The sequence below is a fragment of the Lithobates pipiens genome, unplaced genomic scaffold (genome assembly GCF_037356315.1).
Source record: "Lithobates pipiens isolate NorthernLeopardFrog02 unplaced genomic scaffold, aLitPip1_a1.2 Scaffold_16, whole genome shotgun sequence".
Classification (NCBI taxonomy): domain Eukaryota; kingdom Metazoa; phylum Chordata; class Amphibia; order Anura; family Ranidae; genus Lithobates; species Lithobates pipiens.
In genome coordinates this window covers 598,502,391-598,574,479 of record NW_027507748.1, presented here as the reverse complement: position 1 = coordinate 598,574,479, position 72,089 = coordinate 598,502,391, and the positions used below count along the sequence as shown (strand labels likewise).

Sequence of the window (72,089 nt, the reverse complement as noted above, 5' to 3'; positions counted from 1 at the left end):
CCGTGAAGAAATTGTGCACTATAAGAAAAGGGCACATCGGAGAATCCACCTCCTCCTTGCCTCAGCCTTCCTGATCTGTCTTTGACCTTCGCACCTGCATGGCCAACCTATCTTCACCACAGCTAACCTCCTCAAACCCTAAACCCCCTTTGCTCTTCTTAGAAGGGCTAACCAGTTCCCCAATCTTGAATGCCCCAAAAATGCCAATGCAAAAGCAGATTGAAACAAAATCCTCTCGTAAACCACCCGTAATTGCTCAAACAGTCTTCCCAGGAGCTCAAATGACACCGGCCGTCTGTCGTCCTTGACCTGCCTACCTCTCCTATAGCCATTAACCGCCTGCTTCACCAAAAAATCCTTTGTGAAATCCTGCTCGTCATGCAATTTAAACCAAAAGGCCAGGCCGGCCAATTACTTTCCCAGCCCTGAAACCGATATCCCTGTTTCCAGGTTCCGAGATACAAAATAGATCACCATCATTTACCTTGGAAGAAGGCCCCAAAATCCGAGGAACCAGCCGCGTCTGTGTATAAATCCAAGTTGAAATTACTCATCGGGCCGGACATCCACAGAGCCCTATCATTGAAGCGTTCCAGAAACACGTGCCATATCCGCAGATCCTCTCTATGATCCTTCGACAATCTCCCAAAGTGTCTCGGAGACTCGACCAGCTGCCAGCCTCCTGCTAAACACCCTGCCCATCTGTATTATTCGGCATGCGAAGTTCAACTTTCCTAAAACTGATTGCCGTGTCCTGAGCTGCACCTTGCGTAGCCCCAACATCCCTCAAATTTCTGCCTTCAGAGCCTCCAGTTTGTCCCCTGGTAGGTGGCACTCCATCGCCTCCGAATCTAAAACGAAGCCCAAGAAGCTGATCACCGTCGTTGGCCCTTCCGTCGGTGCCAGTGGAATCCCGATGCTCTCCGCTACTTGTTCCAACATTGTCAGTAGCACTGCACAAACCTCCGACAAGGCTGGGCCTACACACAAAAAGTCATCCAGATAGTGGATGATGGAATTCAAGCACGTGACGTCCCGAACCACCCATTCCACAAATGAACTGAAGTGTTCGAACAGCGCATATGAGATGGAGCATCCCATGGGCAAACACTTATCCACGTAATAAATATCCTGCCAATGGCAGCCCAATAGATGGAAACTATCTGGGTGGATGGGAAGGAGATGGAATGCTGCCTCAATGTCCGTTTTGGCCATATTTGCCCCGTGGCCATATTGCCTTACCCAAAACACAGCCGTATCAAAAGATGTGTATGACACCGCACACATCCGTGGATCAATGGCGTCATTGACCGACCCTCCTTTTGGGTAAGAAAGGTGGTGAATCAACCGATATTTGAGTGGTTCCTTATCTGATACTACCCCCAAAGGCGAAACCACTAAATCTGGCATCAGATTCTCAGCAAACGGGCCTGCCATGCTCCCCAATGCCACCTCCTTCCGCAGTTTCTCTGAAACCAAGTTCTTGGACATAGGAGGGGAAACCCCTAGGACTGCTGGTATCTGGAACCCCTCTGTAAACCCCTGCCCCAGTATTTGCGCTGCCTCCATATCGGGGTATCTATCTAGAATGGTGCATCCTTTCCACCCTCACTGGCGTCGTCCCTTTTGTTCGCAGACTCTCCAGTCCTACCTTTTCCCTGCTTGAAGCACCAAGACACTGGGTGAGCTCTCCCACAACCGTAACACTCGTGCTTGTACTTACCAACGAGATCGGTTTCAGTCAACAGATGTTTTATTGTTATATGTTAAATTTATTGGTTATTAATAAAGGGGCTGCTATGGTCACTAATTACTCCAATAAGGTGTGGTCTCCTTTAATGAAAAAAGGGGAAAAGTATGGAGTGTGTGGCTGGTCAGGAGTAACAGACATCTGTTATACTATAGTCAAGCGTTTTACTGTCCCGCAGCAAAATGACATTTCCAAAGGAAAAAATGTAATTCAAAATTGCTCACGGCTGTAATGTATTGTCGGATCCCGGCAATATAGATATAGATTTTTCACATTCATGTCCCATTGACTTTAACAGTATTCACATGTTCGCACACATTTTTTGTCTGTTCGATGTTTTGGTGCAAACTGAACTGGGGGGGGGGGGGGGGGGGGGCAGCTTTTGGCTCATCCCTAGCTGCAATATAATAAATGTTTGCTTTGGGGTTTAATACTGCTTTAATAGTTTGTTTTTTGGTAAACCTACTTTTTATACTTTTTCAAGGTTTCCCTGAAATACTCAAGTGATGTCCCTAGGGCCTCACAGGTGCACCGCGGGAAGGCCATTTTACCAGTCACTCAGAGAAACCTTACCTAATATCATGGGCATCCACAGATAGAGGCAAGTGCCCCCCTGGAATCGCCAAGGTATCTGCACACAGACACGGGTGTCCATGAGCAGTCCTTGCAGGCACGTCAGGGAGGAGAGGGGGCGCCAGATTGTGAGCTGCACAATGCTCATAACACTCAGGAGAAGCTCTTGAGCAACTTTCCCAGCTGTCACACTACCCCATGCTCTAAACTCTGATACAGCTGCACACTGTACTGAGGCTGTGCTTGCCTCCTTCTCTGTAGCTGCAGCCGTATCATACAGGAGAAGCACGATTCTCCCAGGTTTGGCTGCTGTCCAAGTCAGAGTGATCACAGTCAGAGCAGCAGTGAGGGTGGACGGAGCAGCAGTGAGGGTGGGTGGAGCAGGAAGATAAAGTTCACTCAGCAGCCACTGTCCAGCCCAACAGTAACCAGAGCTCACCCCAGGCCAGCTAAGAAGTTCCTGAAGCCATGGAAGCTTCCATTAAGGTGAAGTAATAAATGATATTTGTAGAACAAGCTGGGTTAGTGTCAGCTTGTTCTGTGTCACGGTCTGTTTGTAATCATCAGTGCTTGCAGATTACTGTTTAATTATCAGTATCCAGCAACTCTGATAAGACCCCAGACCAGGACAATTATACTACTTCCCAGGCTCATTACAAACCTGTAATAGACATTTTTATGGCTACATGTTTTGATTGCAAAGGAGGTGAGCGTCTGCAAGAATTAATTTATGACAAAGCATGTGATCAGTTACATATTCTTTAAGGTCAGTTACAAATGTCTAAAAATCTCTCACTTAGTATAAATCATTTTGGGCATTCTGTATGTAGCTGTTAATATTTTAGAATAAATCTGTATTTTAGGCTAACTAAAGACACCCAACATTAAGTGCAGTTTGGCATCTTCGCCCTGGTCACCAGATAAACTTGTCCCAGCACTGGGAGCGCTGCAAGGTCAGTGTCACTGGGCACAATAGGAGACAGTAGCATTTGTATGGCCTCAATAGGAGTTATACAGTATGGACAGAATAACATCTTTATGCTATTGTGCCCATATAACTGCTATTGTGCCTATATAGATGCTCTTGTACCCATATAGAGGCACACCAGCATCTATATGGACACAAAAACATCTATATGGGCACAACAGCATAAAGATGCTATTGTGTCCATACAAGTTTTAAAATCTCCACTGTCTTAAGCCAATGTGCACCATGCAGGTGTAGTTGTTTTTTTGTAATCAATTGCCTAATTGTATATTTATTTAAACCTTCACTTGCAGCATATTTTACATGGTTTTGCATGTGGCTCAGATCGCCACGGCAAAACCAGGTACACTCTCTCCCCCAAAAAGTGCCAAATGTGGCAGTGGAAGGGGGGAGGGTGCAAACAAGTGGAGCTTCCCCTTTTGGTTGGAGCTCTGCTTTAACAATGCCACAAGCCACCAATAGGGAGGGTAGATTGAAAGTAGAATTCCAGCATGCACTAGCCTTAAAAACTGCCCCCCCCCCCCCCGTCACCTTACCCCTAACACCTATGCGGACTAACCTATTTTCAGACTGTTCCAATCTGGTCATGTTATCTCACCTGTGTGATCCAGCAGCGTATGCAGGGGAGAGGAGGGAGCACCAATAACAACTGTGACATGGAAATCTATGGGTGACATCACCTCATCAGGCTTTATCAGTCACTGCCAAGCGCTTTCTCCCCTCCAGCCGCTGTTGACTGACACAGGTAAGATCACACAACCAGACCTTAAAATGATGCCCCCTCCATGCCTAATATCATACATGTACCATATAAGATCTGGCATATACACTGTTTGTGATCTGGGGGAGCTTGTTATTGTTCTTTGTTAAAAAGCCTCATCAGTGCATGTGCTGTACAAGATCTGTAGGGGCTAGGTACTGTTCAATAACAAGATGACACCATTTGAACCAAATACATTTATCTTAGTCTAATCAGACCACAGAAACCAGCTCCAGTAATCCAAGGCCTTAGTCTGCTTGTCTTCTGCTTGTCTTCAGGCTTTCTTTTGCATCATCTTTAGAAGAGGCTTCCTACTGGGATGACAGCCATGCAGTCCGATTTGATGCAGTGTGAGGCGTATGGTCTGAGAACTGATAGGCTGACCCCCCCCCCCCCCCACCCTTCAACCTCCGCAGCAAAGCTGGCAGCACTCATACATCTATTTCCCAAAGACAACCTCTGGATATGATGCTGAGCACGTGCACTCAACCTCTTTGGTCAACCATGGCGAGGCCTGTTCTGAGTGCAACCTGTCCTGTTAAACCGCTGTATACTCTTGGCCGCAGCTCAGTTTCAGGGTCTTGGCAATCTTCTTATAGCCTAGGTCATATTTATGTAGAGAAATATTTCTTTTTTTTTAGATACTCAGAGTTCTTTGCCATGAAGTGCCATATTGAACTTCCAGTGATATATATATTGTGGCAGGGAAAGCCCGTGCCACTGTTCAATATGCATACCTCCCAACTTTTTGAGATGGGAATGAGGGACAGCTCCGTAGTCGTTCATACTGCGCAAGCGAAGCACATGCACAGTACAGGGGGGTCCTTATCCGTCGGGGGAACTTTCTCGGCAAGACACCGGAGTAACCCCTGGGGAGGAGCAAAATGACATTGAGCAGCCAGGAGGGGAAGGGAGAAGGATCATAACTGCCCATTGATCTTCTGATCCCGCCTCTCTTCCTTGAGCGATCTGATTAGCTGCATTGACTCCGAGCTGCTTCCTGACCGGGGAGGTGCCACCGCACACTCTGCACAGATGTTTATTATGGTCAGTCTGCCCCTGCTCGGGAGATGTCATCTGACGGAGAATAGAGAAGCCAGCGGCCATGACTGCACCCTAGACAGCAGTGCATAGGACACTTCACACTTCACTGCACCCCCCACCCCCAATAAATTGTACCACCCAGGGCATCCATCCCTTCCACTCCCCCCTTGTACCGACTCTGTGGGTTAGTACGCATCACATACTAGCCCATTATGTGGCACTTACCTACAAACAAAGCCCCCGCCGTCCTCGCTGGTGGCCCCATCCATCTTTACCCCTCTTCCTTCCGGGGCCGTTGACTCTGGCTCTGTGACTGGCCGGAGTCGTGTGACGTCACTCCCATGCATGTGCGCGAGAGCTGGCAGTCACAGCACTTGCTAGTGAAGAAACGACACGGAGGGCCGATGACATCATTGGAACGCTACAAGGTGAATAAACGTTCGCCGTTTAGGAGATATTTACAGTACTTATAGGTAAGCCTTATTATAGGCTTACCTATAGGTACAAGTTGCACAGAGGGGTTTACAACCACTTTAAGTTCCTCAAGCTTTTGAAGCATTAAAAATATGGGAGATTAACTATAATTCTGATTTAATACAATCAACCGTTTTTTTAAATTTATTTATAAGGGCTTCCGTTTTTTTTATTTATTTATAAGGGCTTCCGTCAGGTTTTTCTGTAGGGGTCAGTCTAGATTATCTATTAAGAACAAGACCAAAAATGATGATGCTTTGGGCAGTCCCACCAACTATGTCTAAATGTGAAAATCAGAATTCCAATATTTCAATAAGTGGAAGCACCTCTGACTCTGCACTTGAGCGAATGCACAAAGCGAAGGTACACAAGAAAATACTTTGAAAAACACTGCAAAGACACCAGGTGACCTTGTTTAACCCTTTAGCACTTTCTCCTTATAACATGCATTCTCTACCACTCCTTCTGACAGCTCTGTTCTCTATACTAAATATATCTCAACTCCACCCCACTTCTCCCCCCCCACAGCATATATATATCACCCTCACTTCTGTCCTCTCCTTATTACTGCACCCACCAACTCCTGCTAATTCAAAATCCACACACACTAAAAATCTCCAAGACCCTGGGGCATGTCCCTTCATATAAATCTCACTCCCATATTACCTCCCTCACCCTCCTGCTTCTCCTAACCTCTGGAGATATATCCCCAAACCCTGGACCTCCATCATTAAACTGTACCCATCACCCTGCACCCTCTGGCAGCAGCCGCAATCAACACAATTTAGTTCCCATTTCTATTCTTCCCAAGACCAGACTCCCTTTCTCTTGTGCCATTTGGAACTCCTGCTCTGTCTGCAACAAACTCACCTCTCTACATGACATCTTTATCACCAACTCATTTAACCTACTCGCCATCACCGAAACCTGGCTCCACGAATCAGACACTGCGTCTTCTTCAGCCCTATCCCATGGTGGTCTTCTTTGGACTCACTCCCCCAGATCCAATGGACATAAGGGAGGAGGTGCTGGAATCCTTCTAGCCCCACATAGCACCTTTCAGGTACTTCAGCCACCCCCCTCTCTGTCACTCTCCTCTTTCGAAGCACACTGCATTCGTCTCTTCACTCCAATTTCTCTAAGAATAGCAGTGATCTACAGGCCCCCTGGACCAGTATCAACATTTCTTGATGACTTCTCTGCCTGGTTACCCTACTTTCTTTCTTCTGAAATCCCCACAATCATTCTCGGGGACTTCAACATCCCTATTAATACTAACACTTCTGCTCCTTCCAAACTTCTCAGCCTAACCTCCTCCTTTGACCTGAAACAGTGGATACATGATCCTACTCACTCTGAAGGCAATATCCTTGACCTCGTTTTCTCTCACCTTTGCACTCCATGCAACCTCTCTAACTATCCATTCCCTCTCTCTGGTCACCACCTTATTAGTTTCACTCTCTCCCTCTCCTTCACCTCCTCTCCCTCCAACCGCATTAAAGTTACCCGCAGAAACATACGTCATCTCAACCCTTCTCTTCTCTACTCTGCTATTGACAACCTCTACGACAAAATCTCACCCCTATCCTGCACCAACCTAGCCACTTCTGTCTACAACACTTCACTTCTAGCCTCTCTGGACTCACTGGCCCCCCTCACTACACACAGAATCAAGCCCCGACCCCTTCAACCTTGGCAAACAGATGTCACTAGAAGTCTGAAAAAACTTAGTCGTGCTCATGAGCGCCTGTGGCGCAAGACCAAGTCTCAGAGAGATTTCAACCAATATAAATCTGCCCTCCAAAATTACAATTCTAGCCCCCTCTCTGCCAAGCAGAACTATTTTATCACTCTCATCAGCAACCTATCATCCCGTCCCCGTCAACTCTTCTCTACTTTCAACTCTCTACTTCGTCCTCCACCGCCTCCACCCGCCAACTCACTCACTGCCCAGGAGATTGCTAATCACTTCAAACAGAAGATTGATACAATTCGCTCGGAGATCTCTACTGTTCTGATACCCTCCACACTTTACACATCATGCCCACAGGCACAATCATTACTTCCCTCTTTCAACCCCACCACTATAGACGAAGTTGCTAAACTACTTGGTAATGTCCACCTTACCACCTGCCCTCTGGATCCTGTTCCCTCGCAAATGCTGCGTTCACCCTCTGGCTTTATGCTACACTCTCTAACTCACATCTTCAATCTCTCCCTCTCTTCTGGCATCTTCCCCAACTCTCTAAAACATGCACTTGTCAAACCCATACTTAAAAAACCCTCACTGGACCCATCCGATCCTAACAACCTACGCCCCATCTCCTTGCTCCCCTTTTTATCCAAACTACTCGAACGTCTGGTCTACAACTGACTGAGTGTCCACCTCGCTGATAATAGCCTTCTTGATCCCCTTCAGTCTGGATTTCGTCCTCAACACTCCACAGAAACTGCTCTCCTAAAACTAACAAACGATCTACTAACGGCCAAAACCAAATGACATTATTCTGTACTCCTCCTCCTGGACCTCTCTGCTGCCTTTGATACGGTTGACCACCCCCTCCTTCTCAAAAAACTCCACACCTTTGGTCTCCGTGACCTTACTCTACGATGGCTCTCTTCCTACTTATCCAACTGCACCTTTAGCGTTTCTTACAACTCTACTTCCTCCTCTCCTCTTCCTTTCTCTGTTGGGGTCCCCCAAGGTTCTGTTCTTGGACCACTCCTATTTTCAATCTATACCTCCTCCCTGGGTCAACTGATAGCCTCCCACGGCTTCCAATACCACCTCTATGCTGACGACATCCAAATCTATTTCTCTACCCCTCAGCTCACTGCCTCTGTCTCCTCACGTATCACTAATTTACTATCAGATATATCAGTCTGGATGTCACATCACTTCCTCAAAATCAATCTATCCAAAACCGAACTTATAATTTTTCCTCCCCCATATGCCCCTTCCCCTGATCTCACTGTCAAAATTGATGGCACAACCATAAGCCCATCCCCTCACGCCAAGGTTCTAGGTGTAGTCCTGGACTCTGAACTCTCCTTCAAGCAACACATCCAATCACTGTCCAAAACTCAACCTCCGCAACATCTCCAAAATACGCCCCTTCACTAGCTTAGTCTCTAAATACCAACCTACTCTTCATTCCTCTCAAGACCTCCTGCTCTCTAGCTCCCTCATCACCTCCTCCCATACTCGCCTCCAGGACTTTTCTAAAGCCTCTCCAATCCTATGGAATGCCCTACCCCAATCTGTCCGCCTATCTCCTACTTTATTAGCTTTTAAAGGATCCCTGAAAACACTTCTCTTCAGAGAAGCCTACCCCATTCACACCTAACTGTATTTTCATTTTCTCCATCACCTCATCCCCCATACAGTTAATACCTTTTGTTTCAACTTGACCCTCCCTTCTAGATTGTAAACTATAACGAGCAGGGCCCTCTGATCCCTCCTGTATTGATTTGTATTGTAAGTGTACTGCCCTCATATTGTAAAGCGCTGCGCAAACTGTTGGCGCTATATACAGTGGTGTGAAAAAGTGTTTGCCCCCTTCCTCATTTCCTGTTCCTTTGCATGTTTGTCACACTTAAGTGTTTCGGAACATCAAACCAATTTAAACAATAGTCAAGGACAACACAAGTAAACACAAAATGCAATTTGTAAATGAAGGTGTTTATTATTAAAGGTGAAAAAAAATCCAAACCATCATGGCCCTGTGTGAAAAAGTGATTGCCCCCTAAACCTAATAACTGGTTGGGCCACCCTTAGCAGCAACGACTGCAACCAAGCGTTTGCGATAACGTGCAACGAGGCTTTTACAGCGTCCTGGAGGAATTTTGGCCCACTCATCTTTGCAGAATTGTCCTAATTCAGTTACATTAGAGGGTTTTCGAGCATGAACGGCCTTTTTAAGGTCATACCACAACATCTCAATAGGATTCAGGTCAGGACTTTGGCTAGGCCACTCCAAAGTCTTCATTTTGTTTTTCTTCAGCCATTCGGTGGTGGACTTGCTGGTGTGTTTAGGATCATTGTCCTGCTGCAGAACCCAAGTTCGTTTCAGCTTGAGTACACGAACAGATGGTCGGACATTCTCCTTCAGGATCTCTTGGTAGACAGCAGAATTCATAGTTCCTTTTATCACGGCAAGTCTTCCAGGTCCTGAAGCAGCAAAACAGCCCCAGACCATCACACTACCACCACCATATTTTACTGTTGGTATAATGTTCTTTTTATGAAATGCAGTGTTCCTTCTACGCCAGATATACTTGGACACACACCTTCCAAAGAGTTCCACTTTTGTCTCATCGGTCCACAGAATGTTGTCCCAAAAGTCTTGGGGATCATCAAGATGTGTTGTGGAGAAATTGAGACGAGCTTTGATGTTCTTTTTGCTCAGCAGTGGTTTTCTCCTTGGAACTCTGCCATGCAGGCCATTTTTGCCCAGTCTTTTCCTGATGGTGGAGGCATGAACGTTGACCTTAACTGAGGCAAGTGAGGCCTGCAGTTCCTTGGACATTGTTGTGGGGTCTTTTGTGACCTCTTGGATGAGTCGTCGCTGCGCTCTTGGGGTAATTTTGGGCGGCCGGCCACTCCTGGGAAGGTTCACCACTGTTCCATGTCTTCGCCATTTGTGGATAATGGCTCTCACTGTGGTTCGCTGGATTCCCAAAGCTTTGGAAATGGCTTTATAACCCTTTCCAGACTGATAGATCTCAATTACTTTCTTTCTCAATTGTTCCTGAATTTCTTTGGGTCTCGGCATGATGTGTAGCTTTTAAGGATCTTCTGGTGGACCTTACTGTGTCAAGCAGCTCCTATTTAAGTGATGCCTTGATTGTGAACAGGTGTGGCAATAATCAGGCCTGGGTGTGGCTAGAGAAATTGAACTCAGGTGTGGACAACCACAGTTATAGTATGTTTTAACAAGGGGGGCAATCACTTTTTCACACAGGGCCATGATGGTTTGGATTTTTTTTCACCTTTAATAATAAACACCTTCATTTACAAATTGCATTTTGTGTTTACTTGTGTTGTCCTTGACTATTGTTTAAATTGGTTTGATGTTCCGAAACACTTAAGTGTGACAAACATGCAAAGGAACAGGAAACGAGGAAGGGGGCAAACACTTTTTCACACCACTGTAAATCCTGAATAATAATAATAATAATAATTCCACCCCTAAACCTCCGGGAGGGATGAAAGACAGAAGGGTACCAAATTCCTTCACTTTAGCAACCTATAATTGGCTTCTATAGCTAAGACTTTTGTGTCTTTTCTATCTGACTTGAGTTCAGCTTTAACATCATATTCTGAGCATTACCGTGTACTCGTTTTTTTTGTGTTACACTTCCCACTCAGGGTATGCCTCTCCCTAGACAGGCTCTATGGCAGAGGGGAAAACCAAGGCAACCGTCTGGACTTGCACAAAAAAATCTAAGAAACATATTAAAACTGTCAGATGTTTTCCTACATCTATTTCTTCCTCATGGTACACTGTGCTGAGTTGATGGTGTGCAGGATGGGAGTGTTGATTGGTTGATGAAAACTCATCTGTTATCGTGAATAAACATCCAGGTGTCTGATGGAAGAAATAATTAAGCATAGGTGAGAATGTCTCCACGTTCTCCTCAATATCTCCGCGGAGGGAAACTATAAATAACAGTATGTGCTGCTATATCTCTACTCATTCCTGCAAAACAAAATGCCAGATGGGCTTTGGACTGAGCTATGAATGATATATTCAGCAAAAGAAGATAAAATACAAAGTTTTCATCAGGCCACAAATCTTGCTATCATTATAAACTGCGTAATATGTTGCTGTGTATTGCTTTAGCTGCACAGAAGCATGGCTGTATTTCCATAGTTGCCAACTGTCCCAAATTTCCTGGGACATTCCCGGGATTAGGACCTTTGTCCCGATTTAATTTTGTCCTGGGAAATGTCCCGGGAAATTCGGTTTGTCCCCGTTTTTCGCCGCCGGCCACTAGAGGGCCGCCATTTTAAAGGAGACCAGAAGCTGGTCTTCAATAGAGATGCTGCGGCGCCACCCACCCCCGCTGCCAGTGTCTGTGAAGTGCATGGAAGGTGGGCGGCGACGCAGTTCAAAGTCTTTCCGCGCGGCAACGAAGGATGTCAGGGGCCAGTCAGAGTCTGGAGGATGTCGGGGGCCAGTCTGGATGTCGGGGGCCAGTGAGTGCGCCATATGTACATTATTATGTTTGTGTTCATTGTAAGAAGCCTTACAGGCTTTCCTTTTTTTCTTTTTATATTGTTATAAATGTTTTTCTTTTTATATTGTTGATTGTTGGAAAAAAAAAACTGTAGAAAGGCTGAAAAAGTTAATGTAACATTCCTTTAAAATTTTTCTTCCCAGCTGGAGGTATGCGCAGGGCCGATCCCAGGGTCACAGATGCCTGGGTGCAGACATCTTTCTGGTGCCCCACATGGGCGTGGTCTCCTTACTAACTTCTCCCATTTACAAATGTTTCTATAGCAGCAATTCCATCTCTCCATCTATAAGTCCCACACTTTTTGTAATCCGAGTGCCCTCCTCTGCCTCCCTTCACAGTAATGTCCTCCCTTTCCCCTTTACCCCCGTACGTCAGTGTCCCCCTCTGCCCATTTCACCCCTCACAATAGCCACACTGGAACAGAGAAATATATTTTCCTAGTTTAGGCCATAAGAAAGAGTCAGAATCAGAGTCAGAAAGGATAATGTGAATTAGCTGTTACTTTACATTTTAGAGACTATTACACATATAAGCATGAAAACCTGGTATCTCATTAGTGTAGAGCAACTAAAATGTTAATGATTACCAGACAGTAGGGATGGACAGTAGTTTGGCTCGAGCATCAGTTCGGGCAACATTTGTCCATTCGGCTGTTCACCGAACACCTGAATTTGCAAGGTGTTTGCCCGGTGTTCACAATGATGTACACCCTGCAATATATTAAGGAGTAAGGCTGGAATGCCTAAATAACTGATCTGCCATTAGCTGTCAATGGGTTTCCCCACTGGCAGCTGAACATTAAAAAAAAATAAAGAAAAATGCCCCCCCCCCCCCCAGTACATACCAGGCTCTTCAGGTCTAGTATGGATTTAAAGGGGAATCCCACACCAAAATTTAAAACAAAATGGCATGAGGACCCCCCAAAAACCATACAAGACCCTTATCCAGGCATGCAGCCTGGCAGGTCAGAAAAGATGGGGTGGGGGCGAGCGTAAACCCCACCTCCTTTACCATACCAGGCCACATGCCTCTCAACATGGGGGGTGGCTTCTTTGGCGCTGGGTCGGGGCTCTGCTCATTCCCCTCTTTCCTGACCTGCCAGGCTGCACGCTGGGATAGAGGTCTGGTATGGATTTTGGGGGGCCCCCACGCCTTTTTATTTTTTTACATTTTAACGTGGGGTTCCCCTCCAAATCCATACCAGACCTGAAGGGCCTGGTATGGACTGGGGGAGGGGGGGGGGGGAAATGACACAATTTTTTTCCGTTTTTTTTCAATAGCTGGGTGCTGAGTCCTTTTAAATGGGATTTGTCTCGTTTTGCCACTTTACAGGCACATTGAGGTAACCCTCCAGGCACTATATTTAAAGGAATTTTTCATTTGTATTGTTTCAATTTAAGCATAATTGAAATTATTGCTCCTGAAAAATTGATCATTTAAAAAAATATATATATATATTGATACATGTCCCCTAGGACAGTACCCAGACCCCCATGCCTCTTATGGCAAATTACTTGCATATAAGCCTTCAAAATGGGCACTTTTGAGTTTTCGGCTCCCCTAGACTTCAATGGGGTTCAGGTTAGAACATTTCCCCTGTTCAGGAGTTCTGATGCGAATGAAACAGGGGGCTGTTCTGCCCATCCTTACCAGACAAGTTATCTAGAAACTGCAAAGTAAACAGCAGTGTCTGCCTCTGCACCCCCCCACCTTTATATTACTTCCATCACAGCAGTGTCCTGACCTGTGGCGAGGCGCCCCCACTGAGACCAAGTGCCTTGCCTTTCTTTTCAAAAATGGTGCCAGGAGGTGCCATTATGTCACTGCTCATGCGCCTGCCCAACTGAAAATGGGCGCGCGTGTACGAGCTTTTGTGAGCCCAGAAAGGCACAGTTGTGCTGTCAGCCCGCAGCCATATTTTTCTTTCGGGGAGCTGCGGCTTATAACAGGCATTTACAGGCAGCCCGAAAATGGGCTGACGTTTATGGGCTGCCTGTAAATGAATGAATGGTTGACAACACTGCCCCCTCTGCCTCAGCTAAACCCTGGGTGTGCAGCTTTGGGACGGAGGGGGGCTCTGCTCATCTCCCCCTTTCCTGACCTACCGGGCTGCATGCATCAGATAAGAGTCTGGTATGGTTTTTGGGGGGTACCCCAGGCCGTTTTTTTTTACATTTTGGCATGGGATTCCCCTTCAAATTCATACCAGACCTGAAGGGCCTGTCATGGACTGAGGGGTTTCTTTTTTTTTTCAATAGCTGGGTGCTGAATCATTTTAAATGGGATTTGGCTAGGTTTGACACTTTACAGGCACTTTAAGGTGACCCCCCCAGGCACTATATTTAAAGGAATTTTTCTTTTTTATTGTTACACTTTAAGAATAATTAAAATTATTCTGCGAGCCCGGAATGGCACATGCACATATGGGCTGTCGGCCTGGAGCCATGTTTTTTTTAGGGGAGCTGCGGCCCTTAACAGGCAATGGGCTGACATTTATGGGCTGCCTGTAAATTAATGGACGCTTGGCAGCACTACCCACCTCTGCCTCAGCTCGCAGTGCCTGGTTGCGGTGCACCCTGTAGACCCACCCAAGATCAGCCCTGGGTGTGCAGACTTACTCAGCTGTAAGGCAGGGGTTGACAAATGTGCTTGGAATCTAGGAGCCAGCTAAAAAAGTTAGGAGCCAGGTCCGTGGCGGCGATCTGGACCTGTCCCTGGCCTGACATGGAGACGAGTGAGGGGAAGATAGCCCCCAGCCCCCCACATATGAGATCACCTCTCATTGGACACACCGCTCGAGTGCTAAATGGCCGCTGTGATTGGTCATTTAGCATGATCTGTGATTGGCTGTATCCAAGGGACACGGCCAACACAGAACTTCCCCGATGCTCGCCCATGGCGGCGTGCAGAGGGGAAGTAAACAGGAGGATGTCTAGGGACGCCCTCCCGGCAATTGGTGTCCGCGCTGTAGACATCTTTCATCTATAGCGCGGGCACGAAGTGGTTAACAAAAGAATGTGACTATTATTTCCGACATATTCCCACTCATTTACTGCCATTTCCCTGCTAAGGGTTCGATCAGGTCCGCCTGAAAAACTGACAGGTGAACCTGATCAGACAGCCCTTGTGAAAGGGGTCAAGCAGGGAGGATTACAAATAATATTTTTTTTTTCCTTAATTAAAATAATTTTTTTTTTTTACTTTTTACAAAAAAATAAAAAATAAATAAAAAAAAAAAAAAAATTATATATATATATATATATATATATATATATATATATATATATATACATTAATAAATTTAATAATATATATATAATATAATGAGAAGCCGTTTACCAGCCACCACACTCACCCTTGGGCAAAAGGCGCCAGATGACGCCCGCAATCACTTCCTTCTCTTCACTATGGGAAGGAAATGGGCGGGCAGTGAAAAACAGGCAGGGGAGCTTCACTCCATTAGGAATTAGCATTATTGGAATAGGGTGTAATTTCTACATCCACCACAAGATGGCGCCAGACTACCGAAAGATTTTAGAAGGCCGCAAAGCCGCGGCCTCAATTACTGGCCGGCGCGGCCCGATGGAATTGCGCGGCGGAGTTCGGGGTCCAAATGGAGACAGGATACCCCAGCAGCGTTGCCCCAGTCGCCAGGACACGAAATCTAGGCGCAAATGCGACCTGGCGACCGGGGTTTGTCGAGCCCTGCTGTAAGGTGTTAAGCATAGACATTTTAAATAAATGCTTATGAGGGAACAATGGAGTTACAGTCTCATAAGCCCCTTTGGCAGTGATTATTTAGAAACCCTTCAGTCAGGGGCGTACCTAGAGCATTTGGCACCCGGGGCGGATCCTATATCTGGCACCCCCCACCTTAAAATGTAAAAACACCCCACTGTGCCCCCTGCATACCTCTGCATCCTTCAATATCTTTTTGTCACTACTGTGTACCCCCCTCTCCACAACTGCACCTCTGGACCCCTTTAAATTACACATCACCCTGCACCTCTGGACCCCTTTACATTACACAGCACCCTGCACCTCTGGACCCCTTTACATTACACAGCACCCTGCACCTCTGGACCCCTTTACATTACACAGGACCTTGCACCTAAAGACCTCTTTACATTACACAGCATCCTGCACCTCTGGACCCCTTTACATTACACAGCCCTTGTACCTCTGGACCCCTTTACATAACACAGTACCCTGAACCTCCTGACCCCTTTACATTACACAGCCCTTGTACCTCTGGACCCCTTTACATTACATAGCTCCCTGCACCTCTGGACCCCTTTACATTAGACAGCACCCTGAACCTCTGGACCCCTTTACATCACACAGCCGTTGTACCTCTGGACCCCTTTACATTACACAGCACCCTGCACCTCTGCACCCCTTTACATTACACAGCCCCTCACAGCTCTGGACCCCCTGCATGTTACACAGACCCCCTACAGTGCAGACCTCCCTACCGTACAGGCCCCCCATCTACAGTGTAGAAGCCCCTACAGTACAGACCCCCCTACAGTAGAGAATCCTCACCTACAGTGCAGACCCTCCTACAGTTCAGACCCCTCCACCCTACAGTGCAGACCCCCCTACAGCACAGACCCCCTACAGTACAGAATCCTCCCCTACAGTGCAAACCCTCCTATAGTACAGACCCCTCCACCCTACAGCGCAGACCCCCCTACAGTACAGACTTCCCTACAGTATAGACCTCTCCCCCCTACAGTACAGAATCCTCCCCTACAGTAAGAACTCCCCTACAGTACAGACCCCCTTACAGTGCAGGCCCCTCCCCTGCAGTACAGACCCCCCCTACAGTGCAGAATCCTCCCCTACAGTAAAGACCCCTTCCCCCTACAGTGCATACCCCCCTACACTGCAAACCCCCTACAGTGCCAAATCTTCCCCTACTGTACAGACCCCTCCCCCTATAGTGCAGACCCCCTATAGTACAGACCCCCCTACAGTGCAGGACCCCCCCTACATTGCAGACCTCCCTACAGTGCAGGACCCCTCCTACAGTGCAGACCCCCCTACAGTGCAGGACCCCCCCTACAGTGCAGACCTCCCTACAGTGCAGGACCCCTCCTACAGTGCAGACCCCCCTACAGTGCAGGACTCTCCTACAGTGCAGGACCCCCCCCCCCTACAGTGCAGGACCGTCCCCCTCCCCCACAGTGCAGACCCCCCCTACAGTAAAGAACCCCCTACAGTGCCAAATCTTCCCCTACTGTACAGCCCCCTCCCCCTATAGTGCAGACCCCCCTATAGTACAGACCCCCCTACAGTACAGGACCCCTCCTACTGTGCAGGACCCCTCTACAGTGCAGACCCCCCCCCCACAGTGCACAGACCCCCCCTACAGTGCAGACCCCCCCCACAGTGCAGACCCCCCCACAGTGCTCAGACCCCCCTAACAATACAGCCCCCCCCACAGGCCCATAATGTACCTGAACACACATGAAGAGCCCAAGGCAGTGACATTGCAGGGGGGAGGTGCGAACAGCACCCGAGTGGAGTGACACGTGACGGCTCAGTGATCCGGGACCCGGCGCAACAATCCCCTTCTCTCTGTGGTCACGTGACTCGCGTCGTGACGTTCTGATCAGTCTCAGCAGCGGCTATCACTCACAGCCGAGCACAGTGAAGCCGCCTCCCCCTCCTCCTTTACGTCTACACAGTGCTGTGCATGCAGGAGGAGGGGGAGGCGGCTTCACTGTGAGTGACAGCCGCTGCCGAGACTGATCAGAACGGCGCGACTTGACCACAGAGAGAAGGGGATTGTTGCGCCGGGTCCCAGATCACTAAGCCGACAGGTGTCACTCCACTCGGGTGCTTCTCGCACCCCCCCCCTGCAATGCCGCCCACTGCCAGTGCCTCTGGCTCTCTCTGTGTGGGCTGCGAACCCACGGCGCTGTCTCCTCTTCAGTTGCGGAGGGGGAGGGCGCTGGCCTGACACCCCCCCAATGTGTGGCACCCGGGGCGGCCCGCCCCCCACTTAGTCCACCTCTGCCTTCAGTGCTAGCAATTTAAAAACTTCGGGCCATATATATGTAAAAGAAAGTGTAATCACTCTGGCCTAAGCAGGAGTGAACATTTAAATTTAATCTTGCTGGGTAGTAGATGGCTCATGCTGATTTACCCTAGGTTCACACCTTTTTTAGTGCATTTTACAGTTTGCAGGAATGCACTACAGTCCATTTAACATGGTTTCCTATGGTACAAGTTTAAATCTATGTGTTCTGCGGCTGGTGCGTTTTTGGAAAGGGTCGGGGACTTTTTTTCCTGCAATTTGCGGGTAATAGACTGCAATGGAGTAACACTAGAAACGCAAGTGTTGTGTTTGTGATGCGATTTGTGATGAGTTTTTCCAGTCGCCATTTTCTTAACAACGGATGAGTGATCATCTGTCAGCAGAGTTCCCCGCTAACAGCTGAATGTAAAAAAAAAGGCGTTTGGTCCCACCCAGGTCTATACCAGGCCCTTTGGGTCTAGTATGGACTCGGAGGGGACCCCCATGCCAATTATTTTTTTTAACATGGCGTGGGGCCCCCCCAAAATCCATACCAAACCCTTATCTGAGCATGCAGCCACGCAGGTCAGAAAAGGGAGGGAACGGCTCTGCCCCCCAAAGCACCTTACCCCCATATTGATGGGGACAAGGGCCTCTTCTCGACAACCCTCGACGGTTGTTGGCGGGGGCCTTATTGGAATATGGAAGCCCCCCTTTAAGAAGGGGATCCTGGCGCCCCTCTGTGTGAATGGGTATCAGCTTCTTCGTACATCAAAGCATTGAAATGTAAAAAAAAAAAGCAAGAGCCGGTTTTTGACAAGTCCTTTATTTTAAAAAATTGCTGTGAGCTGTCTTCTCCTGCTGCTATCTTCTCCCACTGATGTCTTCTCCTGCCATCATCTTCTTCTGCTGCTGTGTACTCCCACTACCATCTTCTGCTGCCGCTGTCTTCTCCCACTGCTGTCTTCTCCCTGAGCTGTCTTTTTTCTTGTCCCCAGTTACCCGCTGTAAAAAAAGCAACTCTTCTTCTATGGCTATATAAGAGATGCCAGATGTCAGTCCCTCCAAATCAGGCACAGTTGGGAGCTATGGCAGTGTGGTCCTGTTGCTGGAGGCCCTGGGGTCAGGGAACTTCGCATACGTTTGGAAAAAGAGGTGATGCCTAGGTTGGTGTACCAGCAGCAGAGTCACCTCTGATAATCCATCCTGGTACCAGGATGCTGCTGTTAGATATAATACTGCTTCTGTAAAAGTTATAGGTTGCTAGTTTCAGTTTGAAGGCCCTTTTTGCCTTTACTGAGGTCTAGAGCTGCAACTAACGATTAATTTGTCTGTCGACTAATCTATCGATTATTTTTTCGATTAGTCAACGACTATCCGATTATTTTTATTTTTTTATTTTTTAATGAATCTAGTGGGTTTTTTTTTGATTAGCTAATTAATCCTTTGGATAACCTTGCGAGTATTGTATTGCAGAGTATTGTATTGTATTGTATTGCAGAGTATTGTATAGTATTGGCTGGCAGAGTATTGGCTGGCAGAGTATTGGCGGGCAGAGTATTGGCGAGCAGAGTATTGTACTGTATTGGCTGGCAGAGTATTGTTTTGCAGAGTATTGTTTTGCAGAGTATTGTTTTGCAGAGTATTGTATTGCAGAGTATTGTATTGGCTGGCAGAGTATTGTATTGTATTGAAGAGTATTGTATTGCAGAGTATTGTTTTGCATTGGCTGGCAGAGTATTGTATTGTATTGGCTGGCAGAGTATCGGACTGGCAGAGTATTGGCTGGGTATGGAGGGATGGCTGCTTCCATCCGACCTCTCCCCTCCACTGCACAGATCAGTACAGAGAGGGGAGAGAGAAATCGGCGTCATGTCATGACGCCGGTTTGTTTACAAGTGATCGCTCCGTCGGAGCGATCACATTGTAAACGCCTGGGTGTAGAAAGATGGCCACTGCTTTGGAGCTAGGCCGAAGCTGTGGCCTCTCCTAAGGCCGAGACCACGGATCGTGGCATGTGCGCTCGGATCACGGATCGGTGACGATCCATTGCACCCCTAGAGACGCCGGCACGGCGGGGGAGAAGAGAGGGGGACGGCGGCACAGAGGTGGAGAAGAGAGGAGGACGGCGGCATGGAGGGCAGCGGTAGATACTAAGCACTGCCACCACTGTGACGCATCGATGCCCTGCGTGCACATCAAACGTATTTTTGTAGTTGACGTGATCGATTACGTCGACTCGTCGTGGCAGCTCTACTGAGGTCTATAGATAGCGTCTGTGAGTATGCAAAGCAGTAAGGGCGTTCTGAATCCCTTATGCCTCTCTTATGTGTTGCGGAATATAACCCTTGAAAAGACCTTATAGTGACTGTTGTCCACATGTTATACATCCCCCACCTTATAGCCACGGACTCAACTCTGGGAAAATGCTAGACATCCTATCTCTAAGGGGTGCCTCATATGCCTCTGGGGGTTAGGAGGTTCCTACAACAGTAAGGAGCATCTGTGGAACCGCGTGTAAGGGAATACCTCTCCTACATAACAAATAAGGGTTCTCAGATAACCGTGTGGACTGACATGAAAACTGCTTCAATGAAAACTGAAATCTCCATGCAGATAGCTTTTGTTTCCTCCAAGCATATAAAGGATTCATTTTCAGTTTGAATTGGAGCATTCCTTTAACATGGCAACTCAATATAGCACTGTAGTCGTACAAAACTTTAGAAAAGCTATTTAGCTGCTTTTGAAAAGAAAGCTTAAAATTATTTGTTGGTAGCAAGTTGACATTGCACATATATTGCATTTTACAGGCTGGCTATTCCAATGGCAATGATGACTCTTCACTATTAAAGTGAATATTTGACAGGAAACTGCTGAGAAGAGTTTCATTATAAGTACTGCTGCAGAATGTCAGTCATACAAAAAGAACAAAAATACACTTTTTTTGTCAAGCACTGTTCACTGCTTGCAGAATAAAAAGACAATAAGGATCTTCTCCAGCTCACCTTGGCAAAGTGATAATTTTGTCCTTTATTCACATAAAGCGGTGACCTTGAAAAAGAGATCCTGACAGGTCCAGTAATATCAGAAACAGCAGCTTGTGATTACTGCTTGTTTATGTGAATAAAGGATAAGATTGTCATCAGAGGCGGCTCTTTAATTAGGCAAATTACCCTGTTTCCCCAAAAATAAGACACAGCGTGATTGTTGGTGATGGCTGCAATATAAGCCCTACCCCCCAAATAATCCCTAGTTAAAGACCTTGTAGGTCTTATTTTCAGGTTAGGGCTTATTTACCTGGAAACAGGGTAGGGCTTATTTGGGGGTTAGGGCTTATATTGCAGCCATCACCGACAATCACGCTAGGTCTTATTTTTGGGGAAACAGGGCAGGTGGACAATTGCGCCGCGTGCGACGCTGTACCCAAACAAAATGTACGTCCTTTTTTCCCCACAAATAGAGCTTTCTTTTGGTGGTATTTGGTCACCTCTGTGTTTTAAATTTTTTGTGCTATAAACAAAAAAAGAGCGACAGACTGGCCAAGCATGCCTCCAGACCTAAACCCTATTGAGCATCTGTGGGGCATCCTCAAACGGAAGATGGAGGAGCGCAAGGTCTCTAACATTCGCCAGCTCCATGATGTCATCATGGAGGAGAGGAAGAGGACTCCAGTGGCAACCTGTGAAGCTCTGGTGAACTCCATGCCCAAGAGGGTTAAGGCAGTGCTGGAACATAATGGTGGCCACACAAAATATTGACACTTTGGGCCCAATTTGGACATTTTCACTTAGGGTGTACTCAGTTTTGTTGCCAGCGGTATAGACATTAATGGCTGTGTGTTGGGGTTTTTTGAGGGGACAGCAATTTTACACTGTTATACAAGCTGTACACTCAATACTTTACATTGTAGCAAAGTGTAATTTCTTCAGTGTTGTTACATAAAAAGATATAATAAAATATTTACTATTATGTGAGGGGTGTACTCACTTTTGTGAGATACTGTATCTCCTAAACGTGCACCATTTAAGAGATATTTACTGTAAACTGCGGCAATGATGTCATTGGTGCATGCTCTCTGAAGGAACAGCCGCCCGTGCTGTTTCTTCAGGAACATGCCCCATGCCAGGCGAAGTGAAGTCTTGCAGCTCCAGCCAGTACCACAGCCGGAGTCCGCGGTCTCAGAAGGAAGACGGGCGAAGATGGATGCGGCCTTCAGCAGGGTAGACCCGGTCTTCATTTGCAGGTAAGTGTCACATGATGTTCTAGTAGGCAACGCCTACTAGTACATTATGCCTTTAATTTTCAGGGGGAAAAAACAAAAAAACAAAAAAAAGAGTTTACTCCCTCTTTAACCACTTTCAGACCGGACCATTTTGCTGGTCAATGACCAGAGGTCTTTTTACAATTTGGCACTGCGCTGCTTTAACTGGTAATTGCGCGGTCATGCAATGTTGTACCCAAACAAAATTTGCGTCCTTTTTTTCCCACAAATAGAGCTTTCTTTTAAAGGTATTTGACTGACTCTGCGATTTTTATTTTTTGCGATATAAACGTAAAAAGACCGCAAATTTTGAAGAAAAATTATATTTTCTACTTTTTGTTATTAGAAAAATCCAATAAACTCAATTTTAGTCATACATTTAAGCCAAAATGTATTCAGCCACATGTCTTTGGTAAAAAAAAGTCAATACCTGTATATTTATTGGTTTGCGCAAAAGTTGTCACATCTACAAACTAAGGTACGTTTTCTGGAATTTACGCAGCTTTTAGTTTATGACTGCCTATCTCATTTCTTGAGGTGCTAAAATGGCAGGGCAGTACAAACCCCCCCCCCAAATGACCCCATTTTGGAAAGTAGACACCCTAAGGAAATTGATAAGAGGCATGTTGAGCCCATTGAATATTTTATTTTTTTGCCTCAAGCGATTGAATAATGACAAAAAAAAAAAATTTTTTTTTTTTTTACACAAAGTTGTCACTAAATGATATATTGCTCACACATGCCATGGTTATATGTGGAATTGTACCCCAAAATACATTCTGCTGCTTCTCCTGAGTACGGGGATACCACATGTGGTCGACTTTTTGGAAGCCTAGCCGCGTACGGGGCCCCGAAAACCAAGCACCGCCTTCAGGATTTCTAAGGGCATACATTTGTAATTTCACTCCTCACTACCTATCACAGTTTTGAAGGCCATAAAATGCCAAGATGGCATAAAACACCCACAAATGACCCCATTTTAGAAAGTAGACACCCCAAGCTATTTGCTGAGAGGCATGTTGAGTCCATGGAATATTTTATATTTTGCCACAAGTTGCGGGAAAATTACAAACTTTTATTTATTTATTAATTTTTTTCACAAAGTTGTCACTAAATGATATATTGCTCACACATGCTATGGGCATATGTAAAATGACACCCCAAAATAAATTCTGCTGCTTCTCCTGAGTACGGGGACACCACATATGTGGGACTTTTTGGGAGACTAGCCGCGTACGGGGCCCCGAAAACCAAGCACCGCCTTCAGGCTTTCTAAGGGCGTAAATTTTTGACTTCACTCCTCACTACCTATTACAGTTTTGAAGGCCATAAAATGCCAAGATGGCACAAAACCCCCACAAATGACCCCATTTTAGAAAGTAGACACCCCAAGCTATTTGCTGAGAGGCATGTTGAGTCCATGGAATATTTTATATTTTGCCACAAGTTGCGGGAAAATTACAAACTTTTTTTTTTTCACAAAGTTGTCACTAAATGATATATTGCTCACACATGCTATGGGCATATGTGAAATGACACCCCAAAATAAATTTTGCTGCTTCTCCTGAGTACGGGGATGCCACATGTGTGGGATTTTTTGGGAGCCTAGCCGTGTACGGGGCCCCGAAAGCCAAGAACCGTCTTCAGGCTTTCTAAGGGCGTAAATTTTTGACTTCACTCCTCACTACCTATTACAGTTTTGAAGGCCATAAAATGCCAAGATGGCACAAAACCCCCACAAATGACCCCATTTTAGAAAGTAGACACCCCAAGCTATTTTCTGAGAGGCATGTTGAGTCCATGGAATATTTTATATTTTGCCACAAGTTGCGGGAATATTACAAACTTTTTTTTTTTTTCACAAAGTTGTCACTAAATGATATATTGCTCACACATGCCATGGGCATATGTGAAATGACACCCCAAAATAAATTCTGCTACTTCTCCTGAGTACGGGGATACCACATGTGTGGGATTTTTTGGGAGCCTAGCCGCGTACGGGGCCCCGAAAACCAAGCACTGCCTTCAGGATTTCTAAGGGTGTACATTTTTGATTTTACTCCTCACTACCTATCGCAGTTTTGAAGGCCATAAAATGCCAAGATGGCACAAACCCCCGCCAAATGGCCCCATTTTGGAAAGTAGACACCCCTAAATTTAGGGGTACACTAGTGAGACTCACAGGTAAAAAAGCACCTAGGCTGTCAGCGACTGTATCAAAACGCTACAAAAAAAACTGTTAGCGATCGCAGGGATCAGGCCTGACTCTGCGAACGCTGCAGTTATGTGCGTTGTGTTTTGTAAGTGACAGTGATCGATCGATACTGCACTTGGGTGGGCTGGGCTGGGCTTGGCGGAGGGGCTAAACGCAGGTGCTAGCAGGTATCTGGGCTGATCCCGCTAACAATGCGTTTTGGGAAACCTAAACTGCTGGCGACGCTAATATAGATCTGATCAGATACTATATTACTAAGGGAGGTGTATGCTTTGTGAGTGGGTGTTAGCGGTACTGGCACTAACCTGACGCTGCCTGGGGCGACGCAGACCTTATCTGACCCTCAAACTTATATCACCCGCCGGGTGATCAGGGGGTTAAACCTTTATTAGGTAATAAATGGCGGGTGCCCTGAAACTATAAAAAAATAACTAACCAACCAGCGTCACCTGTAACAGTTATATGGTGATCACTGGTGAAAGGGTTAACTAAGGGGCAATCAGGGGGCTTTATGCGGTAGTATATGGGGGTCCCTGGTGCTATAAAAAGCTGCGGCGAACCTAAATACCTACCTGCCTAACTAGCGTCACCTGTGACACTAATACAGCGGTCAGAAAAACGATCGCTTATTAGGCTGGGTTCACACTGGAGCGATGCGGGAACTCCACGAATCCGCGGCAGGTTCCCGCATCACACTGCCCTATGTGAACTGCTGGGAGTGTCAGTGAAATGTTAATGACACCCCCAGATCAGTTCGCATATCGCAGTGCGATCTGCAAACTCGGACAGGAATCGGATCGCATGGTGTGAACACCCATGCGATCCGATTCTGCTGCGGACCAAAAAAAGGGTCCCGTGCGAGTTTGCGGCGGGTGCAGCGGGTGCGATGCGAATTCAGCCATACTATCTGTATGGCTGAACTCGAATCGCACAGAGATCGGATGTGATTTGCACTGCAGTGCGGTGCGAATCACATCCGTTCTCATAAACCGCTGCAATGTGAACCCAGCCTTAGTGACACTGGCGACGGGGGGTGATCACGGGGTTAAACCTTTATTGGGGGGGTTAGGGGGGTACCCTAGAACTAAAGGGGGCTAACCCTAACTGCCCTAACAGTTATTACAGTCACAAATGACACCAATGCAAAAAAATAAAATAAAATGCAATTGGTGTCACTGTGACTGGGGGTGCAGGGGTGATTGGGGGGGTGATCGGGGGGTGAAGGGGGGGGGGTGAGAGTGTGCCTGGCATGTTCTACTGTATTGTGTAGTGTTGGTGCAACTCACCGATCCTCTCTCCTCGGTGCCGGAACGAAAAATACCGACACGGAGGAGAGATTACATCACTTCCTCTGCCTGTGTTTACATTACAGGAGAGGAAGTGATGTCACGCTGCACTTCCATTCGTCAGGAGCGATCGCGAGGGGGTGGCCATGAACGAATGGCCGCCCCCTCATCCCGGGTCGCTCCTGAATGGATTCCGATCGCCGCTGGCACCGGGGGGGGGGGCCCAATCGGGCCCCCCACCTGCGGGAAGGCAGGGATGTACATGTACGCCCATATGCCTGCCCGGGCCATTCTGTCGACGTACATCGTCGTGCGGCGGTCGGCAACTGGTTAAGTTACTCATACACACCCGGCAACCCTCCCTAAATGTGTTTACTCATCTATCCACAATCGTGGTAAATCCATATTGTGTGACACATGGGAACCAGTACATCCAGTATTGGTAAGAGTCCTGGCAACCTATGAATGGGGTTTTCTGCAATCACAAGTACACAAAAATACCTGTTGATTCTAATAGAAATTCAGTATTCTTGTAACTTCTCTCGGCATTCAACTGAAATCTCAAACAATGATATCAGGTTTCCAAGCTCTGAAATATACAATCCCTCCTTCCTATGTAATGGAAATGAGGATAGTAGTAGAACTGTTTTTTTAGTTCATATCAGGGGAGTGGTCTAGGTTGATGATGCTACTCCTTTCTAGGTACTGTATAGTGAGTGAGCCTTGGCCCCCATAAAAGGAAACTACTGATGGAACTATGGACAAGAGAAACAGGATACAGGCAGTCCCCATGTTACAAACAAGATATGTTCTGTAGGTTTGTTCTTAAAGTGATTGTAAGGGTTTATTTTTCTTTTTTACTTAGAATAACAAACATGTCATACTTACGTCCACTGTGCAGCTCATTTTTCACAGAGTGGCCCCCAAACCTGCTCTTCTGGGGTCCCCTGGCGGCTATTGCAGCTCCCCCCCGCATTAGATAACCCCTTAGGGGAAGATCTTCTCTGAGGGGGTTACCTTGTGGGCGTGCTCCCGATTAAAGCATTTGGCATCCATAGCCGCCAAATATATGACCCCCCCCCCCCAGTGCCTGCGTCATTTGATTTGATTGACAATGGCTGCGCTGCTATCAATCTATCCAATCAGGACACAAGACACTGGCCGGAGACTTGTATGCTCCTTCCCGTCGTGCAAATTTCGGGGATCTGGTAAGTAAAAGGGGTACTCGGGGGCACTGCTGAGCTGAAAAAAAATTTCACCTTAATGCATAGAATGCATTAAGGTGAAAAACGGCGAAGGTTTACAACCCCTTTAACTTGAATTTGTATGAAATTTGGAACAGGTAAATTTTTTAAGTGTAACTCCAGCCAAAAATGTTTATGTTTTTTGGATAGCATAGAGAAGGGTTAACACCCCTGTAATGTTTGTTTCGCTGTCTATGCCTTGTTCAGAAGATTTCACCTTTCTGTCCCTGTAATAATTGGATTTTGAAAATGTTGGGTTGTTGGAGAAACAAGGATTGGTGATAAAGCATCAATGGAGACACCTTTTTTTTCCCATGATAACTCTTACAGGAGTAAATTTAACTTCCTAGGGGTAGATTTCCTCTCACTTCCTGTTGTCTCCCTCCTTTTCGTAAGTATGAGTCGTAAGTAGGTTGGATGTTTGTAACTCAGGGACTGCTTATGTACAAGTGTGATATGTTATCAAAGACCCCTATTGCTTCCTATTCCTCTACCTCCGGTTTGGAGGAAGGTAGATTCTGACCTGGCAATGGCTCATAAGTGTATCTGAACCCAAAAACAAAAATGTAAAATATTACAGCATGGACATTCATTTTCTTTTTTCACCCATGAAAAACATGCCCTGGCCTAGGGTTATAACACTCACTCTAAGGAGCAGCAGCATTGTCACCCTAGACTGATTTACACTACTCATCCTTTCCTCATCTCCATTAATTGGAAGGAGAGGCTTTATAGCAAAAAGAAGATGGTTGGAAAAACTCAGTTCAGTGCATGGGAAGTGACAAGGACACTGGAGTTAGAACCAGGTAAACAGGTATATTTCTATATTTGAAGAAAATGTACTCATTCTGAAAAATTAAAACGAATGCAGCTAACTCATTTATATCTTAGGACTTCAAAGAGACGTGGGAAATGAAAAAATAAACATACATAATCACCTATATGCCTGCAACATTGGTCCAATGCTGCAGCTGTCAACTGCTGCCTCTAAGACTGAGAACTGAGTGATCACATGACTTCTTCTCACTCAGTTCTCGGTCTTCACTGAGCCCAGAGCAGTGACTGTCAGACACCGCTCTCTGCTCTGCCCCTCCAGGGCCCACTGGTGTGCCAGGCTGTGGAGGGGGCAAGAGCAGCTGACTCGGGCTCTTGGCAGCTGTCTGAGAGGCTGGATCAGAGTGCATAGCCTTTCATCACTGCAGCCCTGATTGACAAGATTCCAGCCCTGCCTAGGTCCAGTCAGACGCCGGTGACATCACTTCCTGTTCCATGGTCCATGCTGGTCTGTGTGGAGCTGCTTGGTTCCTTTGCTCCTGGAAAAACACTGTGATCCATTCCAGCCAGCTTCTCAATCCTTTCCAGCTATCCAGAACAGCGGTAGGACCCACAGAGCCATGTGGAATGCCAGGACTGCACTTTACTTTGATGAGCTTGTATCTTCTATCATCTTGTAATGCCGCATACACACGATCGGAATTTCGGCCAGCAAAGACATGATGAGAGCTTTTCATCAGAAAATACGACCGTGTGTGTGGGCTCCATCGGAATTTAGCTGTCCGAATTTCCGCCAGCAAAAAATTGATAGCATGTTCTCAATTTTTCAGATGGAAAAACTTTCTATCAGAAATTCGGATTCTGTGTATGCAATTCCGACATGCAAAAACTCATGCATGCTCAGATTCAACTACAAGATGGAAGCTATTGGCTACTGGCTATTGAACTTCCTTTTTCTAGTCCCCTCGTAGGTGTTGTACGTCACCGCGTTCTTGACGGTCGGAATTTGGTGTGACCGTGTGTATGCAAGACAGCTTAAGCGAAATCCCGCCAGAATTCCGTCAGGAAAACCATCAGAGCTTTTTCCGACGAGAATTCCAATCGTGTGTACGCGGCCTTAGTGTTTTTAATCTTATCCTATTAAAGTCACCATTTTAATACTACACTCAGGTCGACGCCTCCCCCTCCCTGTTTTTTCATACATGTCTTGCAGAGTTCTGGACACACTCTGATGGATGGCAGCCTTCATTTTTAACCCTTAATACCCCTTTCTATGGATACATCACCTTCCAGCTATTACAACCACAGACTATACCCCTAATGCTGCGTACACATGATCAGGCTGTCCGGCAGACTTAGCCCGGTGGACAAACCACCGGACTTTGAAGCAGAGGTCCGCCGGACTTTCCGAACAAGCCTTCGGCGGCGAGATTGACACATCACCTGGTATGGACTTAAAGGGGAAGCCCTACGCTGAAAAAACGGCATGGGGGTCCCCCCCCAAGGTCCATATAAGACGGCAACCCGGCCGGTCAGGAAAGGGGGTGGGGACGAGCGAGAAGCCCCCCTCCTGAGCCGTACCAGGCCACGTGCCCTCAACATGGGGGGGTGCTTTGGGGAAGGGGGGCCCTGCGCCCCCCCCACCCCAAAGCAACTTGTCCCCATGTTGATGAGGACAAGGGCCTCTTCCCGACAACCCTGGCCGTTGGTTGTCGGGGTCTGCGGGTGGGGGCTTATCAGAACCCGGGAGCCCCCTTTAATAAGGGGGCCCCCAGATACCGGCCCCCCACCCTATGTGAATGAGTATGGGGTAAAATGTACCCCTGCCCATTCATCTGGTGAAAAAAAAAAATACCACACAAGGGTTTAAAATAATTTATTGCACAGCTCCAGGGGTCTTCTTTCGTCTTGGGGGGTCTTCTCCCGGACTCCTCCGCTATCTTCTGCTAGCTCTTTTACTAGCGGAGGAGCCTGGCTTTCTTCTTCGTCGCCGCCTGGGGGTCTTCTTCCGACTTCGGGGGTATTGTCCCCCTCTTTGGGGGTCTTGTCCCCCTGTTCGGTTCTTCTTGCCATGCCTCCGCTTTCTTCTTCCAGCTCTTTTACTAACGGTGGCCCGGTCTTCTGTCGTCCATCCTCTGGGACTGTGACATCATAAGGGGTGGGGACATAACCCGGTGACCCCGCCCATTGTCCCTATATAAGTCGCCGCACAACATGTCCCTGTCATTGCGGCCAGAGAGAGCGTCGAGTCAACATCTCAAGGAAGAAGAGAAGAAGAGAAGGGCGTAGGGCTTCCCCTTTAAGTCCATGCCAGGTGACGGGGCCAGCGACATGTCAATCTCGCCGCCAAAGGCAGCGACATTGACTTCCTTCGCTAGTCCCAGCTACCTGGAGCCACGCTCAAAATGAACGGACTTTTCTCCCTGTGCAGGAAAGTCTGTTCATTTCAAAAGACTGGCGGACTAGCGCACAGACGGCTGTGTCCGGCGGACAATTTGTGAGTCAAAACTACTTTCTACGTCCGCCAGACTTTTGGGGAAAAACTCTGGCCCGCCAGACCAAGTCCGCCGGAAGGTCTGATCGTGTGTACGCAGCATAAGGATTACTCCATCTGGAGCACCATATAAACACTGACTATACTGCTGAGAGGCTGGACCAGCTGGCGGTCAGGCATGTTGGTGGATCCCAACTTTAAAGTTGGGATTCTTGCAGAGCCTGGACCAGCTCTGTGACATCCCAGGAGTGCAGAAATAAGTGCAATCCTGTGACCCACAAGAAAAGTATGGACAAAAAAGCTGTGCTTATGCATCTCTTTTAAGAGGAACATTCTGAGGTTCCCTGTACGGTCCTTAAGAACTAATACCATGGTGGATATACCATAAATCAATAATAAAATAACTTGATGTACATTTTAGCATGCTATAAGACGTACAGACATACGTCAGGCATATGTATTATCTGGATTTTAAATGTTAATTATTACAATGTTTAAAGAAATTCTGTATAGAACTTCTGTTTTCTTCTTTGTTACAAATGTCTTTATGTTTATTATAATGATCTGAATGTTGAGAAAAGAACAGCATTATGCTCTCTCTGATAAAGACATACAAATGCCTGATGTATGGTTTCATTGTGTGATTGTAGGGAGTATTAGTCATTGTTAGAGACATGAGCTGTGAGTCATTTATTTTCAGCTCAGTATACTAATTTAATTCTCTTTTGCAATATTATTTATACAAAAGATTTAGCAGTTTTTACTAGAAACATTTAAAGGAAAAAAAAGTATTTTCTTAGGTGTGACACATATTTTCACTCCTCCATCCTGCTGTGAAGATGGAGGATTGAAGATAGATTTTGTCAATCTCCTTCCAGTTAGTACTCTGTATTCCTACCAGCTTATCAGAACACTGCCGCACATCACATAACTGTTAGCATTGTCATGGTGAAAAAAGGATGGAAGCGGAGGTATACCAATGAAAATACACATTTACACCCTTCACAAACAGAAAGGTGTTTAGATGACACTCTTCAATCTTTCTTTACTACATAAAGCTGGTGAGACTTGAGACTGTGCTGAGAATCCTGTGCTGGCTCCAAGGTCAGTTTCCCAGATTGGATACGGGTAGCATTTAAATCATATAAAGATTCCTGTTATTCTGAAGACTTCAGTTGCACAACCAATGATATATCAATATTTCCAGTTGGAGTTTTTTAGCCTTTAAAGAGGAAGTAAACCCTGATGGGTTTACTTCCTCTTTGTCTCCCTGCAAAGGTAAAGCATAATCGGCTACTATGCATCGCATAGTAGTCCATTATGTGTCACTTACCTGACACAGGAGCCAGCGATGTCACCGCTGTCTCCTGTAGTCTGGAGCATCCATCTTCTTCCGGGAGTCGCTGCTCCGGCCACTCACAGCGCCGGAGCAGCGATGATGTCACTCCCGCGCATGCGCACCGGAGCCGCCACTAACGGCATATCGCCATCAGCAGCGGCATGCTGCTAATGGCGATAGTGGGCCTGTGACTCTTTTAGTAAATATCTCCTAAACCGTGTAGGTTTAGGAGATATTTCTTGGACCTACAAGTAAGCCATAATCTAGGCTTATCTGTAGGTCAAAGTGGTTTGTAAGGGTTTACAACCACTTTAACCACTTCAGCCCCGGACCACTTTGCTGGTCAAAGACCAGACCACTTTTTGCGATTCGGCACTGCGTCGCTTTAACTGACAATTGCGCGGTCATGCGACGTGGCTTCCAAACAAAATTGGCATCCTTTTTTTCCCACAAATAGAGCTTTCTTTTGGTGGTATTTGATCACCTCTGCGTTTTTTATTTTTTGTGCTATAAACAAAAATAGAGCGACAATTTTGAAAAAAACACATTATTTTTTACTTTTTGTTATAATAAATATAAAAAAAACGTTTTTTTCCCTCAGTTTAGGCCGATACATATTCTTCTACATATTTTTTGTAAAAAAATCGCAATAAGCGATTATTGATTGGTTTGTGCAAAAGTTATAGCGTTTACAAAATAGGGTATAGCTTTATGGCATTTTTATTAATAATTTTTTTTTTACTAGTAATGGCAGCGATCAGCGATTTTTATTGTGACTGCGACATTATGGCGGACACATCGGACATTTTTGACACAATTTTGGTACCATTGTCATTTATACAGCAATCACTGCTATATAAATGCAGTGATTCCTGTGTAAATGACACTGGCAGTGAAGGGGTTAACCAGTGGGTGGCAGTGTAGGGGTTAAGTGTTCCTAGGGGTGTGTTACTAACTGTGGGGGGCTGGGCTTTCATTTAGTGAACACTGATCTCTGCTCCAATCACATGGAGCAGAGATCAGCGTCACTAGTTGCTAGGCAGAATGGGGAAATGCTGTTTACAACGGCATTTCTCCATTCAGCCGCCCAGTGAGACGATCACGGGTATGCCCGCGGGACCCGCGACCGCACTCACGGAGGTCCCGACCGGCACGCGAGCGTGCTGCCAGCGGCGCGCTAGCGATGGCAGGGCGGCATTAAAGATTGGACGTACCTGTACGCCAATATGCCTGCCCGTGCCATTCTGCCGGCGTACATCGGCGTGCTTCGGTCAGGAACCAGTTAAATTCTCAAATGCACTGATTATTATATATTATGGCCATTGACAGGTAAAGTCAATAACATTGATTACCTCGTGAAAATGGCACCTAAAAATGGGTGGAATATATTGGGCAGCAATTGAACATGTTGTCCCTGAAGTTGATATGTTAAAAGCAGAAAAAAATGGATTTGAGCAGATTTGAACAGGACCAAATTGTAATGGCTAGATGACTGGGACAGAGCATCTTCGAAACTGCAGTTCTTTTGGGATGTTCCTGGTCTGCAGTGTTAAGGACCTACCAAAAGCGGTCCAAGGAAGGAAAACTAGCTGGACCGGCAACAGGATCATGGGCAGCCAGGGCTCATTGATGCATGTGAGGAGCGAAGGCTGACCCGTGTAGTCCGATTCAATATTATTATTATTCACGATTTATATAGCGCCAACAGTTTATGCATCACTTTACAATGTAGAGGGGGGGGGGGGGCAGCACAATTACAGTACAATACAGAAGGGACAGGAGGGCCCTGCTAGTAGAGCTTTCATTCTAAAAGGAGGGGGTGGTGGTACAAAAGGAAATAGATGCAGGGATTCAATAGAAAGCTACTGTCCTATCCAATAGAAGAGCTACTGAGGGCTGGCCCATGTTGTCCGATCCAATAGAAGAACTACTGTGCAATCCTATAGAAGAGCTACTGTCTGATCCAATAGAAGAGCTACTGAAGGCTGGCCTGTGTAGTCCAATCCAATAGAAGAGCTACTGGTGATCAAATTGATAAAGAAATGAATGCTGGTTCCGATAGAAAGGTGTCAGAGCACACAGTGCATCACAGTTTGCTGTGTATAGGACTGCTTAGCCATAGACCATTCAGGGTGTCAACAGCCAAAATTGCCTACAATGGGCAGATGGGCATCAGAACTGGACCACAGAGCAATGGAAGAAGGTGTCTTCAAGGTGTTCACTTGACCTCCAAATTCTCTAGATTAATCCATTTTGGAATCTGTGGGGTGTGCTGGATAAACAAGACTGATACATGGAGGCCTCACCTCCCAAACTACAGTAATTAAAGGAATTGCTACTGACAGCTTGGTGCCAGGTACCACAGCATACCTTCAGAGGTCTAGTGGATTCCATGTTTGGCAGGTCAGGGCTGTTTTGGTGGGACCTACTCAATATTAGGTGGGTGGTCATGTTATGGTGGGTGGTCATAATTTTATAGCTGATGGAGTGAATTTGTATGCAGACCCCCCTGAGTCAATACTTCGTAGAACCACCTTTTGCTGCATTTACAGCTGCAAATCTTTTTGGGTATGTCTCTACCAGCTTTGCACATCTAGAGAGTGAAATTTTTCCCATTCTTCTTTGCAAAATAGCTCAAGCTCTGTCAGATTGGATGGAGAGCGTCCGTGAATAACAATTTTCAAGTTTTGCCACAGATTCTCAATTGGATTTATGCGAAAGAGGGAAGGGGGCTCTCAGTGGATCAAAAGATTCTAGTGTGGTGATTTCATCCCTGATACATTTTGAACAAAAAAATCCCCCTATATAAATGGGATTATAAGTGACCACCAACACCACACACAAATCAAAAACATGAATATTTTATTAATAAATACAGAACAAAAGATACACATAAATACATTAAAACCAGAGGGACTACTAAGCAAACAGTGTCCCAATGGTGTAGCAAAATGTTATAAACACATAACTACATTAAAAAAAAACAACCAATAAATATTAATCATACTTGCTAGCACATGTAATTTTTTGCAAATTTGTGTAAGATTGTGTTTTTCTATGTTGTAGAATTATCAACTTACTACCAACTTTTTGCTCTTCACCCCTGAGGAAAGTTTTCAGCAACTAGAAATGCGTCAGTGTGGGGTCATCAGCCTAGAGTATGATTAATATTTATTGTTTTTTTTTTTTTATGTAATTATGCATTTATAACATTTTGCTACACCATTGGGACACTGGTTTTAATGTATTTATGTGTATCTTTTGTTCTGTATTTATTAATAAAATATTCATGTTTTTGATTTGTGTGTTGGTGGTCACTTATAATCCCATTTATATAGGGGGATATTTTTGTTCTCAATTGGATTTAGGTCGGGACTTTGACTGGGCCATTCTAACACATGAATATGCTTTGATCTAAACCATTCCATTGTAGCTCTGGCTGTAGGTTTAGGGTTGTCCTGCTGGAAGGTGAACCTCCACCCCAGTCTTAAGTCTTTTGCAGACTCTAATGCCACGTACATATGAGCGGAATTTTCGACGGACTAGGTCCGACGTTCTTTCCAACGGACTTTCGCGGAGTTCCGACAGACTTTCCGAATCAACTGACTTCACACTTAACCACACACAATCACACCAAAGTCCGACGGATTCGAACGTGATGATGTACGACCGGACTAGAATAAGGAAGTTCATAGCCGGCAGCCAATAGCTGCCCTAGCGTCAGTTTTCATCCGTCGGACTAGCATACACACAAGCGGATTTCTCGATAGGAACTGGGTCTGGCGGAGTTCCGGTGAAAAAATGTGAAACATGTTCTATTTCTAAAGTCCGTCAGATTTTTGGACAGCAAATTTCTGATGGAGCCCACACACGATCGAATTATCTGATGGATTCGCTCTGTCGGACCTTTGCTGTCGAAAAGTCTGGTCGTGTGTACGTGGCATAACAGGTTTTCTTTTAAGATTGTCCTGTTTTTGGCATCCATTTTCCCATCAATGCTGACAAGCTTCCCTGACCCTGCTGAAGAAAGGCATCCCCACAACATTATGCTGCCACCACCATGTTTCACGGTGGGGATAGTGTGTTCAGTGTTATGTGCAGTGTTAGTTTTCCGCCACACATAGTCTTTTGCTTTTATGCCAAAAAGTAGAATTTTGGTCTCATCTGACCAGATCACCTTCTTCCACATGTTTGCTGTGTCCCCCACATGGCTTCTCACAAACTGCAAACAGGACATGTTTTGGCTTTCTTTCAACAATGGCTTTCTTCTTGCCCCTCTTCCATAAAGGCCAGATTTGTGGAGTGCATGACTAATAGTTGTCCTGTGGACAGATTCTCCCACCTGAGCTGTGGATCTCTGCAGCTCCTCTTGGCTGCTTCTCTGATTAATTTTCTTCTTGCCCGGTCTGTCAGTTTAGGTGGACGGTCATGTCTTCATAGGTTTGTAGTTGTGCCATACTCTTTCCATTTTCAGATGATGGATTGAACAGTGCCCTCTGAGATTTTCAAAGCTTGGGATATTATTTTTATAACCTAATCCTGCTTTGAACTTCTCCAACTTTATCCCTGATCAGTCTGTTGTCTTCCTTGGCCTTCATGATGCTGTTTGTTCACTAAGGTTCTCTAACAAACCTCTGAGGGCTTCACAGAACAACTGTATTTATACTGAGATTAAATTACACACAGGTTGACTCTATTTACTAATTAGGTGACATTTGAAGGCAATTGGTTCCACTAGATTTTAGTTAGGATATCAGAGTAAAGGGGGCTGAATGCACATGCACGTCACATATTTTTTTAGATATTTATTTGTAAAAGAAAATGTGACAACTATTTATCATTTTCATTTTACCTACAATTATGTGCCACTTTGTATTGGTCTATCACATAGAATCCCAATAAAATACATTTACACTTTTGGTTGTAACTTGACAAAAAGGGCAAAATTTCCAGGGGTATGAATACTTATTCATAACACTGTATTGTAAGATTTAGGCCACTTACACACTGGGCGTTTAGCTTCATTACCCTGTCTAGCCCTGCTGCCACCATACTGTCAAACTCTATGTGGGGCAGACGGCTTGCATTCTGGACATTCGTCCCTGGGTGTATACTGCCCTAAATTTGAAGTATAGTAGAATTCTTAAAATGTTCATTTTAGAAAGATTTGGTAGATTTCTTTAAATTGATAGTGGGGTCATATCAGCAGTTGTTTTTGACCGCAGTGACAAGAAAATTGGGATGGAAATTTTTTTTCTCCTATGGGAAAGGGCATTAACTCCAGAATTGGTTGTTCAAAGCAAATTTTTTTTTAATACTTTCAAACAACATTCATCATGTACTGAGAATATTTTTTATATGAACAGTCGTTCAAATATGTACTAGTGTATGGCCAGCTTTACTAGCATTTCCTTTTTGCCTTTAGGACAGGGTGTAAAGGAAAATTTTCCAAATGAGGCACAGATCAGACAACCCCCCCCCCCCCCCCCCCCGGGGTTTTAATCATTCCTTATGGTATCCAAAATGCTAGCTTTAGATATACTTTTGGATTCCTTCATTTTTAATGCCTGCCAGTGCCTGAAGGAACATGTATTGAACTTGTATTGTCAAAGGCCAAATCCAGCCATACCAATCTTTTTAAATTTTGGATGACGTGAGGGAAGCAAAGATCCCCTGTCAGATTTTATTGCAGCCTGTGTCCCCATTGTGGAGGGGTTATAGTGTGTAAGTCTTCTGACAGGTTATAATTTCTGTCTGTGAATTTCTGTACAGTTCATGACCAGTTCCCTTATTTCTTGGTCTTGCTCGCACGGGATAGGAAACGAGGTACATTCTTCCCAACTGGGTGACAGAGAGAGTCATGGTGCTTGGTGTCATAGATTTGACAGCAACTAGAATGTTGTCCATTTATTGCCCATATAAGGGCACAATTGCCCATTTGTTGCTCAAGTTTTTTCACAAATACACATTTTCTGCCCACAAATTCCCAACTTATTGCTTGTATATTGTTTTGTTTGCTTGCTTGTTGATACTATATTGTCAGGACTGTTTCCAATGTTCGGTGAAGATTGTTAATACTGTATGTTGCCTACATTTGTTTTGCATGTTTTAGGTATTGTCGATATTTTGATCCCATTCATTGCCCATATATTGCCCATGCATTGCCAGAGTATTAGGGTCCAAGTTACTATGATTTAACACTCTACCCTTTGCCCCATAAAGGCCTTCCTCCTTGACACAATGGGGGTTATTTACGAAAGGCAAATCCACTTTGCACTACAAGTGCAAACTACAAGTGCAAGTGCACTTGAATTTGCACTGAAAGTGCACTTGGAAGTGCAGTCGCTGTAAATCTGAGAGGTAGATCTGAAAGGAGTGGAAGCTATGCTGATTTTATTACCCAATCATGTGCAAGCTAAAATGCTGTTTTTTATTTTCCTTGCGTGTGCCCCTCCGATTTACAGCGACTGCACTTCCAAGTGCACTTTCAGTGCAATTTCAAGTGCACTTTGCACTTGTAGTTTGCACTTGTAGCGCAACGTGGATTTGCCTTTAGTAAATAACCCCCCATATATCATATTTTGGCAGTGCACCTTTTTCAGTACAGTGTGTTTGGCACTGTTACCTTTTCAGAATGTTAGGCTCATAAAGTTCCATAAAGTTTCAGTGTGACTAGCAAAATTCATAATCATTTTCAACCAGTCTTTTGAGCCAAAACCCTACTAAATAGGATGTATGTGTCCCTGACCTCTAGTGCAGTTAAGCAGTACAACTGGGTCAAAGACCTGTGGACTGACTGCTGAACATGCACTAAAAAGGCTATAGCAATAGCAGAATGCTAATGCAGTCACCCCTGTTCCTTCCTCCCTGTAAGCATATTCAACGTTAGAATGACTAACTAAATGCATCCATATCATCTAAGGCTTGGTAAACAGCAGTATGTTATATTTTTGGTTTTGGGTTTAATACCACTTCGGCCCCTTGGCACCAACGTAACACAAATATGCAGCCCCACTGAACTGGGCTTTTTTTTTTCATCGGGGTCGCATATTAGTGTATCTCCCTTTGTGTTGGGAGCACACCGCATGAGAGCCCCCGCCCCTTTCTAACAATCAGGACCCGGGACAATCCAAAGACATGCAGGTAGGTTAATTGGCTTCTGTCCAAAATTGGCCCTAGTATATGAATGGGGACCTTGGATTGTGGGCTCCTTGAGGGTAGGGACCGATGTGAGTGTGCAATGTACACAGATAGGGACAATTGTAGACACTCACTCAGGTTGAACTGGATGGACTGGTGTCTTTATTTAACCTTACTAACTATGAAACTATGAAACATCTGATTCCAGGTCACCTGATCACTGTGATAGCCTCTGATTGGCTATCACAGTGATCAGTCACTGTGAAGCCCACCCCCTCTCTTATTTCTGTGTGAATGGACGAGAGAGATACATTGTATCTTGCTCTGTCCTTGCAGAGAGAAAAAAAAAGTGTGTTGAAAATAATATTAATAATAATAATGATATAACATGTATTTCTTTAATACTTAGATCGAGGTTTGATCTAGATCAGCGCCAGGGTTAGTGTTTGGGTCTAAGTCAAGGGTCAGTATTTTTTGGACAGGAGTTTATTTTTTAATTATTATCAGTGTGTAGGTAGGATAAAAAAAAAAGCAAAATGCGCATTATTGTTTCTTGGCTGTACTACGGATACAAACAACAAATAACATACGCATATGTGTTATTGCTGTGATCGCCTGGAGCAGGAAAATTTATTTTGGGTTGTTCTTTGGTGGTAGATTATAGTAGTAGCAATAAATTTACAGCTACATTTTTTTAATTTTTTTTTTTATATTTTGGGTCCAGTTTTTCTTTGATAATAAAAAAAATATCAGGAGATATCCATTACCATTTACCACCAAATGAAAGCTCAACTTGTCCTGAAAAAAACAGGTACAATCTACCTGGATGCACAAAGTAGTTGTGATGATATGTACCGTTTTAATAACACATGTCAAAGTTGCAAAATTGGGCTTTAGGCATTAAGATTTGTTTTAGCCTATAGAAGAGGTTAATAATATAACAGAACTGCTTGCATTTGCGTCTTTTATATTTGTCTAGAGTTTGCCTTAATGAGTGGACTTTTTGATTTCAGCTTCATTGCAATGTTTCTTGAATGAATAGGATTAGAAATTCACTCATTGCTAAGAGTTTTTTCTGGATTAGAACAAAGGCAAAGGGACACAATGCAGCTGTCGTGCATTAATAATGACCTTCAAATACAATTAAGTCAATACACAATTAATGTTTAAGAAATGCTTTTATTTTGATTTCTTTACATTTTTTTGTTTAACAGAAAAAAAAACCCTATATTTAGATCAGGGATCTGCTAAATGCTCTCTTGATACAAGGACCCTGCAGGAGGTTAAAACACGCTCCTTTCTTTTCTAATAACACGCAATGGATTTTACCTGTAGATTACACGTGTCTATTCATGGCTGCGTGTCACTGTTATACCGCGTTCCTATTACTGCACACCTTCTGCCTGACATAGAGAGGAGAGATTTGCCCTTGTGTGTTCAATAGTCCGGAGCTCAGTGATAAATCCCAGATTAGGCTAAACTTCCTGCAGTTCAGTAATTAGAGACTTAAGTGGCAAGCGCTGGGGTTATAATTTATACATTTTGTGAAAAATGAAAAGAAATTTAAAAAACATTACAGGAAAGTCTTTCAATCACCGAAAGAGTACACAGAAGAGTTATATGATAGCGCTTTTTGACTATAAACAAAAACACGAAAAAGTTCCCGTGGTTAGCGACATTAGAGAATAAAGTGTCGTGGTCTTCTCAGGAAGCTCTCTGAGTGCAGATAACATTTTTTCTATTTTTTTTTTTTAATGAATTTTTTACGTGGAAAACGCTCTGGCTGTTTTCATGTGAATGCCACGTTGGTTTCATGTTGAGATTTCCAAGAAATTCATTTCAGGTGATGGTCTTCAATATTCATTCTTCAATAAGCAGTGGATGAGGATACTAGAGGAGAAAAATGCAAAGTTATTCAATAAGAAGCACTAACTATACAAATATAATGTGATAACCATGGATATGCTTCTGCAGCCTGTAACCTTCCAGTTATCACAGATATATGTATTAAAACAGAAAATTTATTTATAGTAGCATGTAGATCTCAGCGCTACCTTCATATCCAAGAGTCATCTGCAGATCCCTTAACACCAGGAGTGCAATGATTCATCTTTTTTTTGTCGTGGTCACAACACAAAGTTGCTGCCTGGGAAGCAGTATGGACAACACAGTCCCTCTTCATTCACTCTTAGCCCTTGTACACACGGTCGGACATTCTGACAACCAAATCCGTTGGATTTTGTCTGACAGATTTTGTCCGACGGATTTTGTCCGAAACTGTTGCATACACGCGGTCGGATAAAGTTGTCGGAAAATCCGATTGTACATAATGTGATGACGTTATTTCGTTACGACGTGACTACGTTCAGGATAGTAACCAATAGCTTTGGTCTAGGAATTTGATCTGAGCATGCATGGCACTTTGTCCGTCGGAGTAGGCTACACATGATCGGAGTATGTCCGATCGGATCCTTTTGTCGGAAAACTTGGTCTGTCGGATACTCCGACGGAAACGGTCCGATGGAGACCACACACAGTCGGATTATCCGACAAAACGGTCCGATAGTACACATTCTGTCGGAATCTCTGACCATGTGTACAAGGGCTTACAGCATAGCTCCCAACTGCCCTTCATTTGGACAGTCAATTTCAAACCAAATCCTTCTGTCCCTCCTTCCTCCTCAGCTGTCCCTCTTTTTGGCATGATATATAGACCTTTTTAAATAGGTACTATTTAACTGTACAGTCTTATATTCGACCATATAATTCATCCAGCCTATAAATCATTGTGTTTGCTATTATGATATTTTTTTACCTTTAATACTTGTCAATATTCCTAGCAATAATCTGATCACATTTATGTATATTAGTATCTATAAATTCTAAAAAAAGATTATAGTTTACTTTTAAATGAGACAAGCAAATAATTATGCAGAAGATACAAAAACCAATAGCAACAAATCATCTTTTACTGAGCTGATTACAGTAAACTGAGATTTGATTGACTGCTAGTGAATCCTATACTGCATTAAGTCCTAGATTATATGTTTATGTGATAATAAAAACTTACTTGAGCTAGAGTTCAGGCTTCCAAATGTTGCTCCTCCTCCAAATGCATAACCTCCACCGCCGCCCAGGCCCAGGCCTAGTGAACTGCTGTAACTACTTCCAAAGCCACCTCCAAGTCCTCCTCCGAGACCACCTCCAAGTCCTCCTCCGAGACCACCTCCAAGTCCTCCTCCGAAACCACCTCCTATTCCTCCGAAACCACCTCCAAGACCGCCTCCAAGACCGCCTCCAAGACCACCTCCAAGACCACCTCCTAGTCCTCCACCAAGGCCTCCGCCAAATCCAGCTCCGCCTCCAGCACCTCCGCCAAAGCTAGATTTGGACATCTGTACCGTGATGCCGCTTCCAGAGCTGAGTCTATAAGACAAAATTAAAATGTATTACCTTAAGCATTAAACTTGAATTCTTTAAGAAGACACCAGCCACATTTAAGAACATTTAGCCTACATACAGTTTATCCACTGAACAAATGCAAAAGGTAATTTCTTTAACCTCCCTGGTGGTATGATTATTTCTGATTTTAGGTGCTGAAAGCGGTACAATTATTTTTCATGGAAATTTAGCGTTTTATATTGTAGGCCTGCAATTCTTAGGAACAACAGCGCCTAGAGGCGATTCAGTTCGCATTGTGCGCTATACAAGTATTTCATTCATTCATTCATTCATTCAACTTTCTTAAATCTGTTCAAACAAGAATCTAGTAGTAGGCACTCGGGCACTGTGTGAATCGAGCGGAGGACGGCTCGCACACACAGCGGGGGGACATCGCTGGATCCAGGGGACAAGGTAATTAAGTCTCCCTGTATCCAGCGATGCAATCCAGAGTCGGGCTCGGGGTTACCGCTCGTGGTACTGAAATTCCAGGGAGGTTAATAGTTCTTTGTGAAATTACCCACAAACCTTCTTTATACTAAACCATTATCACCCCTTGCAGACATTTCATTATTTTTATTTTATTTTTCAAAAGACATTTCAAATCGCTCAGTTGCTGTGCATTCTTTGGTTTCTGAAATGGAAAACAAGTATAGTATAGGGCTGAGGTAACTGACACTATGGGGGGATATGTTGAGGTGCTTTTGTATGCTTCAAGAGGGGTTTGCATTCTCATACAAATCTATAGAAATGCAAAGCCTCCTTGAAACAGGTCAAATGCAGGACAGTAAGGGGTAAACTGCTGGTCAAGTGCTGGACAGTGTGGGGTAAACAGTAGGACAAATGCCGGACAGTGGGGGTAAACTGCAGGTCAAATGGAGGACAGTAAGGGGTAAACTACAGGTCAAATACATCTGTGAATAATTTCTGAATGATCTCAGAAGCTCTTAAACATAACTCACAAAAAGGTCTCAAACTGCCATTGCCACAAGCCCAGAGCTTGTGGATACAGGGCCTGGGAATGCTTTTAGAGCCCTCTCAAGAAGCCAGGGTTGAAATGGCTGTACTAAATGGTTTATTTATAAAATATGTATACTAACCTTATTAGAAAAAAAAAATCAAGACTTGTTTCTAAAAGACCCCATATCAGCCCCCACAACTGTCATGTTGTGTCACACAAATAACACAGCATAGGGCTTAGGCAAATTAATGTGTTTGTTCTGGGCATTGAAGCAAATGATGTCATTTTCCAAATAAACGCATTTATCAAAACAGCAGAAATCAGGGTAATTAGACGTTCTGGATCCCATCGTCACAGAAGATGAAGTTTTATACAGAAGGCTTGTCTCCTTTTGTGCATGAAAAGCATGTGCAGAGTATCATTGTCCTAGATAAGGGAGCCACATGCCACCCCTATGAAGTGCTGAAGGAATGTGAACTTTAAACTTGGAGCAAATTATAAGAGGAAATATTTGAAAATATATAAATGTACACAGCAGTTATTGCATCCAATGCAAATAAAAAAAAACACTTATTTAGGCAGAATAGCTCTATTATTTTCTGTGAGAGCAAATGTGAAAATTTCAGTTTTTGGAAGATAATGGAGCGTTGTTGTTTAAGTCTCCTGTGGACTTAATATAATATCTGTTCTTGAGCTACCAGGTCTGTGCACCCGCTAAGACCTTATAGGGAGGCACACTCTTCGAATACGATTTTTAAAATTGATGATATATTATGGAGATGGAAAATACAAAGGTGAGTGGGAACAGCCAATACTTCCAAGTGAACAGGAATAGAGTTGGAAACTATGACAAGGATCTCCCTGTTGGCGTATTCAAGTAATCAATGAAGTCAAGGGACTATGAATATAAAATGTTACTTTTTGGGTGGATTGGTCCTTTAAAAGTGCCTGCTGTCTCAAAATTTGGGCTGGATCTCTTCTCTATGCTGCACAAATATATGTATTCTATCAATAAAGCGCCACATTAAGCTGGAAAGCTTGATGTCTAACTCTGCCTTCATCACAATTCCTACAACCAAGACTGTAGGGTTGATTTACTAAAAGTGGAGAGTATAAAATTTGGTGCAGCTCTGCATAGAACCCAACCAGCTTCCAGCTTTTTTTTGCCAAAGCCTAACTGAACAACCTGAAGTTAGAAACTGATTAGCTACCATGAACATCTGCAGTTTTTGATCAAATTGGAAAGCTACTTTAAAGCAAGCCTGTGCTTTTTCAATGCAAGGCAAAGCAACATGTTTGGTTTAACGCACCCCTTTCCGCAACAGCACATATGCAACCTTGTTGATACCTCAGCTCCATTCAGCAGCCAAAAGCATGTACTATATAGTAAACCTTGTCTATTCTCCTTTCCCTTGCTGATGTGGATGCACTGAACCGATCACCAAACACCACAATGGCTTGTTGAGGGAATTATGTGCTCCTTCATACAGATGTGGGAAGAGCAAAGGAAAGATAAATATGCACCGCTAAGAATTGCAGCATTAAAGTTTACAAACAGCTAGCTCAAGTCTTACACCTGCAGCCGAAAAAGATGGCTCATTCAGCATTTTTCTCACCTTAATGTCAGGCAATAAGAAAATGTTAATATAATGATATTTGCAAAGTTGCCGACACATGGATTACAGTTAATTAAGTTTGACTTCTTCTTCAAGGGATATAATTTTCTTTTACAAAGCACAATATAAAGTGTTGGAAAATTAATGCTGGGTGCCAAGACCTACACTGCCAATTTACTGGATTTCAAGAACTCTTAACCTCTCCTGACATTTCCCTTTCGCTAAGCTATAAATAAGCCAGACTTAAAGCCATCTTTGCTGTAACGATCTGAAAGCTTCTGAATTGTCAACACAGAAATGCCTTTCAACAGAGAAAGGGTTAATGAGGCAACAATTCCTATTTGCATTGGCACCGCTTTCAATGCACATGAGGGTCAGCATATCGATGAGGTGACTCTATACACACAAGCTGTTAAATATAACTTAAATAACCTCTATGTAGGTCAAGAGACAGTGAATTATCAGCAATTCATAAACTACATTTGAAGCTAGATACATATGTCACCTTTGGGAGCCAGGGAAGATGGAGGGATCTTGTACCACAGTGATTATTAACCCTTGGCTCCATTTACATGTAGATGTGCTGCTTCCAGCCTTTTTGACTTTAGTGTAATAGTCAGTAAGGGGTGCTGTCATGGATTTTCACTCAGCAAGTGTGCCTAAACTCAAAGTAATGAACCGTTCAGACAGTAACACGTCTTTCTAATTGGAAAGGAGGAGAAAAATTGCAGGGGCCTATCTGATGGACTATATAGAACCAAATACAAACCCTTCTTGCTGAAGCCTTAGACTTGTCAATATACTCTTTTCTTGAGGTTTTGAGGGAGGTCTAAATCTTGTCTGTAAGTGATTCCTGGGACCAGCTGTCCACCAAATCACTTTTTTCTTAGCTTGCCCCCTTAAGCCCATGTCAAGAGTTACAGCAAGTATTTGTAGCAGCTACAGACTCCCTCTCCTTGTGTCCATACCAAATTTGTGATCCTGTTCCTGATGACCACTCGCTGGAGATTTTGTAGCGGGGATTTGTACCAGCTACAGACTTGCTCTCTTTATGGCCATGTCACATTTGCAAGCCCATCACTGGCGACAACTTACAAATGACAGGTTCCTTATTTAGGACCCATTTGAGCAGGAATGCTTTCTCCGTGGCTGGATGAGCAAAGTGCTGCTCTGTCATTGGTAACTTACATTCTGATGTTATTTTTTGCGAACAATGGAGTGGATTTTGCAAACAGGTGTGTATTTTCACTGTATATTTTAGTGATCCTTTTGCTAGTGAATTGTCACCAGTCACAGAATTGCAAATGTGACCCCAGCCTTAGTGAAAAAATACATTGCAGTCAATGATTGGTCTGAGTTCAAGAAAATCCAAATTTGTTGCTCAGTTTCTGAGCAGTTGACTTTACATAGTTACATGGTAGGTGAGGTTGAAAAAAGACACAAGTCCATCAAGTCCAACCTATGTGTCTGATTATATGTCAGTATTATATTGTATATCCCTGTGTGTTGCAGTCGTTCAGGTGCTTCTCTAATAGTTTTTTTTTAAACTTTTTGCAGCATTTAGTGCTATCTTTCAAACATCCACTTTCCAATGCTACTTATGTAAATCAATGTAGCTGCTGACAGCCAAGGCAATTTGTAACTGCATAGATAACCATTGTAGTTGACTACAGTAACAACTCTATAGCTAACTACAAATGGACAGAGAAAACAAGCAGAGAGATCTGTAAGGGCTACATAGCTCTGTTACAGTTATAGTTTGGCGGGGCCTTTGGGATAGATTAATGGGAGACATATGATGACATGATGGGACAATCATTAAAATATGATGACTATGCATGATCGTAAGCAATTCTCTGTGATTTTCCACTGCTTTAAAAAATGGGGAAGGCTTCAGCAAATATTTTTTCCCCCAAAAATCACACTAAATCATGCAAAGAAAGGACTATATGAAACAATTTGCAGCTGTCAATTTGAAATATAGGGTTTGATAACATCACACTATATTATAGCTGCAGAATAAAACAATGCCCATGTAGCACTACCTTATCCTTTCAGTCAAACAAACTACTCGTAGTAATATCACTGGCTCTGAACCCTCTCTAGGGGGCCCATGTAGTCACTCCTGAAGTGTTGCATACAGTAGCTTCCCCAACAATAATGTTGGTTATGAGAAGTCTTCTTGAACTGGAACTTACAGAATGCTTAGAGTCTGGATCACCAGGTATAGACTTGATCTACTGCTCACTCTGTACTGCCTTACAGTAAAAATGTCCCACTGACCCACCACAAACATGAAGATAAGTCTTTGATAAAGAAAGTATGAATGCTGTTGCATCAGCAAATATTATTTTGCAATCAGTAGAAGCTGTGCCTATATATCTCAGTAACAGTTTTTTTTTTATGTGACAGTCATGCCCAGTAAACCTCACAGCAACCTCAATGGGAAGCAGTGCATGAATCTGGGTTCACACCTAATACAGATGAGGCTCCCAGCAGATATCTGGTGCGTCCCCGTTCATCATTTCAGGTTCAATTTCAGCCCACATTTTTGCCTGAATTTGTACCTGAAATGGACCAAAAGACACAAAGGGATCCTGTGCAAATTTGTACCAGACCCGCAGCGGAGATATGTGAACCGGCTCCATAGAGAGCTGGTCAAAATATCCTGCTATTGTGAATTTGATGTGGAGAACCGCATCCAGTTTGCATCAGTTTGAACCCAGGCTCAAGGGAAATCTGAATACTGTTGTGTTTGCATACTTAGGCATCTTTTTACTTCTTGGGGTATAAAAAGTGTTCTTTCATTATGGAGTCATTGAACAGACACAATCAACCTGCAATGCAGCAGCTGCTAAAGAACTACAAGTCTCAGCAGACCAAGTTCTTACAGTTTGATCAGCCCTGATAGAGATCACATTGGATCTATCTGTATGTTATATCTTCCCAGGCCAAGCTGTTCTGGTTATGCAGTATGGGTGACATCCTTTCTTTTCTACCGCTACCTTCAATAAAGACTAGACATATTTATTTCCCTGCAATAGAAAATACTGTACCATCAAACAGATACAAGTCAGCAAAGCGTAGTGTAGCTGGAGAGAAGACAGCGCATTAAACTTGTCTGCGCTCTGCTCTATTTCACTAGTAATATTTTACTGGAATACAGCACAGCTATTTTTAGCAAGCCATTAACAAGTGCGCAATGAAGAAACACATTAGAGCCAACGTCTCGTTGGATGTGGAATGCACTGCGATGTTTAGAGGAAGACATCAGAATATCAAGAGTAAACACAACCTCTGCAGCCGTGCCCCGCTGGAATGGAACACACTGCAGCTTTTTATATGATAATCAAACATAGCTGCAGAAAATGAGGAATTTATCAAAGAACTAGACTTAACTCTGTATCTGTCACCACCGGCAACCAGATTCTGCTTCTCATTTATTCAGTAGTATTGGGCAATGAAAGAGAAATTTGAATCTGGTTGTATGCCTAATAGTTAAGGGGTTCAATAACTGGTCTCATTACAGACATTTTATTAGTCAGATTTTTCAAATGAATATATAACTATAGATACACACATGACTATAGATACATTAATATTATACCAGGTGTAAATGCAGTAGTCATACTAATTTACACACAGTGTTATACTAAATTAAGAGTTTTAATCATATAATACTACATTATACCCCAGCTTGTGCTTCATAGAATACCACACAATAGTATATAGAGGTTTTTTTGGAAAAACAACTTCACTTTTGGTTCTGATTGGACAACGGTAAGTTAAAATACCTTTCAGCATCTGACATCTTTCAAAAATCAACTGACCAGATTAGAGATGGCTGTGGCTTAACATCCCCTGGACTTCTATATCAGAGGTGTAATTCAGACTACTTCATTATTGGGGTTAACCAATCAGAATCGATTTTCCCTACTCTGACTTTACTGAAGTTAATTCTGAGTGGGTGGGTACTGCACTCATTGCCTATCTCTGTGCACTATATACTGACATATGTGCTTATTGTAAGTTATGGAGAATCCATCCAGGGATACTACTGTATGAGTATTCTATTGGCCTGAGCTAAAATTCTGGTAGCATTATTACCAAGAGATATACAGTAAGTAAGCAGCATGTGAAACCCAAACAAAAGAAACACCCCCTTTACTGTATGCCCAGTGAGGGTGGTCATTAAAATAGAATATCTCGCTATAGAGCATTGAAAACATTTTTAATAGTACAAGAAAAGTTTAGAACCTCAGTCAGGTTTTCATTGCTGCCTGCAGTCCCACGGTAATTGTTTCTCATCACTTAGTATTCAGTTGTAATAGTCACCCGGCCAGGAAGAAAAGCCTCAACTCTGGAGAACCAGGCAGCAATAACAACCTAACAGAGGTGCCATCCCTTCCTCATCCTATCAAAAAAGCTAAAAAAAATGGCTACACTTTCATTTCCTAGTTCGGCCATGGTAATACATGGGCAACAGAAACACACTAAACTAGATTAAGCCAAAGAGCCCATTCATATTTATGTTTTCTGGTAATGTGATAAAACCCTTTTTTTTTTTTTATATTGTGTAACCACAACTCATGGTGCATGAACTAGAGTGCAGGGCTGTTCACTTTGAATGGCACTCAATGCACTATTATAGTATTGGCAAATGCAGCAACAATGCAGTACAATGCACATGCCATGGGTCATGTCCCATTTTGCTAAGTGCTAAGTAATGCGGCTGTTAGAGCTGAACCCTGGCTGACATATTTGGCCTTTTGCACTGTAACTATAAATGAACATTAATAAAGTGTGCACAATGTGCACTTGCTGCTGCATTATTTAATACTCATACTTTTATTCCCTCCATACAGTAAAGTCAGGGCATTGAAATCATTCCAGCTGTATTACAGTGGGTCAGTGCAACTCCTTCATTCCAAAAACATCCTTCATTCTTTCCAATGAATGCAAAGCGTTCGGTGATTGGAGGAGGTGTTGAACATCACAATCTCCCCTTCTCCAATCCCAGAAAGCCGTGCATTGCACGCACTGCATTAATGTTCATTTATGTTTACAGTACAAATGGCCAAACATTGTTTTTGGCTGGAGTTATTGTGCCATCTTAAGGCATGATAACAATGGGGGTTATTTACGAAAGGCAAATCCACTTTGCACTGCACATGCACTTGGAAGTGCAGTCGCTCTAAATCTAAGGGGTAGATCTGAAATGAGGGCAAGATCTGCTGATTTTATCATCCAATCATGTGCAAGCTAAACGGCTGTTTATTTTCCTTGCATGTCCCCCTCGGATCTACAGAGACTTTACTTCCAAGTGCACTTGCAGTGCAAAGTGGCTTTTCCTTTAGTAAATAACCCCCAATGCATTAGCGCACATGAGTCTGTTCCTTGTCAAAACAGAAATATGGGGCTGCCATTTCTAACCTCCTTCTAAAAATGCTAGTTGCTTGCCATGTCTGTCATTAAAACTTCAGTTACAGGCCCGGAACAAGCATGTAACAAAAGAGAGCATCAGAATAGTCAGAATTCCTAATCTCTATACATGTTCTGGGTAGGGAATGTTGAAGCCATGGCATCAGAATGGATGCTAGGGAACTAGTATTTTTCTCATGACCAGCAGACTTGAACCATGACACTTTCAAAGTCCTTATTGCTGGAAGAGCCCATAAAGAGTATTCCTTACCCTCCCCTTACATTTAAAAATGAAATTACAGGTGTGTACATACTGTTATCTATGTGGTGGTTCAGTAAGTATCTTTATAATGCTTTCCAGTCTAAATTTCATAGAAAGGTAAAAAAAAGACAGATATATAACCAAGACCTGCCTGTCGCTGCAGTATAAAACATCGCCCCCCAAGTGCAACTTGACCTCCTGAGCAATATTGCTGTCAGGCAATGACAGACTATGGAGGCCATAATGTAATCAGTCACATTTTGATTATCCAGCTATTTCACTCCAGTATATTTTTCACATTCTCTCAATCTCTGCTTATTTTTGGCTGACATGTCCCTCTCGACTCTAAATTGCTCTGCTAAATAATTTAAAATGGATTATATCAGAAAACTTTCAGCCAGTGTCAGGATTCTGAATAAATGCTTGGTTCAGGATATTTTCAATATTACTTTTTCAAGCAGGGGAATGCCCTGCTATTAGGAAGTGACAAATAAAAGCAAAAAAGAAATCTCACAGGTTATTGGAATAGATAGATGCACGTTTAACTTTTCAATTTAATATAATTAAAAATGATGTTGTATAACACTTTAAATAAATTAATATTTTTTTTAATGGCGTTTTAGACTCTGAATTTCCTAATAGCTATAACATAAGGGTGCCAATTTCTGCATAGAATACGTTACATCCATTCAGAGACCTGCCTCCCTAAGCTTGCAAAGACTTACAGAGCTGCAAACTAAGCAAATGCACGTAACATAGTCGTTAGTCTGTAAACTCTCACAGACTCTCACAGACCAGTTATTAAAGTTTATGTAAACACTAACGATGAACTTCTCATAGGACAGGAAGACTTACTGGAAGGATAACCAGGAGATAAAAAGGAAAAAAAGCCTGAAAAAATAAAACTAATGCTGACACCACATCTAAGCACTGGAGAGCTGCAATTTAGCAAATGTTAGTTTTTGGGTTAAGATACACTTTAATCAGAGGCAGGCTTTCTTTCATCCAAATACAAAGGCAGTCACTTTTAAAGGAAAATTCTAGTTTTGTTAAAACAAATTATATATCCCAGTAGCTGAGATAGGAAAGAAAGCTCTGCGTAAATTCCAAAACAACTTGATGGAGTTTACACGGGGCTATGGACTCCTTCTCCAATCTCATTTGACAGCTATGGACCAATCACAAAGCACCAGCGTTATCTGTGTCACATTGTCACCCATTGTAAGTCACATTGTCACTCATGTTTGACAACAAACAGAAGTGAGAAAGGGTGTGTAGATATATGATGCTGGTGGCTCTATCGGGTTAAGATCAGGACTCAGGAAAGTCAAGTTCCTCCACCCCAAACCCACTCATCCATGTCTTTATTGATCTTGCTTTGTGCACTGGTCCAAATAATTTGTTTTTCAGGGGTTGAGGCTTGGCCCCTTAGTTCCAGTGAAGGGAACTTTTAAGGCGTCAGCATACAAAGACATTTTGGACAATTTCATGCTCCCAACTTGGTGGAAACATTTTGGGGATAGCCCCTTCCTGTTCCAACATGACTGCACACCAGTGCACAAAACAAGGTCATAAAGACATGGATTAGTGAGTTTGGGGTGGAGGAACTTGTCTGGCCTACACAAAGTCCTGACCTCAACCCAATAGAACATCTTTGAGAAGAATTAGAGCGGAGACTGCAAACCAGGCCTACTTGTCCAACATCAGTGCCTGACCACGCTTCTGGAAGAATGGTCAAACATTCCCATAGACACACTGCTAAACCATGTGGACAGCCTTCCCTGAAGAGTTGAAGCTTTTATAGCTCAAAGGGTGGACCAACGCAATAGTGAACCCTACGGATTTGGACTGGGATGCGTGTAAAGGCAGGTGTTTCATTACTTTTGACAATATAGTGTGTATATATATATATATATATATATATATATATATATATATATATATATATATAGCTAACATGCATATATCACCAAGGCACCCGAAATGAAAAGTAAACTACCTGGTATAAAAATAATTTCAAATGTAAAATAAGAAAAAAAAAGACCGCTCAGCAGCAATAATATAAATCACTGGAGTACGGTATATCTATTTATGTGAAACTGCTGGTCTCCATCTCTCTCTCGCTCTTAGTGTCTATGTCTATATATTGTATATGCTTTTATATATAGTAAGTAGGCCACTTCACTGTTATGTTCTACCATACACTGACATCCATACAAGATCTAACACTTACGGAAGATGTAATATGACTGCACTGCTTTGGTATGACACACAAACTATATAAATATAGCTGTGAATGTAGCATATATCCGATTGTAAAAGGTTTTTTTCTTGAGCCGCAGCAACTGCTCCAACAAAGAGAGGTATTTTACTGTTGTTTACTCAGTGAGGTATAACATGCTGCATTCAATCTCGCCCAGGGCCGCCTGTTCTAAGTTTACCGAATGGTCACCTTGCCTGATCTGTCCAGAGTCTGATTAATACATCCCATTCTTACTGTATGTTCCTGGGCTGTTTTAGCACAGCTCTCTAATTTACAGTCGGCTACACTCCGTTACTCAGCAAAACTGGCTATCAATCAGCCGGGTTCATGGAAACAGCTGTCCACAGTGAGACTGAATAGTGGGGTCAGTAAAGGCAGGAGTTTCTGAATGAACACAGGGTGATGGTGACATATTCTGTGCTGCATTTAATACTGCATTTCTTTTAACACCGACCAGTGCTGCCAGAAGAAACAATAAATAGCTAACAATGCCATACAGGGCAGAAGAACGGGAAACAAAACTAGCATAATGACCCTGTTTCGTTAGTTAGTCAAACACTACATTCTTTTTAGCAGTACTTTGGGCGTGCAGTTGTTATGATTTTATTTGCAACTGATGTTTTTACAGCCCTGATGACTAACCTACAAGCCCCTTGGTACTTGCTGTGTGGCCCTTTGAAAACCTCAGCAGTTGTAGTTGGGGCATTGATAGGTAAAGGAACTGTAATGGCAGGCATGTCTGTAATGATGTCCCCAATCTGTGACTGTCTAAGGTAACATGTCTTCAGTTCACACCTGTAGCTGTAGCATGTTTGCAGTCTTTGGCCAACTTCTGTAGTAAGTTTTCAGTCTTCTATATAACTAATTAAATTGAAAATCATATATGACCCTTTAGCACCGTCAGGGGCCATAGCTGATGCTCTCTATACCTCATAAGTTGAAGATTGCAGTGGGGGATAAAGGCATAGAACACTCCCAGAAGTGTCAAATGTTTAAGAGGCTATGCAAGGCTGCGGCACTGGAACAGAGAAACAGTAGTTGAAATGGGCCACCGGAGAGGCGAGTATCCTACTGCAGGTCGCTACTGGATTTAAACCTTTATAGACCTGTCAGGGTCTGTGTTTTGTGCAGTAATCCTGCATGAAACTTTGGAGTTGATTTACTAAAGGCAAATAGACTGTGCACTTTGCAAAGTGCAGTTGCACTCTGCAAGTGCAGTTGCTTCAGAGCTTAGTAAATGAGGTAAAGCTTCACTTTGCAAAAGTACCCAATCACGTGCAAGGAAAATAAAAAAAAAAAAAATTTTTGCTTGCACATGATTGGATAATGGACATCAGCAGAGCTTTTGCTCATTTACTAAGCTCTGGAGCAACTGCTCTTGCAGAGTGCAACTTTGCAAAGTGCACAGTCTATTTGTGTTTAATAAATCAACTCCTTTGTCTCCATGCAGGAGCTTCCTGTAATGAAGACCAGTCATTGCTGCTCTGTCACCTTGTGCAGGGTGACTGGTCTTGTAGTGGGTGGGTCGCTCCCAATGCTCTGCTGTCTGTACAGTCTGTGTGCAGCCCAGCGATGATATCACTCATAGATTGCAAGGCAATATCTGGGTTTTCAAAGGCATCTGGTGCACTCAAAATGGATCTAGTTTTTGTGCCAGATGTTCAGCTTTAAAACCACAATTATCATACTGTAAAAGGCTTCCTTTGGATTTAACTCCATTGTTTCGTATTTATGTCACGTGACGTCTCTCACATTTTGCTGCCACATTTTTTTAAAGTAGAAATATTTCAAGAATCTCAGTGTCAGAACAAGCTGTAGAAGGAATGCTATTATTTAAAAAGCACAATGAAGAGAAAAAGATGTTAGCCACTGCCAGTCGCTGCATTCAACTTATTTAAAGCGTATAAAATAAAATAAAAAGGCCTGCATTGTAGCATGGTAATGTGCTGTGTATAGTATAGCTGCACTGCCCCTGTAGGTGTGAGATACCATAGTAAACCTCTATTTGTCCCATGTTTCTATTTTTTTTTTTTCCTGGCATCTGCTTACCTCAATTCTTCACTGTCCATCAGTTTCTTGTAGGCTGTAATTTCTACATCTAATCCCATCTTCACTGCCAGGAGATCTTGATATTCTTGGCCATAGTGGGCAATTTGCTATCAGGAAATAAGAGAGAAAAATGAGAATAAACTGGAACTGCTGTGTACAGTAGCTTGTTTCCCTACTTTGCTGTATATGTCATGTTGGGGAGATTTTCCCTCGCGCTCTGTTCTGTAGACACAACAAAAAAATGGAGGAATTCTCCACAAAGGGAAACCTCCATATTAGACACTTGTCACCAGAACTGGTGTTCCCATTAGAAGATCCTCCTTCGATTCTTGTTCTGATAACCACTGAAAATACTGGATATTTCATCACTTTCTATCCTCAGTGACAGTAGTTACCAGAACAAAAGGTAGGTCTTTCCAGTGAAGACACATACAGCAATATAAACTTGATAATGATTCTAACCCTTCACAGCTTAAAATAAATGTATTGCCTATAGATAAAATGTATTAATACAAAGAACAATAGCCGAAGTGTATCATTTCTCAGCAGATAATCATACATTACGATTCATGGACATTGAAAGGACACTTCAGCTCCAGAAGATTTACCCTCCTTCATGACCAGGCCATTTTTTGCGATATGGCACTTTTTACTTAACCTGACAATTGGGCGGTCATGCAACATTGTACCCATATAAAACGTATGTAATTTTTTCCCACAAATAGCCCTTTTTATTTTTCAGGAAGCTCCTGCTGATGCACGATCGCGTGAAACGTACGTAGAGCTACACTGTGAAGGGCTAAAGGTTATGCCGCCATTCTCTGCAGGCTTGGTGGCCGCTTATGTAATTTTGAAAGTGACATTTGTTTTTATACTGGTTGTTTTTATACTGGATGTTTTACATTTTCAATGTATATTTGGGAATATTAAAATACTACACTATGAGACAATAAATTATTTTTGGTTTGTGACTCCATGCTGAGAACTCTGGTACTCTCCCCTGGTGGAGTGAAATAGAGCAGTCTGGTCTTGCCATCTGTGGAGCGAGAGTGGTGATGCTGGATGACATTTACACAAAGCGCTTATTGCTGTTCTAGTAATAGACAACATTTCCCTCTGGTGAGTGTGTATTTCTACCATTGGTGAAGGATTGGCACTATGGGTGTTTCCAAGCGTTGGGCGAAGGCTGAATTGGAGCCTTTCTTAATGCTTTACACCCATAGCAATATGAACTTTATTTTTGTTGTTCTGACAAACTCCAGTTTATGGTCACATTTTTCTGCACCCTTTAATTATTTTATATATATATATATATATATATATATATATATATATATATATATGTGATCCTGCGCACAGCAGTAAAACTGCTATAGGGAGGTCGGCAAGTGGATTTATATATTTAACTTGCTTATATCTGCTTATATTTCATATGGTTTAATGGCTAGAGATGAGTGGTTTTATTAGCCCCCCCAGTCCACATATGTCACTGATCAATTACTATTTAGTTAGTCAAATAGTCCCAAATTACCTATATAACGATGATATCTCTAAAGTATGAATAGTGAAGTTGAAAGATGGAATAAGAAAGGCGTCGGTGTCAGTGTTCTTTACCTTTCTAATGTCATCTAGCTGAGCCTTGAGGGATGAAACCTGCTCTTGGTATGTGTCAGTCTCACTGCCGGTGCTGGTCTCTGCTTCAGCGATCTGAGTCTCCAGCTGAATGTTCTGTAAAAAAGAAAAGAAGCTTTTATAAAGCCCCCTCGGCCATCCTGCTACTAGGAAAAAACATGCTGAACTGGATTATGACAAAGTGGTAACTTTTATGAGTTTTTCCTTTTTTGCATTCAAAAACATAAGGAATAAAAAAGTAAAGTCACTGAAACTGCCCCACATAAAGAAACTGCAAAAAAGAAAGAAAGACTGTATAGGTCTGTAAAATACATATGTTATAAAACATAAAAATAATTTTTTATAAAACATATACACTATTTTGATATTCTCAAACTTTTGGTCACATAAATGAATACTTACCAGGCTCTTAACCCTTTCTATTTCACGTTGAACTGCGTCAACCTGCAGCTTCAACGTCCTGTACTCCTCCTTGAATGATGTCAGGGCATGTACAGTTGGTTGTGTCAGGGAGCCAGAAGCCAGGTAGATCTGTGCAAATGACAGAACAAGGTTAGAAGTGAAGGATTCTGCTTAACATGGTAATGCAACAAGACTAAAAACACTGCACACAGTACCTTTTAAAGCCAAAAAATGTTTAAGGAGAGAGGAAGTGTTAAAGCCCCTGTCAGCTTTTGATTGCTGTTTGTGCCCTGCTGGGAAGAATCACCTGCTCTTTTTATCCTGGAGAACATTGTCTCCAAGTTCCAACACATGGGCTGGATTCACACCTATGCATTTTTAGTGCTTTTTGCATTTTGCAGATTTTTCACTACAGAACACGTTCCATAGAAAATCCATGTTAAATGGACTGTAGTGAAAATCTGCAAAATGCAAAAAGCACTAAAATTGCATAGGTGTAAATCCAGCCATAAAGAGAATACAAATCCAAAATATAAATCTTTCAATGAGGACATCTGTTCCTGTGACAATTGACTAAGAGGGGATTTTCCATCACTTTGGACAGATATTATCCCACTTCTGGTTGTGTCTCTAGGACAGTGAATGAAAGTAAAAATTTCCAATAGGACACAGAATGCAAAAATAAACCTGACAAGGGATCTATTAATTCCCATATGTATCCAAAATATTAGTACTGGCTTTTATTACACTAGATTTCCCATTTACACCACTGCACTGCAGTAACACCCTACCATGCATTACAGTAGGATGTGCTAAATTAGCAATCTTTTTGTCTTTTATGGTATATTAGGCATTACTAAGCTGTGTTAACACAACATACCTTAATTAACAGTTACGTGCATGCATTAAATGCACCCCAATTGGTGTTAAAGGGTCCTTAAAGGGGTTGTAATCGTCATGACATGATATATGAACAATGCATATCCCTCTATGGTGTGTAGTTGTCTGAGGCTTGGTTCACACCTATGCAGGTTGCAGTTGATGCATATTCCTGATGCATTTTGTGTTTTTCAATACACGTTTTTCATTTATTGAAGTATATGGAACCAAAAACACCGGTCCCTGGCCCTTTCCATAAAATGCACATATATGAACATGACCCATATTAAATGGACTATAGTGTGTTTCTGAAAAACTGAAAACACACTAAAAAATGCATAGGTGTGAACCAGGCCTCAATCCATAGCACTGACATTTCTCTCTGCTGCTTTGTTCTTCTGCTATCTGCATGAACCAATTCTGACAAGCTTTGTTGACACCAAGAGAGAAATGGTGACAAGGGAAGGAGCTCCAGCTGATTGACAGCCTCAGCTCTGTTCCTGTGTGCTGTGTGGAGGGGGGTGTGTCTCTTCCCTCCAATCAGCTGTTAGAGTTCTCCTCACTGATTTCTGCAGAGTGTCATTTCAGCTCTCCGCCCCCTGTTTTCTGAACTCTCAGAAAGCTTTTAAATTGAGCACTTTGAACAGATGTAGAGAAGACAGCAGATAGACAGGTACAACTTATGTTGGAGGATTATTTTCATCTCTGTGTATCACCTGAGACCAGTCACTTCACTGGGTATGTGTAAGGATTTATATCCACTTTAAGATTGAGCAGAATAGATAAAAAAGGGTCTCTTTAACAGTCAAAATGTTTTGTATCATTAAGATATAACTGCACTCGCTTTCAGAAATCAATCAAGTATCATCTTTTAAATGAGTCAAGGACTCTGGTTTCTGTGGTTAAGTGCTTTGGGTTTCTAGTCCCGTGTTAATAAACAGTTCATAAAAAAGCTGATGAAAAAGCTTCCCACTGTCGATTACAAGGGGATTCTAGAGGCGTGTACTAATACAATCAGAAATCAGATTAGAACCAGAAATTGACAGCAGTTGTTGAGATTATTTTACAAGCATCTGCTAAGGTCACCTTGCTCTCAGCTGCTGCAAATGCCTCTTGTTTGGTCTTCTGGACGAGTACTTCATACTGTGATTTCATATCTGAGATGGCTGATGTCAAGTCCACAGCTTGAGCATAGTTGTCGAATGAAATGGAAACAGCTGCTTTGGTGCCACTTGTAACGATTGTCTGAACTTCTCTTACTTTCTGTATACAGAAGAACAAGATATATCATTTAACTCATGTTGCAGTCCAATAAAGGTAATGAAATAAGGTCAAATGCTGGTAATTATGACAAGTGAGTAATCGCCTTAATAAATAGGGGGCAGAAGGAAGCAGAATTAGTAGGGTTATGTACATTCTATTTTGTGCTAGGGATGCTCCTGATTTGAGCACGACTCTCAATAATCGTACAACAGTTGGGGTTCCCTAGAGGGTGATAATCAGCACTTCTAAAAGTACCCTTCATCACACTACAATTGGTGGACATGTGCTAATTATTGTTATAAAATAATAGAAAAATAATATTTTAAAATTGAACTTAATGAAAACATATGTTTTCATTAAATTATCACTTGAATCTTAATACCAATATTTGACATCTCTCCTTTGGAAATATAAGCTTTGTTCTGCATAACAGTTCTGTGGTTAGATATGCATAGGCCACACTTTTCTGATTCTGGCATCTCTGTGATGTTGCACCGGAGAGTTCTGAGTGTCAAGGTAACAAAAAAATCACTCTTCAGGCAATCAGACACAATCTCTAAAGATTTGAGCCTACATTCTGCATATAATTATTAAAAGATGACTACATGCCCAATGACTTTGGTTTTACATTGTGGTATAAATCCAGACACTGGATTATTTTATCTACCAATTGGCTACTTTGTCTGGGGTTCAGTTTAATTTCTTATTTCCCATTGTGTTGGATGACTTGTACTTACAGCATCATAGACTTGTTTGGAAAGAGTAATTTGGTCCTCTACTCCAGTGAGTTTGGTCTGAAGGTCAAAGATGGTCAGGTACAGGTGATCAATATCCTGAAAGAAAGAATTGTAAAAGTTATTAACATTATGCTGACAAATAATGTAACTTCTGTAAATATTAAGAACCCCCCCCCCCCCCCCCCCCCCGGAAGGAGCTGGAATGCATCCTGTACATGACACTTGGTTAAGTGCCAAAAATTCTGCTGACTACAGCATGAACACCTTGAAGATTTACCCATAACCTTCTGCAGGACTCATACCCCTTTCCTTTAACACTGACCTCTTTGAGTGTAGTCCATTCGACCTCCAAGCCCTTTGTGACTGAGCTGTCCTCATCATACCTAAAAACAAACATGGTATATCACATTAGTGGTTACTGATGAGTAAGGAACTTTGGTTATTACAAAATAAGTCTTATTATCAACACATTGACTGGTTTCACAACTACTCACAACACTTCCTTAGAATGTCAAGGCAGTAATGTAAACTGGCAGATAGTTAAACAATCAAAAAAGATCAAATGCAGCAACATTCAAAATTCTCTTAAAAGGTGACACTTCTTACTCTGTAATGAATGGTTTTCAATCATTTTTTTCAAATATAAGGCATTATTAAAATTATGGGACTCATTCCAGGTGTCACACAGTTGTACTAAGCGATGTTTAGGGAGAAATCATTTTTTGCAGATATCATAGTACAACTATTTGAGAAGTTAAAAAAATGAAAGCCAAACAAGAGAGTTTATCAACACTGGTACTGAAGTTTCAGATTATATGAACACCTCAGTAACAAAGGCAAGTGCTTACATAATTGATATTTGTGATTGTATTTGATACAACAGACCCACAAGAAACTCACTTGGCTTGGATGTCGGCAATCACTTGCTTGTAGTGATCGATTTCTGCCACAAGTGCTGTTTTGGTTTGAGATAGGGTTTCAATCTGGGCTTTGTAGCCAGCTACAGCAGTGGTGGCCACCACAGTGGGATTGGCTGGTGCACTTGGGTCACTTCGGTTGTAGATGTTTATCTGAGCTTTGAGTATGGTGTTCTGGTGTTCCAAACTGCGGACCTGAAAAGAACAAGGGTGCAGATTCACAATATTGTAATGGGTAACACACATTGATCACCAGTAAACTGTGCTATATGTATAATTATTCTAGTTCCCAGGGTTGATCTGGAAATGCTGGCAAGTTTGCATGATAGAAGTTGATACACATTTTATGGTAATAGGGGAACTTGTATTCCAATGCTCCTAAGACATTATAAGCTGCTGAATTTGGGTACAGACATTTCTACTTCACTGGGCATATGAATTAAAAGCTTAATTTTCTGGTAGTATAATTTGCACCCTCATAGACATCTAACAGGAGCTGCTAATGTTGTTTATTATTATACTAAAATTATATTAAAGTTTTTTTTTTAATTATAAAAATAACAAACATGTTATACTTACCTGCTCCATGCAGTGGTTTTGCACAGAGCAGCCCAGACCCTCCTCTTCTTGGAGCCCTCGTCAGCGCTTTTGGCCCCTCCCTCCTGCCATGTGCTCCCAGAGCAAGCAGCTTGCAATGGGGGCACCCAAGCAGGCTCACCCCTGTCCTTATCTCTCCTCATTGGCTCACTGGCTGTGGTTATCTCAACCAATGAGGAAGGAGAGTCCCTGGAGAGCTGGGGCTCTTGTGCACACAACTGGAACGAGATGGGGCTCAGTTAAGTATTGGGGGGCTGGGGGGCTGCTGCACAGAGGTTTTTTACCTTCATGCATAATGCATGAAGGTAAAAAAACCTTGTGACTTAACTTGAGATTAACAATGTTTAACAATCATACTCTACACTACAGCAACATTTTATGAAATCAATCCAATATTACATTTATGTAGATGTTATCGCAATAACTTTTAGCAGCTACTGACATCTTTCTACCACACCATTAATAAGCATAGTAAATATTTAGATGTTGGTTTGGTATTGGCTATGGCATGTGTAACATCTCTTTGGAATGTCAATTGACTTTTCTTGCAAAGAAATAAAATAAACTATGTGCACTGTACAAAATGACAAGCAGACTATTACAGACAATTTAAAATAACACAGGAAAAGGAAGCAACTATGACATTACTTGCTTCATGTAATGAAACCTGATTGATTTAGATATAGATACATACTCTGCTACAACTACTCTACCGCAACACTTTTGTTCTTGTATTTTTGCTCCACTTTTTGTAAATCAGCCCTCTTCATTGTGTTTCTATTCATATATAGTAAAATGTAGTATAGCTGTATTTGTAATAGAATTAATTATTTAAGATATTTTATATATACATAAATATATATATATATATATATATATATATATATATATATATATATATATATATATATATATAGATTATATACAAAATGGGGGTCAATTCTTTACAACTTGTCAGCAGTGATGTAGGTTGGTGGGTGGGACTGATCCAGTAGGTTGTGTGGGATTTCCTGAGACAGATCTTTCACACACAGTACTTGGGTTTAGTGGCCATGAATTTGGTTTCAGCCATTAAGTGACCCCACTATTGGGAGTGCTTTTTGTTTATTTCTTAATGCCGTATAAGAACAATACTGTTACCCTGTCCTCTTCTCTCTTTGATCCTGGTCACAAACATAGATTTTGCTTCATATCTAGACTGTCAAATTGGAGACTGGAAAAATTGAACTGGAAAAAAGTTTCCTCAGAAATATTTAATTGAAGCATAGTATTCTGCACTACTGTATAGACTAGGCTTTATCAATCTTTTTACCCCATAGGGGTCCTATAGATTATATTTTGTTCACAGTAGTCCATAGTAAAACCAGTTCTTTGGCGGGGAGGGGGGACTGCCTACCTCACAGTGGAGGTCAGAATGCTACCCCTACAGACATCTAAAAAGAGCATTGGTGTCCTGCAACTGGTACTGTCAAGTGGAGAAGGAACCTTAGATTACAAGCTCCATGAGGGCAGAGACAGATGTGAATGTATACTATATATGTAAAGTGCTGGGTAAATTGACAACACTATAAACATTACATAAGTACCTGCATTAAATAAAATAAAATAAATAAACTATCCAGGCACCATCAAATGGAAGATTCCTCAGCCATAGCTCAGGGAACCCATAGTAACTCCTGGAGGAACCTTAGGGTTTAATGAAACCTTGGTTGAGAATGGCTGGTATAGACTGAAAAGCTATGATAACGTTTAAAAGATGTACGTTTTCATCAGCTCAGTCAAACTGTAGTCACTTCATACACCCAGCCTTACTATGAGAAAATTTAAGCTTTTTTCAACTCCATCTGGGTTATAATAGGAAACAAAAGTTTACTGGACTGTTGCAAAATACATCACTTTAGATATGACTTGACTGGCTGCATACAAAGAAACAATATTTCCTAAGTTCATTTATTTCCTTTTCGAGTTCATGTCATGTAGTATCACTACTTCCTATAAAAAGCTTATAAATAAAGCCTAGTTATAGGGTAAAGATAGTTATAGGTCCATTTCCTATAAGTATCTCATAAAATATACCCCATATAAAATAGTTATATAAAACATGCAATTATAGCCCAATCAGTGTGTAGACTTTTACATGGACAAGCAGTACTGAAATGAATTACACAAAAACCCATAACACAATCACATTAAGTAAATGGCAGAGCAATAATGCATTGTGTGTCATAACACAAATTCACAGGTCAGATCTATCAATATAATACTATAAGACTTTTGATAGCTAATCATTAATGAATAAACCCATATACTTACTGAACATGGTTCAGAGCACCCCTGTAAATAGTAAACCATACCAACCAATCAAACAACAGTTTATCTGATCTGTAATTGCTCGCTATAAATCATTGCAGGTCAGCACTCTTTGGGGGATTTACTAAAACTGGAGCACTCAGACACTGGTGCAGCTGTGCATGGTAGCCAATCAGCTTCTAACTTCAAATTGTTTAATTAAGTACCAGATTTTGCACACTCCAGTTTTAGTAAATCATCCCCTGTGATACATCAAATTAAATAGAGCTTTTTAAACTTGCAGTCACACCTTAATCAAACATAAATGAGTGGTCTTTTTTTAAATCCAGCATTATAAGTGAGATCAATAAGTCAATAGAGTACCTTGTCAATGAACTGGGCAAACTTGTTGTTCAGGCCCTGGAGTTCTTCCTTCTCCCTCTGGCGGGTGACTTGGACAGTGTCCATAGAGGGCAGAGATGGGTCAATGGATGGAATTTCAGAAATGCCTGGGACACCTCCTAGACCCCCAATCCCCCCAATTCCTCCAATTCCTCCAATCCCTCCGGGACCTCCAAATCCTGGTCTTCCAGCACCAAGTAGGAATGCAGAGCTGCCACCATAGCTACCAATCTTAAAACCTCTCCCGCCTATGCGGCTCCTGAGCAACCCAGCGGCTCCTCCAAACCTTCCTCCTGCCCCACCAATTCCTCCTCCGGCGGCTGCCCCTAAGTTAGCAAAGCCTGCTCCACCTCCAAAACCCAATCTCAACCCTCCAGAATAACCTGCTCTGATCCCACCACCCAAGCCACCTGCAAAACCTAACCCAGCTGCCCTGGAGATGCCAATGCCACCTCCATAGCCACCTCCAAATCCACCGCCAAAGCCACCTCCAAAGCCACCTCCAAAGCCACCTCCACCCCCTGACCTATAGCTCCTTCCTGCGCTGAAGACTCGGTTGCCACCATAAGAAGCCCCATAGCGCACAGCCGAGCTGCTGACTTTCACTTGCTTTTCCACTGTCATCCTGAGAGCTTGATGAATCCGATAACTGACACCTTCCAGAGCAAAGTCTCAGCAGAGGTTCCCACCACTTATATATGTCAATGGGGTGTCCAGGGGAGACGCACCAACTCTGCTTCCTATTGGCCCAGCCTGAAGTTTAACACGAATCATCAAAATTCCCTGAACTGCAATCACACTCTGCAATCAGCGAGGAGAGCCGCCTGGGGCGGGAGCGATCAAGCGCAAGACAAGGGCTAGCAAGCCGCAGAAAGAATTAAGAAAATGTCAGTGTCTAAATTTAAGCTCTTTGCCAAGGGCTAGCGTTGCCTTCCACCTGCTCCAGGCTGGAGGTTGCTGTTGGAACTTGTAGCTCATAGTCAGAAGATCATCATTCTTAGAGGGACATTCAGCCATGTAGATTGGAAATACATCTATATCCCCTGGAGGTGCTGCCACGTCAGTAACAGGAAAGTTATGGCTAAGCAATGTTACAAGAGCCTACGATTCCTGGGACCCACTCTTATCAACTTCTGCAACTTTTCAGTGGATGTTAGGCATAGGTGTACACAGTCTATTCCATTAGTGTGTGTATCTATCTATCTATATAAATCTATCTATCTATCTATCTATCTATAGACATCTATCTATAGAAATATATCTATCTATAGAAATATATCTATCTTTCTATAGAAATCGATCTATCCATTTATCTATCTATAGAAATATATCTATCTATATATCTATCTATCTATAGACATCTATCTATCTATAGACATCTATCTATATATCTATAGACATCTATCTATCGATCTATCTATCTATCTATCTATCTATCTATCTATCTGTAGAAATCTATGTATCTATAGAAATATATCTATCTATCTCTCTATAGAAATCTATCTATCCATTTATCTATCTATAAAAATCTATCTATCTATCTATCTACCTATATAAATCTATCTATCTATCTATAGAAATGTATCTATCTCTATATAGAAATCTATCTATCTTTCTATAGATAGATAGATAGATAGATAGATAGATAGATAGATAGATAGACAGAAGATAGATTTTGATAGATACATTTCTATAGATAGATAGATAGATAGATATATTTCTATAGATAGATAGATAGATAGATAGATAGATAGATAGAGTTCTATAAATATCTATCTATATCTATCTTTTGCTATCTATCTATCTATCTATCTATAGAAATGTAATCTAAATCTATCTTATATCTATCTATCTATCTTACTATCTGTCTATCCATCCATAGAAATCTATCTATATATCTGTCTATCTATTTATCCATCTACTGTATCTATAGAAATCTATCTATCTCTCTATCTATAAAAATCTATCTATCCATTGAAATATATCTATCTATTTATATATCTATCTATAGAAATCTATATTCTATTCTATCTATCTATCTTATGCTGGCCATACATTATACAATTTTCTTCTATAGATTTACCAAAACCATATAATATGAGGTCAAATCTAAACACTTTCAACTTATGTGCACTCAGGCAGGCCCCTGTACTACACAGTTGAAAGTAAATCTAAAGGAAATTGAATAAGAAAATGGTATGGTGTATGGCCAGCTTTACTATCTATCTATCCATCCATCCATCTATCTATCTATAGAAATCTATTCATCCATCTGTCTATCTAACTATCTATAAAAAAATATCTATCTATCTATCTATCTATCTATCTATCTATCTATCTATCTATAGAAATCTATCTATATATAGAAATCATGTATATCTATCTAAATATATCTATCTATCTATCTATAGAAATCTATCTATCTATCTATCTATCTATCTATAGAAATCATGTCTATCTATCTAAATCTATCTATGTATCTATCTATCTATCTATTTATCTATCTATCTATAGAAATCTATCTATCTATCTATCTATCTAGCTAACCATCTATCTATATAAATCTATCTGTCTATAGAAATGTATCTATCGATCTATCTAACTATAGAAATCTATCTATCTATAGAAGTCATGTCTATCTATGTAAATCTATCTATCTATCTATCTATCGAAATCTGTCTATCTATCTATAGAAAAATATCTATCTATCTCTCTATCTATCTATCGATCGATCTATAGAAATCTATCTATCTATCTATCTACCTATCTATCTATCTATTGCTATCTATCTATAGACATCTACCTATCTATTGCTATCTATCTATCTATCTATCTATCTATAGAAATCTATCTGTCTATCTATCTATAGAAAAATATCTATCTATCTATCTATCTATCTATCTATTTATCGATATATAGAAATCTATCTATCTATCTACCTATCTATCTATCTATCTATCTATCTATAGAAATCTATCTGTCTATCTATAGAAAAATATCTATCTATCGATCTATAGAAATCTATCTATCTATCGATCTATAGAAATCTATCTATCTATCTATCTCTCTATCTATCTATGGCAATCTATCGCAATCTACCTAGCTCTATCTATCTATCTATCTATCTATAGAAATATATCTGTCTATCTATCTATAGAAAATATCTATCTATCTATCTATCTATCTATCTATCTATCTATCTATCGATCTATAGAAATCTATCTATCTATCTACCTATCTATCTATAGAAATCTATCTATCTATAGAAATCTATCTATCTATCTATCTATCTATCTATCTATAGAAATCTATCTATCTATCTATCTATCTATCTATCTATCTATCTATCTATCTGTCTATTGAAATCTATCTATCTATATAAATTTATCTATGTATCTATGTATCTATCTATAAAAATCATATCTATCTATCTATCTATCTATCTATCTATCTATCTATCTATCTATCTATCTATCTATATAGATATAGAAATCTGCGTACCCTGATAGCAAGCAATTGAGGTGTAAGTTTGAAAATGACTTGCTCAGCTATTGCTAGACTTGCCAGGCTTTACAAGTTTGTTGCACAATTGCAGCAAGTCTGCATTGCATGACTCCAGATCAACAAACATTCTGCAAGTCAGTTCTGGTTCAGTTATGTTGTGCAATAGTCATCCGACCACAAGGGGTCACTGTGGCTGATTTTTCATGCTGTAGACTTGCAGAGATCTTGCTGTAGACCCACCACTGCAACTTTGTTCTTGCTAGAGACTTACCAAGCACATTTGCTAAAAATTGGAAAAGTGTCAACTAGAACTTGTTGATAAATGGTTTTCACATTTTTTTTTACAAATAAGTATGTGAAAAGTGTGGTGAGCATTTGTATTCAGCCCCTTTACTCTGATACCCCTAACTAAAATCTAGTGGAAAGAATTGCCTTCAGAAGTCACCTAATTAGTAAATAGAGTCCACCTATGTGTAATTTAATCTCAGTATAAATATAACTGTGCTGTGAAGCCCGCAGAGGTTTGTTAGAGAACCTTAGTGAACAAACAACATCATGAAGACCAAGGAACACACCAGACAGGTCAAGGATAAAGCTGTGGAGAAGTTTAAAGCAGGGTTATAAAAAAATACCCTAAGCTTTGAACATCTCACGGAGCACTGTTCAATCCATCATCCAAAAATGGAAAGAGTATGGCACAACTGCAAACCTACCAAGACATAGCCGTCCACCTAAATAAAAAAGGCCTGGCAAGGAGAGCATTAACCAGAGAAGCAGCCAAGAGGCTCATGGTAACTCTGGAGGAGCTGCAGAGAACCACAGCTAAGATGGTAGAATTTGTCCATAGGACAACCATTACTCATGCACTCCACAAGTCTGGCTTTTATAGAAGAGTGGTAAGAAGAAAGCCATTGTTGAAAGAAAGCCATAAAAAGTGCTGTTTGCAGTTTGCGAGAAGCCGTGTGGGGAACACAGCAAACATGTGCAAGAAGGTGCTCTGGTCAGATGAGACCAAACTTTACCACTTCTGGAACGCCCACCATCGTTTTACGGGATGACTTTGAAGGAGGATATTGTTGTTATGGTAGCAGCTAGCTGCCATAACCCCGGTATCCGCATAAAAGTGGTCTCTGCAGCAGATTCTCCACAAGATCACTTTTATCGGAGGAGGCATCCGGTGCCCTCCGCCACTTACCGGAGCCGTCGGCAGTGGCGGAGGCCATTGCGTCTGTCCCCTGCCTGGGTATGGAGATGAGTGAGGGGAAGATGGCCCCACCCGTCTCCATATCACTGAAGGGCGGAAGCGATGTTGAAATGTCGCTTCCACCCATAGCTCTTAAAGGGCCTTTTTTTTATTGCATTTTAATGTAAATATGAGATCTGAGGTCTTTTTGACCCCAGATCTCATATTTAAGTGGTCCTGTCATGCTTTTTTCTATCACAAGGGATGTTTACATTCCTTGTAATAAGAATAAAAGTGACACAATAAAAAAAAAAAAAAAAGTGTAAAATGTAAAAAAAAGGTAAAATAAATAAGAAAAAAATAGTTTTTTTAAACGCGCCCCATCCTGACGAGCTCGCGTGCAGAAGTGAACGCATACGTGACTAGCACCCGCATATTAAAATGGTGTACAAACCACACATGTGAGGTATTGCCTATGGAGATTTTTTAGGGTGAAAGTTTGTTGCCATTCCACGAGAGGGTGCAATTTTGAAGTGTGACATGTTGGGTATCAATTTACTCGGCGTAACATTATCTTTCACAATAAAACAAAATTGGGCTAATTTTACTATTGTCTTATTTTTTAATTAAAAAAAGTGTATTTTTTTCAGAAAAAGTGCGCTTGTAAGACCGCTGCGCAAATACGGTGTTACAGAAAGGCTGTGATTGGTCTGTACAATGTGATGGCTGTGACCAATCACAGAGTTCATCACAATAATACGCAAAGCCATTCATTGTCTACAACTGTCATATGATCTGCTGTGAATGGCCACAGAGATCACATAGTACAGGGGACCGGTACCGTGATCTGTCATCGGCCCTGTCAGGTAGACACGACGCAATCCTGGGAGGACTTCATATGACATCCTCCAAGAACAACAGTGCCCCCAGCCGGCCATTATTTTACAATAGGCCAGGCGGGAAGAGGTTAATAGAGTTAAAAAAAAGTATGGAAACTTTAAGAACCCTTGTGTATTTATAGTATCTCACAAAAGTAAGTACACCCCTCACATTTTTGTAAATATTTTATTATATCTTTTCATGTGACAACACTGAAGAACCTACACTTTGTTACAATGTAAAGTAGTGAGTGTACAGCTTGTATAACAGTGTAAATTTGCTGTCCCCTCAAAATAACTCAACACACGGCCATTAATGTCTAAACCGTTGGCAGCAAAAGTGAGTACACCCCAAGTGAAAATTTCCAAATTGGGCCCAATTAGTCATTTTTTCCTGCCCGATGTGAGTCCTCAGTGGTACAAGGTCTCAGGTGTGAACTGAGTTGTGTGTGTGCTAAATTTGGTGTTATCGCTCTCACTCTCTCATACTGGTCACTGGAAGTTCAACATGACACCTCCTGCCAAAGAACTCTCTGAGGATCTGAAAAAAAAGAATTGTTGCTCTACATAAAGATGGCCTAGGCTATAAGAAGATTGCCAAGACCCTGAAACTGAGCTGCAGCATGGTGGCTAAGACCATACATCGGTTTAACAGGACAGGTTCCACTCAGAACAGGCCTCACCATGGTCGACCAAAGAAGTTGAGTGTACATGCTCAGCATCATATCCAGAGGTCTTTGGGAAATAAATGTATGATTGCTGCTAGCATTGCTGCAGAGGTTGAAGAGGTGGGGGGTCAGCCTGTCAGTGCTCAGACCATATGCTGCACACTGCATCAAATTGGTCTATATGGCTGTCATCCCAGAAGGAAGCCTCTTCTAAAGATGATGCACAAGAAAGCCTGTAAATAGTTTGCTGAAGACAAGCAGACTAAGGACATGGATTACTGGAACCGTGTCCTGTGGTCTGATGAGACCAAGATAAAATTATTTGGTTCAGATGGTGCCAAGCATATGTGGCAGAAACCAGGTGAGGAGTACAAAGACAAATGTGTCTTGCCTACAGTTAAGCATGGTGGTTGGAGTGTCATGGTCTGGGGCTGCATGAGTGCTGCCAGCACTGGGGAATTACAGTTCATTGAGGAAACTATAAATGCCAACATTTACTGTGACATACTGAAAGGGGTTGTAAAGCTTCGTTTTTTATTTTCTTAATAGGTTCCTTTAAGCTAGTGCATTGTTGGTTCACTTACCCTTACCTTCGATTTACCTTCTAAATGTTTTTTTTCTTTGTCTGAATTTCTCACTTCCTCTTTCTCCTCAGTAAACTTCACACCATCATGTGAGCGTTGTTTAGTCAGCCAGAACAGCTTACTGAGGAGGAACAGGAAGTGAGAAATTCAGACAAAGAAAACAAAGAAAAAAAAAAACATTTAGAAGGGAAATCAAAGGAAAAGGTAAGTGAACCAACAATGCACTAGCTTAAAGGAACCTATTTAGAAAATAAAAAACAAACCTTTATAACCCCTTGAAGCTGAGCATGATCCCCTCCCTTCGAAGACTGGGCCACAGGGCAGTATTCCAACATGATAGTGACCCTAAACGCACCTCCAAGACGACCACTGCCTTGCCAAAGAAGCTGTGGGTAAAGGTGATGGACTGATAAAGCATGTCTCCAGACTTAAACTCTATTGAGCATCTGTGGAGGAGTGCAAGGTCTCTTACATCTACCAGCTCTGTGATATCATCATGGAGGAGTGGAAGAGGACTCCAGTGGCAACCTGTGAAGCTCTGGTGAACTCCATGCCCAAAAGGGTTAAGGCAGTGCTGGAAAATAATGGTGACCACACAAAATATTGACACTTTGGGCCCAATTTGGACATTTTAACTTAAGGGTGTACTCACTTTTGTTGCCAGCGGTTGTGACATTAATGGCTGTATTGAGTTATTTTGAGGGGGTCAGCCAATTCACACTGTTTTGCAAGCTGTACACTCACTACTTTACATTGTAGCAAAGCATAATTTCTTCAGTATTGTCACATCAAAAGATATAATAAAATATTTACAAAAAGTGAGGGGTGTACTCACTTTTGTGAGATACTCCAAAGACATGCAGGTAGGTTAATTGGCTTCTGTCCAAAATTTGGCCGTAGTATATGAATGGGGACTTTGGATTGTGGGCTCCTTGAGGGTAGGGACCAATGTGAGTGTGATAGGGACAATTGTAGACACTCACTCAGGTTGAACTGGAGGGACTGCTGTCTTTATTCAACCTTACTATCTATGCAACTATGCAACTGTGTGTGTGCATATATATATATATATATATATATATATATATATATATATATATATATATGTGTGTGTGTGTGTGTGTGTGTGTGTACACACACATGCACTGGACAGTATATGAATGGGAAGTACTCTTTGCTGAGCAGCTTTCTGTTCATTTACAAACTGAAGTATAGCAAGCACAGTTTACAATGCTTCAGTTATGAATAAACATAGTGATGATCGGTACCAATCAGAATATACTGATCAGTTCTGCAGCAGATAGACTGCATGAGCTCATCGAAAAAAAGATTTTCCAACATTACCATCTGAGAGCAGCTAATCGTTAGATCAACTTCTCTTGAGTGGGAATGGCTGGAGATGGATTGAAATTTGGCCTCCCTTGCTGAACCAGCTGATTTTCGTTTCATGAATGGTCAGCTTTATGTCTGGGGGGGGGTGGCATCTGCCACATCTCTGCAGCTATACTGTTCCTGCAGTGTCTTCTCTCCC

At 42.5% G+C, this 72,089-nt stretch overlaps 1 protein-coding gene across 1 annotated transcript; it reads right to left on the bottom strand.

Annotated features, from left to right (window-relative positions):
- Window positions 1-39,769: 39,769 nt before the first annotated feature.
- LOC143983865 (thread biopolymer filament subunit alpha-like) lies at window positions 39,770-64,425 on the bottom strand. The gene is made up of 10 exons (XM_077483968.1): window positions 63,724-64,425; window positions 60,437-60,648; window positions 59,859-59,919; window positions 59,537-59,632; window positions 58,623-58,799; window positions 56,658-56,786; window positions 56,238-56,351; window positions 54,624-54,730; window positions 41,681-42,036; window positions 39,770-40,500 (listed from the first exon to the last, which is right to left on the bottom strand). The coding sequence occupies exons 1-10, from the start codon at window positions 64,363-64,365 to the stop codon at window positions 40,478-40,480; spliced, it is 1,917 nt and encodes a 638-aa protein (XP_077340094.1). The 5' UTR covers window positions 64,366-64,425; the 3' UTR covers window positions 39,770-40,477.
- Window positions 64,426-72,089: the final 7,664 nt, after the last annotated feature.

Coding starts and splice junctions, on each gene's coding strand:
- LOC143983865 (XM_077483968.1), bottom strand. CDS start 64,365: ATGACAGTGGAAAAGCAAGTGAAAGTCAGCAGCTCGGCTGTGCGCTAT. Junction 59,633..59,858: donor AATGGACTACACTCAAAGAG/GTCAGTGTTAAA, acceptor TCTTTCTTTCAG/GATATTGATCACCTGTACCT. Junction 40,501..41,680: donor AAGCCTGAACTCTAGCTCAA/GTAAGTTTTTAT, acceptor TTTCTCCTCTAG/TATCCTCATCCACTGCTTAT.